At 34.5% G+C, this 72,089-nt stretch overlaps 1 pseudogene; it reads left to right on the forward strand.

Moving 5' to 3' along the window:
• The first annotated feature begins 16,110 nt into the window (after positions 1 to 16,110).
• LOC120166820 lies at positions 16,111 to 51,771 on the forward strand (annotated as a pseudogene).
• Positions 51,772 to 72,089: the final 20,318 nt, after the last annotated feature.

Genomic DNA, 72,089 nt, shown 5'->3' on the forward strand with positions numbered 1-72,089 from the left:
CCATGGTGTATTGGCTGCAGATTTTGAATAGAGAAAAAAAATTTTAAACTTGAAATGTCAACAATGGAGGTTTTGGGTGAAGAGTAAAAACCAAAAGAAAAGAAAAAAAGATGAAGATGAAGAAAAATGAAAGAGAAATGTGAGAGAAAAAAGTAAAGTGGGTATTTTTAAGAAAAAAATGGGTAAATGGGTGGTTTTCTGAGGGTTAATAAAGGAAAAGTAAAAAAGTAAGATAGGGTAATAAATGAAAAAGATATTGGATGGGATAAAAATGAATAAAATAATAAAGGAAAAGATTATTTCCCTCTCGAAATTATCGCCCAAATTTTTTTTACAAGGGTTTGGCTTCCTCCTATATATGAGCCTTAACCCTAAGCTTCCATATATCAAAATATAACTAAAGAGACAATATTAGAGAATAAAATAAAGATAAATAACTCGTTCAGAATAAAATAAAGAAGAATTATTTATGTACAAAATGCAAAAAAAATCCTAGATAAAGAAATTTGTTCAGGGAGAAAGAGCAAACTCTTGGGCGTCGTGGAGTGACAATTCTAATTTGTCATACAGGATTGGTGCTCCGTTGTACACCTCCAGTATTTAACCATTCACCTTAAAAGTTTTCCCATTATCCAAGTTTCTTAATTCTATTGCACCATAGCTATGCACTTGATGCACTACGAAAGGTCCTGACCATCTGGACTTCAGCTTGCCTGGAAACAACTTGAGCCTTGAATTGTATAGCAGTACTTGTTGGCTAGGAAAAAATTATCGTGGCAAAGTTTTTCTGTCTTGCCACTTTTTCATATTTTCTTTGTAAAGACTGACATTTTCATACTCTTGATCTATAAATTCTGCCATCTCGTTTAGCTCCAACAATCTCCTTTCTCCAGTAAGTTGTGCATCCATATTAAGTTTCTTAATGGCCCAGAATGCCTTTTGTTCTAGTTCCACGGCAAATGACATGTATTTCCATAAACTAATTTAAATGGAGACATCTCTAACGGTGTTTTAAATATTGTGCGATAAGCCACAATGTCTCATCAAGATTTAGCGACCAATCTTTTCGTCTTGGGTTGACCACCTTCTCGAGTATTTGCCTGATCTCACGGTTGGAGACCTCAGCCTTCCTATTGGTATGGAGGTCGTATTCCGTGGTAATTTTATAGTGCACACCGTATATTTGCAGTGCCTTGGCAATTAATTTATTGTCAAAGTGGGTGCCTTCATCGCTGATAATTGCTCGTGGTGCTCCAAAACGCGTGAATATATTTTTGTGCAATAACTTCAAGATGGCATTTAAGTCTTTTTGAGGTGTTTCCATGGCTTAAACCCATTTGGAAACATAGTCCATAGCCAAGAGTATGTACAGATCACCAAAGCACGATAGGAAGGGTCCCATAAAATTGATCCCCCATACATTGAAAAGTTTAACTTCCAAAATATTTTGACATGGCATCTCATTTCTCTTCGATATATTCCTAGTTTGTTAGCAATGATCACATGACTTATAGAAGTCTTGCGCATCCTTGAATAAGGTGGGTCAGTAGAAGTCATAATGGATGACCTTTGCACCAGTCCTCATTCCACCAAAGTGTCTTCCACACGGAGACATATGACAATGAAATAGGATTTCCTTGTGTTCTTCTTCGGGGACTCACCTCTGGATTATTTGATCTCTATATTGCTCGAATAAGAACGATCCATCTCGGTAATAATGGTGCACATCATGTCTGAAGTTTTTTCGACCCTGACAATATAAACCTTGAGGCATAATACCACTAACAAGAAAATTAACTATGTTAGCATACCACGACAAATAAAAATTTCTCGTTAGGGAAATCCTCCTAAATTTCTTTCATGTCATGGTAAAGGTTTTTGTTCTCTAGCCTAGACAAGTGATCTGCCACTTAGTTCTCGGTACCCTTCCTATCTTTCACCTCTAAATCAAATTCTTGCAGCAAAAGTATCCATTTAATAAGCCCAGGCTTGGCATCCTTTTTATTCACTAGGTATTTATTGGCAGAGTGATCAGTGTATACAATGACCTTAGTGCCTATAAGGTATGCCCTAAACTTATCAAAAGCAAATACCACGACAAGCAATTCTTTTTTCAATGGTGGTATAATTAAGTTGTGTATCATTTAGGGTATGACAAGCATAATAAATGATATGAAAGATTTTACCTTTTCTTTGCCTAATCACTGCCCCTACTACGTAGTCACTTGCATCACACATCAGCTCGAAAGGTGCATCTCAGTCAGGTGGAACATCAATTGGTGCCGAAGCAAGTTTTTTCTTTAGATTAGTGAATGCGTTGAGGCATTCATCATTGAACATGAACGGTTGATTTTGCTAAAGAATAAGACATAAAGGCTTTGAAATCTTTGAAAAATCCTTGATGAAATGCCTGTAGAATCCTGTATGCCCTAGGAAACTTCTTATAACCTTCACAGTGATGGGTGGAGGCAGATTCTCAATCACTTCCACCTTAGCTTTACCAACCTTGATGCCTTGGCGAGAAATTTTGTGTCCCAACACAATTCCTTCTGTCACCATAAAGTGGCATTTCTCCCAGTTTAGCACAAGGTTGGACTTCTCATATCTCTTTAACACTTTAGATAAATTGTCGAGGCATCAGTCAAAGTCATCGTTCGAGACGGAGAAATCATTCATGAATATTTCCAAGAAGTCCCCCACCATGTCTGAGAAAATGGCTATCATACACCTCTGAAAAGTTATCGGGGCATTGCATAATCCAAATGACATCCTTCTAAAGGCATAGGTGCCATATTGGCAGGTGAAGGTGGTATTCTCCTGATCTTTGGGTGCTATAACGAATTGATTATACCCAGAATATCGGTCAAGAAAATAATAAAATGCCTTACCCGCCAAACGATCAAGCATTTGATCGATCAAAGAGAGGAGAAATGGTCATTCTTCATCGCCGTGTTTAGTTTTCGATAGTCCATACAAATCCTCCACCCCGTGATAGTTCTTGTTGTTAAAAGCTTATCATTCTCGTTCTTTACCACAATCACGCCATCTTTCTTTGCATGCATGCATTGAACCGGGCTGGCTCAAGAGCTATCATATATGGGATAGATTACCCCCAACATCTAGCCATTTGAGATTTCCTTCATCACCACTTTCTTCATTATTGGGTTAAGTCTCCTTTAAGGTTCCACAGAATTTTCGTGGCAATCATCTAACTGGATCTTATACATGCATATGGTAGGGTTGATTTCCTTCAAGTCTGCCATAGTCCACCCGAGAGTTTTTTTTTTTGTGACAAAACATTTAACAAACTACCCTCTTGCTCGGGGGATAGACTAGCAGAAATTATAACTCGAAAAGTATCATCACTACCTAAATAAACATATTTTAGATGTGATGGCAAAGATTTAAATTCCAATGTAGGCGTATGATGCAACGAAGGTTTTAGAGGAATAAATTCATTGAAGTCAAGGGGTTCGAATCTTATACCTGGTCTAGCTTGAAGTAAGCTAGACTGCTCCACATCCAATGAATAGTCCTCATACATGGTCTAGCTTGAAGTAAGCTTCAAAAATATGGACATGGTATAACAAAGCTGCCAGGAACTTTTTGCTTCGGTGGAAGTTTCTCAGTGCCGAACAATATTCTGTCATCGTGGCAACTTTTTCTAGTCTTTCCACTTTTCTCTTTTTCTTGACAATATCCTTCAAGAATTTGGTGTATAAAGGCATCTGATCAATGGCTTTGAGAAGTGGAGCATTTATATACAACTTATCAAGGACATTAACAAACTTTTTTAATTGGATTTCCTCGTTATGCTTCTTCAACCGTTAAGGGAATAGTGGAAGGGGCCTAACTTGATCAGCTACAAGTGGGGGTGAAACTTTTGCCTTGGCAATAATTTTTTCACCATCAGTATGATGAATTTTTGAACCCTCATCCTTTTACTTCTCCTTAGGCAACTCTTCTTGTTCAGCATGTTCAGCTTGACCTTCAGGTTCTTATTGTGTAATGCCTTGGCGATAAATTTCTGGCTTCTTCCCCCTAAACTTATCTTCACGATTAATTTGGGTACCACTCAGCGTAAGCGCACTACATTGCTCTTTACCATGAGTCTTAGTGACCTCAGTGTCACTAGAGAGGCTTCCTTGTGGGCGAGAATATAATGTCGTGGAAATTTCGCCCACTTGGTTCTCCAATGCTCTCAAAGATGAGCTATGGCTTTGCAACAGAGTTGTTTGGCTTTACAACAGATTACCTTGGTTCTTGATTGTGGATGAGTGTTCATGCAGTAGGGTCTTTGTTGAAGACATGAAATTTTTTGTCGAGGCCATAAATTCTTACAGTGAAGCTTCGAGGGAGTTGGTATTTGAGGAAGATATAGAACCCTTTTTAATATTTTTCCAGTGCATCTGCTAATGCTTAAAACTTGAAGGTTCAGAAACATTTTGTTGTGGCCTATTAAAATTGTCTACTTAGTTGTTGTTCCCTTGAATCCCAAGAAAAATTTGGATGTTGTCACCATCCAAGATTGTAGGTATTAGAGTAGGGGTTGTTGTTGCTTCTATTAAATTACCCACGAAATGGATGGATTTTCTAGATATTCACTCTCATGATGGTTGCCGCGACGAAGAATGCATGCTGAGCTAGTTGTCTTGACTTCTTTCACCTTGCTGGAACGCAGCAAATGTTTCAACATATTTGTTATAGCAGAAAGTTAGGCAGAAAATTGAATCCTTACCGTCGAGTTCATATGCCCCATATACTTTCCTTCCAGTTTCAATCCTTATAGTTGGGAATTGATAATCGTTGTTGGCTATCCTATCAAGGATATCGAAGGCTTTCTCGAGTGATTTGTTAAGCAGAGTATTATTTGCCGAGGCATACAACATCATGCGAGTGGGTGTGTTAACTCCATTATAGAACATCACAACTTGAGTCCAGTCATGGAATTCATGGTTAATGCACTTGCGAAGCAAACTTTTATATTTGTCCCAACACTTGTACATAGATTCATCATCGACTTGGCGAAAACTTGTGATGTCATTGCGGAGTTGGGTGTTCATACTAGGTGGGTTATATTGAAGTAGAAAATTTTTGCATAAGTCAATCCAAGATTCCATTGAGCCAGATGGGATTCCATTAAGCCAAGCCCTTGCTCAGTCACGCAGAGAGTAGGGGAATAATTTTAGCTTCAACACATCCTCGTGCAAACCTTGTTGCCTAAAGAAATCACACACTTCTAGGAACACACGCTCATGTTGTCTAGTGTCTTAATTAGGCGAGCCATCAAATTAACCGACATAATTTAGCATGTTGAACATCACCGATTTGAGTTCAAAGTGGCTGCCTGAATTTCGGGTGCCATGATTCCAGGATTGAGATCATCAAGAATAGGAGTTAAGTGATCTCGTATCGCTGGTTTTGTAGTATTTTTAGGAATATTATTTATCGTGGCATGCAGATCTACCTGATCCTCCATAGGGTTATCAACTTGATATGGCAATTGATTCATATTTTCTCTGGCATGCTGAGAACGTCTCCTTTGTCTGAACAATATCTCAATCTTAGGTTATAATGGTACTATTGGTTCGTCAGTAGATCTTCTGGTCATGCAACGAAAAAAACCTACAAAAGAAAATAAGAAAACAAACAAGTAAAACTAACTAACTAAAAATGTGACAAGAAAATAAAATTTTCTATGGAAAAACTTATCAAAATTCTTCCAATTGCCAATCCTCGGCAACAGCGCCAAAAACTTGATCGAGTGTATAAGTATGTGTTGTGGCACTTAATTCTATGCAAGTATACATAATCGAAGCAAGTAATATAGTAGTAAGTGATTTATCGTCTCCATTGTGATTGGGGGAATTTTTTATGATTGCTATAGCTAGAACTAGGAGTCACTAATTAGTCCTATGCTTATTGTCTAATGGTATTCACAAAGGAAAAACAAACAATATCAAATGATATGAACAGATGGAAAAAATTATAGTCGATGCAAGAAAAATTGTAAAGTGAAATAAGCAGAAAAGTTTTGTCGTGTCAAGAAAAATATGTAAAGGTAAACAAATAAAAGTTGTCAAGGCAAAGAAAAATGTCTAAGTTCAATATATTCTGAAAACCTCACACAATCAGACTTCTAACGGAGCACTTGGGTTGGATTTTCTACGGCGATAAATTATTCTATGTCTAGGATGATTTAGTATGATATGTCTATGTCTAGTAAAATTTTGACGGTATTCGTTTGATTCATTTTCGTATTCGTTAATCGGTTCAGGTATCTATTTTCGTATAGTCAAAGTGTCTAACTTTATAGACCCATCCTTGTCACAGAAATTTATGACAGTCTTTTTAATAGTATATTCATGGGGTGTTCCTCATTCGGTTCACCGCTAAGCATATCGACCACCCATTTTGCATCTATTTTTGCAATAAGTTATTAATTTAATAAATTATTACTCTCCAATAAGATGACAACATGTGTCACCAACATATCTACTAAACAAAAATAAAACAATTAATTTACTAATAAAGAATCCAGTCGAAAACAATATTTCTTTTAATTACTAGAATTACCTAATGGGTTCATGGGTTCTCCTATTGATATAAAATTTTATATGATTGTTGTGATGAAAAGAGAAATTGAAATTTGATTAACAACAAATTTAACCCCTTAGTAAAAGTCTTGTCTTATTTATTTGGACATTTCTCAAATTCACTAAATTTAGCCTCTCTATGTTTATATATCAAAACTTTGGATACACTCTCCTAAAAAGTTATTTTAGATGAGAGTGGTTGCAAAAGTCTAAATTTAAGTGGTTTGAAGAAGGCGACAAAAACACTAGATTTTTTCATCTCACAACTTCAATTAGAGGCCGGTTTAATTTTATCTCCGGTATTTGGGTGGGTAGCTCGGTGGTTAAGGATTCTTCTTAGATCTCAAAGGTTTTTGAAAATCACTTCCGAAGTAGCTTCAATGATGTCAAGACCCTTTAATCAGTTCGATGTTCAGATGAAGATATTGAGTTCGGTCCTCAATAGCATTAGAAGTCCCATTTTCGAAGAGGAAGTTTGGCTCGCAATTAGGTCGGCTAATGGGTCCAGGGCCCCGAGTCCTAACGATTTTAACCTAGATTTCTACATAAAGTTCTGGGCTTGTTTAAAAGGAGAGATAATGGATTTTTTGGGGGCTTTTTTCAGTGGGTCCTTGATAGAGAACTCCTTCAACCACTCTTTTATAACGCTCATTCCAAAGAAGGTTGTCCCTGAAAGTGTTGATGATTTCAAACCTATTTCCTTAGTGGGGAGTTTGTATAAGATCCTGGCTCTTGCTTTGTCGAGGAGGTTAGCAGGGTGTATTAATGAAGTAGTCGGCGGTTCCCAGTTTGCTTTCATTGGTGGCAGGCAGATTACAGATTTCTCCCATATAGCTAATGAAGTTATTGATGATCTAAAGAAGCGAAAAAGGAAAGCGGTGATTTTCAAGGCAGATTTCAAGAAGGCTTATGAATCCTTGGAGTGGGATTTTTTTGGAGTTTGTTATGAAAAAAATGGGTTTCAGGGTTAGATGGTGCAGTTGGATTCGGAAATCTATTTCTACACCTATTTTTGTGCTGGTTAATGGTTCCCCCGAGAAATTTCAAGATCAAAAGAGGGCTTCAACAGGGATGTACGTTATCTCTGTTTCTTTTCAATCTTATTGGGGAAGCGTTGAGCGGCTGTTTTAACAAAGCAACTAAAGTTGGGTTGTTCAATGGGGTTCCTGTTGGGTCTTCTGGTTTGTACGCGTCTCACATTCAGTTCGTAGACGATCTGATTGTTTTCTCGGACGAAAAGGCATAATCACTAATTAATATCAAAAGGCTTCTAAGAGTGTTTGAAGTTACTTCTGCTTTCCGGATCAATTTGAGTAAGTCTAAAATCTTTGGAGTCAACATTGAGGAAGCTTGTATCCGAAGGTGTGCTGAAGCTTTTCGTTGTGATTGGGGCTCGCTTCCTACTTCCTATCTTGGTTTACCGTTGAGCCTGTCGAGGAATTCAGCGGAGTTGTGGAAGCCAATGGTGGATAAATTCACTTCAAGGCTAGATGGGTGGAAAGGCAAGTTCCTCTCGTGTGGGGGAGAAGTACTCTAGTTAAATATGTCCTCGCAAACCTTCTGGTATATTTCTTATCGCTCTTTCAAGTGCCCGCTCTTGTCGCATCCAAGCTAAATAAATTGATTACAAACTTTTATCTGGGGTTATAACAACGGTAGAGCCATCCATTGGGTGAAGTGGGATAGCTTTTGCAAACCAAAGTCTTCAGGTGGTCCGGGGTTGGTTGATTTACGCCTAAAAAATCAAGCGCATTTGAATAAATGGATTTGGAGGTTTGGGGTTGAATCAGATTGCTTGTGGAGGAAAGTTGTGAGCGCCAAATTTAGATATGATGAGTCAGCTTTGCTCCCTAAAACAGTGAGTTCAAAAGAGCTTCAAGGGTATAGAGAAACATTACGGCCCCTTCAGGTTTGCCCGAGGATGCCTTTTCGAGTAATATCAGTTTTGTTGTTGGCGATGGGAGCTATATTGATTTTTGGGAGGATTACTGGACCGAATTTACTTCGCTTAGAGTGGCTTTTCCAAGGATTTTTGGTGTGGCCATTAGAAAATCAGGAAAAGTTACTGATTTTGGTGTCAAGGTTAATGGGGTGTGGATGTGGAATGTCCCTATAAGAAGAGTCTTTTTCGAGTGGGAGGAGATTATCAACACTCTAAATAGGCAGTGAGGGGCTGTCAGGACTCCGATAAGCTGTGTTGGGTCGGTGCACCTGACGGGTTTCTACCCTAAAGCTTTTTGCTCCAAGGTTGTTAGCGTTGGTTCAATTGAAGATCCTATATGAAATTTAGTGTGGGCTAAACTTGCTCCCCCAAAGGTCGAGGCATTCGTTTGGAGGGTTATGCATCATCGAATTCCTACCCTTCTTAATCTGGCAAGTCGGGGGTAATTCCTTGGTTTCATGCCTACGTGTTTTTGTCTAAAGGAACAGGAGACGGTTGATCACCTATTCTGGCAGTGTGAAATTTCTTGGAGGGTATGGCAAAGATGATGCAAGCTGTATTGTGTCCAATTCAACAACCCACGTAATTCAAAAGCTATATAATTCGCTTGGGCTGGTTTGTTGAGAAAAATGTTTTCAAGTCTGTATGGCTTTTATCATATTTGTGATTCCTTTAGACCATCTAGCAGTGTAGAAATGAGGCTATGTTCAACGATAAATGTTGTAACGATGAGAAAATATTTGATTTGACTCTGTTGACGGTTGGTTTTTGAGCTAAAAGTTTATGGCTGTTATCGTATCGCTCGATTCTTGATTTTGTTGGGAGTCCTAATATTTCAGCAGGTTTAGGGAGGCTGTTTTGAAGCAGTGTACAGATTACATGGTTATCATTTTTGCAGCTATGCTCGGTTTGTTTTGTTATGTTGCAAGTTCTGGTTTGAGTGTGTTATGTCTGTCCTTTCTGTTGCAATTGGTTTGGTTGGAGATGGCAATCTGGTTGGGCGTGCTTTGACTGTTTTTTGTGACAATTGGTTTGATTGGAGGTTGCATTGTTTTGTTGTTGGCTGGTGCATGTTTTTGCTGCCTCGTTGATTGGTCCCAGTGTTTTTAGTTCTTTGTTGGTGTGGATGTTTCTCCTACAAAAAAAAAATGATTGAACAATTTTGACAATAATAACCCATAAGTGTTTTATAATGAAGAATATAACAATTTATCACAACAGAACTCTTTGATGTTGATATTTCTTGTCAATAACGTTTTTCTTAGCTGTTGAGATGCTTTGAGCATGTTTCTCTATGATTACTAGGTATCAGGAGCAGCTGAGGATGCAATAGAGTCGTACCTATGGAAAAAATAAAACATTTATACAAAGCCGACTATTAAGGGAGTATCTTGAGCGACTGCTCAAGGCACCCATTTTTTATAAGATTTTAAATTTTTTAATCTTACTTTTAATCTTTATAATTAAATACTTTAATTTTTTTAGTTTTTTTTATAATCGAGACTCTTAATTTTTGTAATATCATTTTTTTATCTTTATAATAGATTTCACTATTTTTTTCAATTTCATTTTTTATATTTATAATTGAGGCCTACAATTTTTTTTAATTCCACTTTTTATATTTATAATTGGTGCACCTAATTTTTTCAATCTCACTCTTTATCTTTATAATTGAGTCCCTTAATGTTTTCAATCCTATTTTTTACTTTTTATAATCGAGACCCTTAATTTCACTATTTTTATAAAATTTATTAATGTAATATTATATTAATTGTTCAAAATAATAGATTATATTTTTGTTTTATAAAGGTCTACTTTTTTTTAATTTTAATTAAGGATTCGAAAATGTCCAAGACGGTTTTGTATTTATAGCACTGGGATTTATCCTTTTTCAAAATTATAACTGCTGCCAACCAATTGATCAAATTTTTTTGTTGTTCATAGGAAATGGACGATAATTTGGTTTTCGGAATCTCAATGATCATTGAGGAGATCGATCATTTTTTCCCCTAAAACTTTATTTTTAAAAGCAAAAACGATTTTAATTTATTTTGAAAAAAATCCAAGCCGAGACTAAGTTTATTTGAAATTTAAATTATTCGGCGATTTTCTCCAAAAAATCACCTTTTCGTTATATATTTACGTGTCAGAAATCCTTTCAGATATATTTTTCGATCTAACACCCTTTGTAGAAAGGTGCGGCCTATGCACCGCGCCTTACTGTCGCCTGACACGCGCCAGATAGGCGCGGTGCATGGGTCGCGCCTTGTATAATTATATCCGTATTTCTCGGCTTTTAAACTTTTCTCTCGGCTATAAATACGCTCTCAACCCGTAAACATTCACAACAATCCTCTCAACCCAAAAAATCACACAACAAACCTTTCAACCCGTAAATATCACCTGGCAATCCTCTTATCTTTTATTCAAAATTCGTTCCATCTTTCATTGTAAAGTAATTTTTTTAATATATAATTTTTTTATAATTATATATGATTATTTGAAAAAAAATATTGTACTTATTATCTTCAATTAATTTTTGTGGTTTTAAAATTGGAAAGCCGGAGCATACATCGAAATATTTTTGCCGATATGGTAATAATATAAAATTATATTATTTAAATTATTTACGTTTATGTGTAAACAATTTATTGTGTTATATTTTAATTCATATATTATTTATTTATTTAATTAAGCTTGTTTCAGGTTTTTTTACAGATATAAGATTGTCTCCCTTTCAAACTCTAAGAATGACGTGAATTTCAGCTATTGTTTATTATGATGGAGAAATTCGAAAGATGAAACCCGACGTTGTTTTCTTATCAAATCATTATGTTAAAATATCCTTCAAGAGAAACATAACTCTTGAGGAGTTGATATCGAAAATTTCAAAGAAGGTTCATGTTGGAAGTACTAGAAGAATGTCGTCGCTTCAGTACAAATTTCCAACATCATTGTTTCCGTTAACTTATACAGCGTTCGAACTATCGAACAATGATGATGTTGAAATGATGGTTGATTCTCAAAATCATTATTCAGACGCCGATACGGAGATGTATGCAAAGTTTGTTGAAGTGCGTATTATTCGGGGTCTGTCATTAAGCTCCCACTATGGGCTGGCTAAACAAGCTGATGAAGTTGACAACCCAACTACAGTAATGTGTAATGATTTTAATGTCATAATGAGAAATCTACATCATGGTGTCATCCCATCAACTTCAATGGGGAGACATTCATGAGCAACTCCTTACGATCTGTACCGAGGTAGGTACACGAACAATCCGTATGGCAACATCGCGTCCAGTTCAAGGGGAAGACATTCATCTGCCAATTTCTTTGACCTAAATATGAAGATGCCCTCGACGCAACAATATGTGCAATGTCCATTTGACACGATGGCTTCAAGCTCCAGGGGGAGGCATTCTACTACGAGCTTTTTCGATCTCAATGTCGAGATGCCTTATAGTTCAAGGGGAAGACATGCAAGTAGTAGGTTTTTCGACCTAAATGTGGAGAGCATAGAGGAACCCTCATCTCCACCAGAAGAGTCGCTTCGTGAGCCACGTGCGGATGGTACTGAGACTGGACTATTTATTTACCCAGAATCGCTGCAGTTCAACTCCGATGATGATGATGATGATGTAGATGAAGTTCCCATAAATGTGGCACAAACTGAACCTCCAGCACACATGTATGAAGCTGACTATGGTGCAATGTATGGGCCAGAATTTACGGATATGCCTAATCTCGGTGACTATGGATTTAACTCATCAATAATTAATGGTGAGTTATATTTAGGCATGGAGTTTTCAAGCAAAGAATAAGCGATGACGACTATAAAAAATTACAATATCTGTAATTCTGTTCAGTCCAAAGTCGACTGCTCTACGGCAGAAAAGTAAGCCTACCACTGTGTCCGACGTGAAAACAGATACAATTAGATGGTTCACGTATCGAAGAGGAAGATGAAAAAACAATAGATGAGAACTAACTGTATACAACGGTCCTTACACATGTTGTGCTGGAGGGATCAGCTAAGATCATCCTAACTTGGACTCTGAAGTAATCTGCCAAGCCATCATGCCCATGGTAAAAGCAAGCTCCCATATAGCTTTATTGTGTTGATTTTAGATATATAATCGCAGTATGGGTATTCAGTCTCATACAAAAAAGCATGGTTGGCAAAGTAGATTGCGATTAAAAATCTTCACGGCGAATGAGATGCATCTTACAACGAACTTCCAAGTTGGTTTTGGGTGGTGTAGAGGTTGAATCTTGGGACAATTGTGGACTTCAAAACTTTCCATGCATACCATAATGATCGAGTTCTTCGCGATCAATGCCAATTCTATCGGGTTTTTTGGACTTACCCATAGTGCATTAATGCTGTGAAATACTACAAGCTTGTGGTCCAGATCAAATTGACTTATTTGTATGGAAAATACAAGCAAGTTTACTATTGGCAGTTGTCCAAGATGGTAATCACAACATTCTTCCAGTTACTTTTTCCCTTGTTGAAGGAGAATATACAGATTCTTTGCTTTTTTCCTTCGAAATTTGCGTTTACATGTTGTCACGAGGGAAAAAAATTGTCATTTTAGATCGCAGAGCTGGGATCAAAGCAGTAATGGAGTCTTTGGGTCCAATATGGCAACCACCCTTTGTTCAATACAGGTATTGTATCCGACACATTGCTGCGAACTACCATGGAAAGTTCAAGAAGAATTATGAGCTCTAATTACTTGTGCACATGGGTAAGTGAAACTGCTGTAGTTTTTTTTCTTTCGATCATTTTTATTTTTTAAAGAAACAAAGTTAGTAAGTTATACATTTTGTGCTCAGGTTACGAACTGCTACCTCAAACATTTGAATCCATGCTTCAAAATTTACGGGCGAAGAACGAGGATGGATACGATTACATCAGCCTCTTCAATAAAGAAATTTAGACAAATGCATATGATGGTGGATATCGATATGTTATGACCAGCTTGGCTGAGGCAATCAATTCAACCTTAAAGGGGGCACATCACTTACCTGTAGCGGCTTTTGTAAAAACGACATATTTTTGTTTGGGGGCTTTTTTTTCGAAGCTTGGGGACAAGCTCAAACATGGATGCAAGGCGGTCATGTCTATCACCATATATTAGTTACAGATCTACAAAAAAATTGTTGCATCAAATGGAATGTCTGTAACAAGCTTCGCTAGAACGCATGAATTGTTTCGTGTCACAGAGATGATGCGACCGCTTCAAGGGATTGAAGTCGTTAAGAGTAAATCTACGAGACAGATGGTGCGACTGTGGGTTTTTTCAAGCTCTAAAGTATTCACTCTCTCATGTGATAGCAACTTGCTCGCATACCCGTTAAGACTATAACCGTTTTGTGGATCCCGTATACCTACTATCAGAAGTGTTTAAGGTATACGAATTTGAGTTCCCCCATAGGTAATGATAAAGACCCTAATGAGGTTCAGAATTGGGTTTCGATTGTACCAAATCCGACTTTATTGAGGGAATGTGGTCCAAAATCCACTCGAATTCATTGTGATATGGATATTCGAGAAACATCTAGACAAGACAGAAGATGTGGCATTGTAGAAACCAGGACACACTAGAAAAACATGTCCACTTCTTTTTTCATCAAGTAACCATTGATGAGGAACTGATGTAGTTGTTGTTTATCAAATAATAGTTCTTGTAATTTAATTCAAATTTACTTAAAGTTAATGTCATTTGATAACCATTGATTAATTAAAAAAACAAGACGATAAAATGATAAAGAATAACCATTCAAAGCGCAAATTATCCATCAACATTAATAAAAATAACCATTCAAAGATATGACACATTTTTATTTGTACAACGGAATTCGACGTTGGCATTATATGTAATTAAAATAAAAGAGATAATAAGTGAAAAACTTAAGAAAGTTATCAAACACAATTATTAAATTTTATTAAACTAATAGCAATTTGGTATTTGAATATAATTTTAAATACAACAAACTTTTAAAAGACAATTATTTTTTATACATAAATTTATTATTATTATTATTATAAAAATAATTAAAAAGCACTAAATGATCATCACCATTCGCTTGAATTAAGTAATAAATAAAATTAACAAAATAAATTAAGTATTAAATGGTAAAAAATAAAAAAAAATACAATAAAGAAAGTCTAACAAACAAGTAAAAACAAATATAATAAAATATTAATAACTATCGATGTCTGCGGTGTGAATGTGTTCTGCAGGGCGGTGGTTGTCTGTCTCGAGGAGGATTTCTTCGTATAACTAGTTCTGACTCCTCACTGTCATCATCATCACCACCATCATCATCGTCGTCGTCGTCATCAGGAGAAGATACATTTTGTTGATGAGGAACTGATGACGATATAACACCTCCAGAGAACAAGGACCCTGGAGGTGTATGACTGACTATCCCACCGCTCATAGAAAATTAGGAAAATAAGAAAACATAGACATCGATGAGTGAGAAAACTGTATAGGAGGTGTCTGTGCGGCGTCCATCGGTGGTGAGGCTGCACCCGCCAAATAACCAGTATATGAACCCCAAGTCGGATCTACAAACATATAACCATAATATCCTCCAAGATGGGTCTATGATGGTGGTGGCGGCGGCGACATCTGGTATGGGAAAGGCGGTGGCGTCATCTGATATGGCTGCGGGGTGTACATCGTTGTTGTGAAGGTTTCATTGGTGCAACTGACGACGAACCAGAAGCACCTGCTTTTCGTCCACGAGTCGGGAGATGATGGGGTTGTGACGGTGTACGTCTCTGTCGACGTCGATGAATGCTCCATCCTCGTACATCCTTGAAAAATAGGAACGGTTTCCCGTTACTGTTGAACCACTCATAATAACCATCTGCAACCGTCAAATGGTCAACATAAATGGGTTCTCTATAGGGAATGCGTCGATGTCGATCCTCACATATCATGACAGACTCATAATGTTTCACCAGCTAATCTATATATGTCTTACCGTGTCGATTTGTGTTATGCAACTGGTCGATATTTTGAGGTGCTTCCGGAATTAATTGTACAAAACCAAATTACTGGAGCACGCGATCAGTAGGGTGCCACTCAACAATCGCATAACAGATCAGAGGGATCACCGCCATCCAAACATCTAATGGGCCTCTTAACTTATGTGGGATGCAAATCCTCATATCATCATTTCAATATGAAGCCCATTCAAACTAAAACAAATATATATAATTATTATCAAAATAATAATCTAATTATATAACTATAATACAAAATAGATTTTCAAACATTAAAATACATATCTCTATGCCAACTTTCTGATCAATTAGTAGCCTAATTATTTCTAATCCATCAGGTAGAACCCGATGATTTTTCCTGTCAATAGACCACATATTCAAGGAAATAATTTTCATTATACACTAGATAAAATGTAAAGGAGGTATATATGTGTCGACCATCGGTGGTGAGGCTGCACCCGCCAAATAACTAGCATATGAACTCCAAGTCGGATCTGCAAACATAAAACTATAATATCCTCCAGGAGTGGTCATATAACTCTGTGATGGTGGCGGTGGCGGCGGCATCTGGTATGGGAAAGGCGGTGGCGACATCTGATATGGCTGCGGGGTGTACGACATTACTGACGATGGTTGCTGTGAAGATTCTGGTGGTACAACTGACTACGAACCGGAAGCACTTGCTCTCTAACCACAAGTTGGGGGATGATGGGGTTATGATGGTGCACGTCTCTGTCGACGTCAATGAATGCTCCGTTCTTGTATATCCTTGGAAAACAGGAACGGTTCTCGTTACTGTTGAACCACTCATAATAACCATCTGCAACCGTCAAATGGTCAACATAAATGGGTTCTCTATGGGGAATACGCCGATGTCGATCCTCCAATATCATGACCCACTCATAATGCTTCACCAGTTAATCTATATATATCTTATCGTGTCGATCTGTGTTATAAAACTGGTCGATATTTTGAGGTGCTTCTAGAATTGGTTGTACAAAACCAAATTGCCGGAGCACGCGATCAGTAGGGTTCCACTCGACAATTGCATAATATATCAGAGGGACCACAACCATCCAAACATCTAATGGAGCCATTAACTCAGGTGGGATGCAGATCCTCATATCATCATTTCAATAAGGAGTTCATTCAAACTAAAACAAATATATATAATTCTTATCAAAATAATAATCTAATTATATAACTATAATACAAAATAGATTTTTAAACATTAAAATACATACCTCTATGCTAGCCTTCTGATCAATTAGTAGCCTATTTATTTCTAATTCATCAGGTAGATCCCGATGATTTTTCCTATCAATAGACCACATATTCAAGGAAATAATTTTATTATACAATAGATAAAATGATTAATATACGAAATCAGTTTTGTAATTACCTCAATAGTAGCGGGAATACAAACGGGTTCTTCACAATAGGACATAAAAATGGCAAGCGATACCATGCCCAAGACTGCAGCAGAAAGAGACATCCGCCGATAGCATTTTTCCTGTAATCAGTAGCTCGACACATCTCCCTATACATGAATGCCAAAATTGCCGAGCCCAAACTCAGTGATCCAGCCAGATGAAAATCGCCAAGATGCCGCAACCACATACAATGAACTTGGTTGCGCGATTTGTCCGGCATCATCAACCCTCATATCAGCTGTAGTATGCATGCCCGTGCATACTTTTTAACTTGATCCTCTGAGGCATCCTCACTCAAATTCTAGAAATTTGCATCCAACCAATTTAACGGAATCCAACCACCGTTAAAATTTGTTAAAATTTCGTGAGACACCTCCTAGATATTCCTGGCACAAAGAATTTCAGTTACCGTACGCCATCCCTGAATGCACATCTCCATCCACCAAAAGCCCCAAGTACATGGAAACATCCTCCAGCGTAATCGTGCACTCTCTGCACGGAAGATGAAATGTGTGTGTCTCCGGTCTCCACCGCTCAACTAATGCAGAAATCAAGTTTGGTTCTATCCTACAATGGCCTTCATATCTAGCTATGTAACCGAATCCAGCCTCGACTAAATACGGCCAGACACGGGTTGCTATCGCTAACTTAAGGTTACGGATAAAATGATCTAATATATGGTCGCTCTCCTAAAAATATTAATAATTACAAAAATTAATTTATAAACTAATAATAAAAAATTGAATAAATAAATTATTACTAATAATTAAATTAAATTAAAGTTTAAAAAATATTACCGTATCAGCAAAATTTCTCGATATATAATTTCCATCCAAACGAAGCAGATCGCCTTCTATTTTATAACTGCAAAAAAATAAAATAATTAAATAAAATACTAAAAAATGTAAATAATTAAATAAAATAATAACAAAATATTAAATAGAATAAAATATACCTTATAAATAAAACTTGAACGAGCAGTGAGAGAATTTGAGAGGATTTGATGTAGTGAAAATAGTTGAGAATGAGGTATTTATAAGGTGTGATGGGGTGTGAACGGTAGGTTGGGGCCGAATTAAAACGAAGGCACGACCCATACACAGCGCCTTACCTTACATGGCATAAGGTGTGGCCTATGCACTACGCCTTACACTGAATGGCGCCACATCAGCGTAAGGCGCAATGCATGGGTCGCGCCTTACTCGACGTGGCGCCACATCAGCGTAAGGCGCGGTGCATGGGCCGCACCTTTCTGCAAAGGGTATTAGATCGGAAAATATATCTGAAAGAATATCTCACGTAAACATATAACAAAAAGGTGATTTTTGAGGAAAATCGACAAATTATTCGTGGGAAATTTAACAAGTCTAAAAGTAATTTTAATTATAAAGGTTCTTAATCTTTAGGTCGTGGGATCGAGTCTCATAGAGGGCATTTCATAATTTGGAGGTCTCCTACGGAAGCTGCCCTCAACCTAGTGTTGGGGCAGCTTACTATCTTACCTCCCCCTTACTCCATTACATATGGGAACAATGGACAACCATTTTTAACTCATGTCAATAATAGATTTATTATTATACAATATAAATTATTAGTTTAATAAATGACAACATCTGTCAGCAGCTTATCTATTAAACAAAAGTAAAACAATTAATTTACTAATAATATTATTTGAACTTGGGAGAGTTGGGACCCCTTGTAAACAGTAAACAGTAAACATGTTGAATGTTTACCAGACAAAACTGAATATTAGTTATGTAATGGGTAAACTATTCAATTTTGGTTGAAACTAATTATATTTATTTTAATTAATATATAATTTATAATAGTATAAAAATATGTTATAATTTGTAATAAGTCATAATTAATATATAATTTAAAATTATAAGAATATATTTATAATTTATGTTATGAATAATATATTTTGATTATTAATTTTTTAATATTCTTTTTCATTGGTCTTTTAATTTTTAACATAAATTATAAAAATTAATATATTTTAATTGATACCATGAATATATTATTATAATGTTTTATAATTTATGTTAAAATAATTTATTATTAATGTTTTATAAATGCTTAATCACTCATGCAGTAACTATTGCTTGAACTTGTAACCTCTAAAAACAACAACCATTCATTTAACCACTTAAATAATTTGATTTTCATAACAACTCTTTAATTTAAATTTTATTCTCGTGAATCGTATAGCAATTCTCTAACTTGATTTATTGATTAAATATTATACTATTTTTTAAAGGTTAAGTTTTATCTCTTTTATTAGTAAAACTAATTGAATCATGTTTTATTGATCATTAATGATTTTCATTCAAAAAAATAATTTCAATAAAAAAATGTTGACATTTAAAAGTTTAAAGAAAATAAAGGATAAAATAATATAAAAAACTTTTAGCTTTAGACTAATTTAGGATTGTTGGATGAGTGAAAATAGATGACTGATATTAACTTTTTATTTTCTTATTTTTTAGTGAATATCTTTTCATTTTCTATTATTAATCTTAACCATCTATTTTCACTAAAGAGTTTTATACAGTGTAATTAGAGCTTATCTCATATATCAAATCAAAGTTTATGTACGGCTAAGATTAATTCTTTTAGTTTTACACGGATTTAGGACCGTTAGATAAATAAAAATAGATAACTGAGATTAACTTATTGTTTTCTTTTTTTAGTGAATATTTTCTCATTTTCTATTGTTAATCTCAACTATCTATTTTCACTCATCTAACGATTTTAAATCTGTGTAAGACTAAAAGAGTTTTACATTATGTAATAGTATCTTATCCCTTATATATATATATATATATATATATATATATATATATATATATATATATATATAGTTTATCTTATGAATGGTTTAAACTTTGGTCTTAAATTTTCTTACTTGCACAGCATTTTGGTAACAAACTACTTCATAACTTCATTTAGAATGCCAACAAAAATATTGATTTAATAAAAATGACGTAATAACATTTCCTTTAATAATTAAAGTCACCTAATTGATTATGGTTCTCTTATTCGCAATATAAAATCTATACGATTATTTTGATAAAAAAAAGAGAAATTGGAATTTGATTAACAACAAATTTAGCCCTTAGTAAAAGTCTTTCCAAGTTGCAACTCCTTGTATTATTACTTTGTCTTGTTTTGTTTGACAAATTGATGCTTTTGAGCTGTCTTAATAGTAAAAAAGTGTCTGAACACTATCTATATATACTTCCATTAATCTCGTGAATAAACATATATAAACAATTTGAGATATACCTAAGGGTGTTTCCAAGATAGAAGGAAAATAAATATGGCATGTTACTATTACGTTCCATTTCAAGGTAATTGCTCCTATAGATAGCCTCCATTCTCTCTCTCACACAACAATGATCTCCCTAAGACTAGAGATAGTATTTCGCCTACCTTGTACAAAACTTTTTAATTTTATACTTTTTTTAGAATTAGTAGACGAGTGAAAATATATAACTAAGATTAATATGATCATATATGGGCCCAGATAGGAGCAGTACCTACTCAGAGCCCATAATTTTTATAATGCATAATATTTGTGAAAAAATGGTTATGTATCAATTATAGGATCAAATTATTTTTAATACTTATTAATAAATGTTTAATTTTTTCCAAAATTTATTATTTTGGGATCAATTTTTCCTAATATTTATTGTTAGTGGTATACTTTTATAATTTACTTTTTTTTCCTAATATTTGTATAAGTGTCCAAATTTTTTCTAATATTTTTTTAACATTTGTTATCAAAGGCTTAATTTTTTCAATACTTGTTATCAGGGGCTTAATTTTTTTCAATATTTTTTATTAGGGGCATACTTTTAAAATTCAATTTCGTTTCTAATATTTATTTGTTATTATGAGTCCAATTTTTCAATACTTTTTATTAGTAATCCAAAATTTTTAATATTTGTTATTATAAGCATACTCTTAAAATTTATTTATTTTAATATTTATTATTAGGGACCCATTTTTTTCAATACTAATTATTATGGAGCTACCCTTAGAATATATTTTTTCAACACTTGTTATTAAGAACAATTACTTAAATAATGGTTTGTAATCACAACAACCACAGTTATGTAGTGGTAATGACATCCTCCAAAACCGAAATATCCACAATTGTTATGTCTCACAATAGCATATATTATTAAAAATTCACAACCAAAATACTTGCAATGACCGTAATTTCATCAGTTATGTCTATAATAGCGATAAACACAATGAAGCCAAATACACAAATGCAAACTTTAATTTAATCTCTGATTAGGGGCCTAATTCTTTTATTTACCCGGGACCACCAACGATCTATTTTCACTAATCCAACTATCTTATAAAACCAAACCATGGATACTAACCCCTGTATGTATATATAATATGATATTTGTCGTGACTGACTGCCAATTTTGAGAGAACTGCAACAACTTGTTTATGGAGTTGATGTCTTGAAAGCTGCTGTGAAGAACACTTCAGTTAAGTTGATTGATGCATTTGTGGATTCTGTTTTCCAGTTTGTTGACTGCTCTTTGGACACATCAGGTATATATATACAGATGCATGCATCCAAGGTTTCTGGGTTTACCTACATATGCAAATGTTGGACAGACGAACACCGCTCCAGTTGATGAATTGAGAGAAGCTGCAACTGTCACCACCATCCATGGCAATATTCCAACTGATTTTCCTCAAGGAGTCTACATAAGAAATGGTTCTTTTTTTTTTAATTTCCTATGTTAGAGTTTAATTCTATTACTCGAGTTCTCACTAAAAAAGTTCATCTGCTGACATAAAATTAGAAGTCGTCCCTGAATTTACAGGACAAATCCCAAGGTTTGGAGGACTGAAGTTAACCAAGTCTATATTTGGGGTGTCAAGTCCAATATGGGTCGAAGGAGAAGGAATGCTTCATGCTTTGTACTTCAGCAAAGACATTAATGGGAGGTGGACTGTTATTTACAATAACAGATATGTTATCGACTAACAGTTATTATCTCACTAGTTATAACTTACCGTTAAAATAGAAGGGATGAATTTTCAATGACCAACGCATCAATCTTGTCCATCAACAAGTTTCATTTTAATTTAAGTTTGAAATTTGATATCCTAAACTTCGTTTGTTTTTGTTGATATCCCACAACTGAGATTTGGCAAACCATACAAAAACACAAGCAATACCAATGTTTTTAAGCATTTGGCGAAGTTATACTCCATTACAGAAATGGACTTGCCTCAAGAGATAAACATCTTTACCCTAGATTCTTTAGGTGATTGGGATGTTAATGGATCATGGAGCCGCCTTTTATTGCCCATCTTAAGGTACATCATCAATCATGTATAAGGACAAACGTAAGATTTTATATTATGGAAAAAATATATTATTAACAAAAAATACAAAAAAATATATAAATTATATGAGAGTTTTAAATTTTCAAGAGAGACAACTATCCCGTCAACCCCTTTAATTCATTCCTAAGTCTACATCAAAGTGTTATAGATAATTAACTTCGTTTTGCGTATGACAGAGAGCTCCAGGCATTGGAGAGCTGGTTACCATGGGAATTACAGGGACTAAACCTTTTGTGGAGGTGGGAGTAATTTCAGGTGCATAGTGAACAAATTCAAAAACATACTTTAAGGGATTGTGTCGCAACCTTCTTTTGGTTGGGCCCCGAGATTGAGCTTCGACTTGAAAAATGTGGATTGTGAGTCACCACAGATCATTTATTTAAAAATAAATGGGTTGATCGGATACCTTATTTCTTACCTGATCTGCGTCTTACCAGAAATATGTTGGGCTCGGGAGTCGGTTACGGTCAAGGAAGGATTAGCACCCTTGAACCGCCCTTTCGGTACTAAGTAATTTCCAGTTGTCTTAATTAAGAAAATTGTAATTTTAAATTAAAAGGTAAAATTTGATCATGAATTACTTACCTCTGATTAATTGAAAAAAATACCCTTAAAAAGTTATAAGATGTGTTAGAGGAAAAAATGAATAAATGAAAAAATGAAGAATAAAAATAAGTAAAAAAAATAAAAGAAAAATAAATAAATAAATAAATAAATAAATAAAAATATTAATATATATATATATATATATAAATGAGTAAAATAGAAAAATAATAATCATAACAATAATAATAGTAATATGAAAATATAATATAATATAAATAAATAAAACTAAAACCAAAAATAAATAAATATATAAACCAAATATAAAAGTATACATATAATGATAATTGGCTTATAAATAAACTATTAAAAACATACATATATACGTATAATGATAAAGTAAAAAAACTAAATAAAGATAATTACAATATATATAGTAATAATACGCTTATAAGTAAAATATTTTAAAAAAAGTATATGTATATATATATAAATAATAAATATAGTATTAAAAAATAACCAAATGAATATAAATAAATAAAAAATATATGTATATATAATAATAATATATAGTGTAAAAAAATCATTTGAAAATCATTTGAAAATCATTTAAAAAACATACGTATATATATTTATATAATGACAATAATGTAAATAATAAATAAATAAAAATATCTATACAATAAATAAAAGGATTAATATAAAGAAAAATAAAGATTGAGGCCAAATTTGAAAGACAATTAACGTTGATATTACGCATTAGGGGGATAAAAAATGAACACGCCTCAGGGTAGATCTAGGTTCAAAACCCCACCCATTTTTGGTCATCGGCGCAACCCACGTTTTGGGTTATTCGAACCAAATCTCAAACAAATAACGTGCACATGCGAGAAATGAACGAATAAAAAAAATGCTACCTTTTATTTCCTTTTCGAATCGTTTACAATAGCTTTGCCTTTGTATTTTCCGTGTTTTCCTCTGTATTTTGTCTGTAAATCGTGTGTTACAATAGTGAGTTACAATGGCTATTTACAGTGCTTGTTGATCCTATCTTTAGGAGTTTAAATCATAGTAGAACTCTATCCTATTTTTAGGAGTTTGAATCATAGCAAAATTATATCCTATTTTTAGGAGTTTGAATCCTAGTAGGACGAAAAAGTGTGTTGACAGCGGCCCCTCTTTGCCCATAGTCATGTAACGGGGATAGGGCAAAGATTAAAGGACACACTTTTTGTTCGGTGGAGTTGAAAATTGACTCTGATGTTTCAATAACTCCCTGTTGAATTGAGTTACGGATGACTCCTCCGTCGTGAAGCCGAGTTCATCTTGAAATGATATGAAATTGAAGCCGTAGTTCGGAATTTGAATCAGCACGTGGCTTCTCGTTGCCCTTCGATCTTCTTCTCGATTTAAAGACCTTGGATCAGAATCGAACTCAGAAATCTTCATTGACAGATAGCTTTTGCTTGAAAATGGTTGCTTGTCACTAAAGCACGGTTAACCCAGGTCCTCTTCTCGACTTGAAAACCTAGACTGCAACCCGGAAAGTAGTGCGATTGATGTGTCATCGAGCTGAATGGAATCGAACACGAAAATTTTGATGGCAGATAACCCTTCTAGCCTTGAGTTATGCTGTAAATGATGTGCCTTGGAGCTGAGCGTAGTCGAACTCGAAGGTCTTTGTTGACAGATACTCCTTCTTTGAGTTGGATATCCTTCGTCGTGAAATTGAAATCCAATCTAAAGATGGATGATGCTTGTGTGCACGATTCCCTTCGTCGTGAAGTTGAAACCACGAGTGGCCCCTTCGTCGTGAAGTTGAGCCTGAAATTGGATATCCTTCGTCGTGAAGTTGAAATCCAAGTAAGTAGCATTGTTCTGAGTCCAATATCCTCCGTCGTGAAGTTGAAATTGGCTCTGGAACCGGGAAATTGTTTGTTGACAACCAGCCGTCCCTTCGTTGTGAAGTTGAACTTGTATTGTCTCGAGTCCAATATCCTTCGCTGTGAAGTTGAAATTGACTCTTAATGAAATTTTGTTAACAATCAGCCGCCCCTTTGTTTTGAAGTTGAGCTTGTGTTGCCTTGGGTTCAAGATCTTTCGCTGAGAAGTTGAATTTGGCTCTGAAATTGGGAAGTTGTTTATTGACAACCAGCGGTCCCTTCGTCGTGAAGTTGAACTTGCGTTGTCTTGAGTCCAATATCCTACGCTATGAAGTTGAAATTGGCTCTGAAATTGAGAAGTTGTTTGTTGACAACCAGCGGTCCCTTCGTCGTGAAGTTGAACTTGCGTTGTCTGGAGTCCAATATCCTTCGCTGTGAAGTTGAAATTGGCTCTGAAATTGAGAAGTTGTTTATTGACAACCAGCTGTCTCTTCGTCGTGAAGTTGAAATTGGCTCTGAAATTGGGAAATTGTTTGTTGACAACCAGCGGTCCCTTCATCGTGAAGTTGAACTTGCGTTGTCTGGAGTCCAATATCCTTCGTTGTGAAGTTGAAATTGGCTCTGAAATTGAGAAGTTGTTTGTTGACAACCAGCAGTCCCTTCGTCGTGAAGTTGAACTTGCGTTGTCTGGAGTCCAATATCCTTCGTTGTGAAGTTAAAATTGGCTCTGAAATTGAGAAGTAGTTTGTTGACAACTAGCGGTCCCTTCGTTGTGAAGTTGAACTTGCGTTGTCTGTAGTCCAATATCCTTCGCTGTGAAGTTAAAATTGGCTCTGAAATTGGGAAGTTATTTATTGACAACCAGCGGTCCCTTCGTCGTGAAGTTAAACTTGCGTTGTCTGGAGTCCAATATCCTTCGTTGTGAAGTTGAAATTGGATCTGAAATTGGAAAATTGTTTATTGACAACCAGCGGTCCCTTCGTCGTGAAGTTGAACTTGCGTTGTCTGGAGTCCAATATCCTTCACTGTGAAGTTAAAATTGACTCTGAAATTGGAAAATTATTGTTGACAACCAGCCGTCCCTTCGTTGTGAAGTTGAACTTTTGTTGTCTTGAGTGGCACGATATCCTCCGTCGTGGATTTGAAATCGTGGATGTTTGGCTTCGAGCTAGATATCCTTCGTTGTGAAGTTGAAATCTACTCTCGAGCAAATTGTGAGTTCGAGAGAAACTTTCAATCTGTCGAGTTGGTCGAAGTGTAGCTTCTTGCTGCTGAGTTAAGCAACCAACATGAATCTTTAAAGGTGCTTTTGAATCGAGTATCCTTCGTCTTGAAGTCAAAACTTGACTCTAAAAGCTGCAAAAAATTATGTATGTGGAAAATGATAAATATGATGCTCTAAAATGTATGCATAAGATGCATGTAACATGAATTGGTTATATTTTATCTCCTGAAAAAGGTATGATAATTTGCATTAGGATGTTGAATCCCCAAATGATGTCCCAATATCAAAACATACCCCAATATTTGATGTTGAATCTTCAAAGATGCCCCAAATATTCCTCATTTCTTGCTTCACATTGATTCTGAGCATGAGTTTTGTGTCTAAAAGTCACATGTCATTTACCAAGATCCACTCTAGAGAGACTGTCTTGTTTGAAAAAAATGTTTTTCTTTCTCTTTTATTTTCAAAGTTATGAAAATATCAATTAAAAGAGTTTTGAAAAATGTTTGATCCAAAGTTTTGAAAATATTGTCACTTTCACGGTTTTACAATTGAGACGAATCATAAACTAGAGTTCATTGGATATCAAAGAATTAATTATACTGTTAATCCTTTAATGAATTATAGCTATTTGACAAGTGCCAAGATCAAAGCTATTTTTGGGAAGTGGTTAAGTAAGGAAAGGATAAAAAAAATTTCAGGTTATTATGTTTGGTCAAAGGTTTGGCATTTGATGCTCCAAGGTTTGGCATTTGATGCTCATAGGTTTGGCATTTTATGCTCAACGGTTTGATGGGGTAGCTTGCATGCTCCTCTACTGGAAGTGTTCTCTGACTCCCAACCTTCGTGGTCACACTCGGGTTGTGTGATGCCGTATAAAGGAATTTGTGTGATCGCCTCAGTTGTACAATTTTTATATTCGAGCCGCCTTTTCAGGTTTTCAACTCGAACCCTTTTTTGGTTTCAAGATGTTATTCAGGATTTATGTCTTGAACCCCCCTTTGTTATTTTTCTCTACCATACATTAATTACATTGTTTTTTTGCAAACAAAGATTAATCCTAATGGGCGGGATGAAATATGAAGATAGTCTCTTCTGTTTAGAAATCCATGTATGATTAGAAAGACTTTTAAGGCACGTAATGTAGGCCAGAGTTCATGGTTATGAAAGAAAAGGATAAATAAGCCCAAACAAGTGTTTCAGGGTGTTGAACCAAGGATCAATTCATTCTGATGCCTTCAATCATGTCTTGCTCAAAATGTCTCTCTCTTGATGCTCTATGATCTTCGAGTGAAGTGATTCAGTGATTCGGGAATATTTGTGCTTGATCAATCTCATAGTTTGAAGCTTGATGTGCCATTTGTCTTTAGGGAATCTTTGCATGTGCTTTTTATCCCTTTTTCTTTTTGATTTTTGTTCTTTCTTTTTTTTCTCTTTTTTCTTTGTTTTTTTTTCTTCTTTTGCTTCTTTTCTTTTTTGTTCTTGATTGGATCTTCGCACTTGCCATTTGGTCCACCTTTGGATCGATGTCTTCACTCATGTTAGCAGATTTCTTCCACCTTGCCCCCCAGTATGGAGGGTGATCCTTGGTTAGGGTTGAATCAGAAGAAAAAAATACTATAGGCTCAAAAGGGGACACAAGGGATATATATTTTCTCCTGTTGTGAAGAGATAAAGAAAGAAAGCCATTTATCATTTCATACATGTAAGTCTTCACATAAGAGGTATCCCTAGGGGGATAGATTTTCAGGATTAGTTCTATTCACATGAAAACAATGTAGTTAATGTATGATAGAATTATTTCGGATGAATTCTTCTTCTTTTTTCCCCAGATGTCTCAATGTTCAAGCTCCCCGCGAGATGCCCCAAGTTGTGTCTTTAGAATAACGCTCATGTTCAGATGAACAACTCAATGCCTTGGGTTTTAATGGTATTAAAATGTCAATTTTGAGTCCAAAAAGACAGTGGTGTGATTTTATTGACTCAAAGAAAGGTATGGGTGTATCGAAAAGATAAAGGCAATGTTCAAGAATTTGGCCTTTTTGGTAATGACCATGAGTTATTTTGGGTAAAGAATCGATGTATTTTATTTTGGGGTTTGAGACAGGATAAGAAAGGTCTAATCTTGTCATATGTAAAAAATCTGTAATTCTTGAAGAATTAAAAGAATCATTAATTCATTTAATATTCAAAGAACTAAAGATTAAAATTTGTTCAATTTATCCACCTTAAAAAGTAGCATAAATTCAATCCTTTAAAAGATTAAGCAAACATGAAAGATCAAAGACGTGTTCAAACAAAGCAATCCTCTAAGTGCAAATGGTATATGTCATGCCCCCTTCTTCGGCAAGCGCCTTACAATTTTCAGATGAATGTTTGGGGCTTCTTATATGGCAACTGCAAACAACTTCAACATCGTAGTCCTTAGGATATGTGGACTCTTTTTTCAGATCATCCTGGCAGGCTTTGTCCTACAATCAGGTGATCAGGTTCCCACTGTATTGATTTCAGTTTTTTCTTTAATTGTTAAAATCTTGCTTCAATGTGGTGTCATGTGGTTAAGACCACTTCATCGAATCCTCCATGACTTAATTTCATGTTAGTGAAAATGCTTAAAAATGTAGATGAAGATGCAAAAATGCAAAAATGCAAAATGCAAGAATGCATGAAATGTTCGAGGCATTGATCCAGAAAAGTGTCTATTATTATAAATAATCTTTACTTAGACAAAAATGCTTTATCTTGTAAGAGACGTAAAAATAATCAAAGGTACATTCGGACTAAATCCTCTAGACCTCGAATAGCTTCTAGTAGGTTGACAAGTCTTATGTCTTCATCTGTCACTGGTTGTATGCCTTGTTGGACCATTCCAGCTTCCCTTGCCAGGCCGTGTAGATGACGAGCTACCTTCTGTACTTGATCCAGGAAGTCTCAGATGACTGCGTCTCTGGCCTTCACCCTTTGTTGTGCTTGCTCCCAACGGAAACGCCACTGTAAACATCCGTCGAAGGGCACTATCTGAAGCTTGCTTGCTTGCTTCTTGAACCCATCTACAATAGCTTCTAACTCAGCTATTGTTTTGCCATCTCTCTCATGTTAATTTCTCCAGATCAGCCATCCGAATTCTCAAGCATTGGTTTTGATGCTGACTGCCTGTTAAGCGCCTCTGGGCAGTCTTCATCTGTTTCTTCCAAGCTCTCTCATTCCAGTATTTAGAAGCCACTTTCAATTTGGAGTTATCCTTGACTTTATCTTGATACCCCTTTCTCAAGTCTTCGAGCTCTAAACAGACTCTTTTTTGTTCTCTTTCTAGTTTGTCTGCTCGATCTTTCTGAGAGTCGGCATCTAGATTCCACTGATAGCGCTCAGCCTCAAGTTGCTTTATCCTCTTCCCCAGCTCATTGTTTATAGCTTCAAACTCTGTTTTGGCTATCTCAAGTTCAGAAGGGACATGCCTGAGATGCTCCTCCATGGTCCGTGTGTCCTCATAGTTTGGCACCGGGGTGTTGTCATTTTTTTGCAATCTTCGCCACTCTAAATAGTCTGGGGTAAGCATGTCTTTAGCAGCCACAATATCCATCCGTAACACTTTCTTCCATGAATCGACAATCTCTTTGATCCTCTTCTTATAACTGTCACCGTGATACTCAAACTCTGATTTAGCTAGTCCGCATGTTGCTGGGACAAACTGACGTTCCCCATAATGTCTAAGTGCTAACAATGGAGCATACCCAACTGCATCCCAAAGTTCAGATAAGGTCATAGTGTCAGAGTCCCCACATTGGAAAAGAACGTCATTGAGGAACAACCAGGGGGCTCTCCAAGTAATATCTCGGTCTTGATAGATGAGTGAAGACTTCCATCCACTTCTCTTTTGAAGTTCCTTCATGCCATTTCATGGTGATGAACTCTCTCAAAGGTGAATACGTAGTGCTAAATCAGTGGTAGGCAACCCCATTATTCTTCCAGAAGTGGCTGTGAATCCAGACTTGAAGGAGCTGAGTACATCCAATGAATCTACCTCCGCCAGCTCTTCGGCAATGATTGAGTGACCGAAAGGACTCGGCTAAGATGGTTGTTGCTGGGTTGACCCGTTTCGGAAGTTGCTCAAACAGTTCCACCACGGCTGCGTCAATGCATCCCAAAATATTCGGAAAGATGATCAAGCCATACATACCTAGTGCAAAAAAGGTCTAGAGTCTTCCATTCATCAGGGTGGTCATTCATTAGTTTCCTTATGTGGATCCACTCAATTCCCTTCCCGTTACCTTTGTTTCGGAGTCGTTCAATCACCCACTTTTCATCAACTCCTACAATCTTAGCCAGTCTATTCTTGAAAGACTGACTCTTGATGTGTTTGATGTAGGCTCGCTCCAGTTTAATGCTTTCACAGTGCAATAGTGTAGTATACTCCTCGATGGTAGGTACCATGTCCTCCTGGTTAAAATTGAAGCAACTGTATCCCAGGTTCCAGAATCGAACCAAGGCTCTGATTAAGGGCTCATCGATCTTAACATGAAGCAAAAGTACAATGTCACCATATCACTGACTGAACTTCTGTTTCCAATCATTCTTCCAACTGCCCCAGATGTCCCGAAGCTCTTGCATGTCATTCTGCTTTAGGCTAATAGAGGCGTAGCTAACCAGTTCTGACACATAGCTTCCTTGAAGTCTGTCTTCCTTTTCCTTCGGAGTCTTCTCGGACCATAATCGTACCTCGGGGTTTTTACTCTCTTGTATTACAACATCTTTATCCATTAATTCATATTATTTTGTGTAACAAACACTTTTTTAGGGATCAATGGCCTCTTGTTATGATGCAAATGATGAAAACAAAATAAAAGAGGACAAAATAAAAAAAATTAGTGAGGTAAATCAAAATAATAAAATGAAAAATCCTACCCCACATGATATCTACCCGAACATGCATAGTATTCCTACTGGACATGATCTCTATCCCGCATGCTAATTTCAAACAAATCCTAATCGCATATTTGTCTAGTTTGTATGCTTTGAACAGAAAGTAAAGCATGAAATAATTCTGGCATCCTAAGGTTTGAAATGAGGTTTTGGGGTAGGCTCTAATTCTTCAAAGTCTCCCGGTTTAGGTGCTAAAAACGGTACCCGAGTTCTCCTTGCTGGTGCCCCCTTGGGCTTGCCAGACCCTTAGTCCTAAACCCATCACAGGCTTGTGTGCACTAAGTTAAACTAGAGAGGACACATTCCCTTATGTCTATGCGAGAATAAATTCACACGAAGACATAAGGTATATGAATCCCGAAGGCTACTTGCTAGGCATATGCGGTGAATAAATTCACATGAATGCGTCGCTTTCACCCCCACTTAAAATGGGTTCGGAGCTCAGGTTTAGAGCCTTAGATGAAAAAAGACTTTAAGGGCTGAAATCATTGAGAAAACGGTTAGTACAACTATTTACTCGAAAAAAAATAATCAAAAGTAAGCAATAAGGATCGAAATGTTACCTTAAAATTTAAACTTACCCTTTTCGTTAAAAAGACAACTGAAAATTACCTTAGCCCGACTCACTTGAGAATTCCCCAGCGGAGTCGCCAAGCTGTCGCAACCTTCTTTCGGTTGGGCCCCGGGATTGGGCTTAGACTTGAAAAATATGGATTGGGAGTCGCCACCGATCATTTATTTAAAAATAAATGGGTTGATCGGATACTCTATTTCTTACCTGATCTGCGTCTTACCAGAAATATGTCGGGCTCGGGAGTCGGTTACGGTCAAGGAAGGATTAACACCCTTGAACCGCCCTTTCGGTACTACGTAATTTCTAGTTGTCTTAATTAAGAAAATTGTAATTTTAAATTAAAAGGTAAAATTTGATCATGAATTACTTACCTCTGATTAATTGACAAAAATACCCTTAAAAAGTCATAAGATGTGTTAGAGGAAAAAATGAATAAATGAAAAAATAAAGAATAAAAATAAGTAAAAAAATAAAAGGATAAATAAATAAATAAATAAATGAAATATTAATATATATATATATATAAATGAGTAAAATAGAAAAATAATAATCATAACAATAATAATAGTAATATGAAAATATAATATAATATAAAAAAAACCAAAAACAAAAATAAATAAATATATAAACCAAATATAAAAGTATACATATAATGATAATTGGCTTATAAATAAACTATTAAAAATATACATATATACATATAATGATAAAGTAAAAAAAACTAAATAAAGATAATTACAATATATATATATATATAGTAATAATACGCTTATAAGTAAAATATTTATAAAAAAAGTATATATATATATAAAAATAATAAATATAGTATTAAAAAAAACCAAATGAATATAAATAATATATATATATATATATATATATATAATAATATATAGTGTAAAAAAATCAATTGAAAATCATTTAAAAAAACATATGTATATATATTTATATAATGACAATAATGTAAATAATAAATAAATAAAAATATCTATATAATAAATAAAAGGATTAATATAAAGAAAAATAAAGATTGGGGCCAAATTTGAAAGACAATTAACGTTGATATTACGCATTAGGGGTATAAAAAATGAACACGCCTCAGGGTAGATCTAGGTTTGAAACTTCGAAACCCCACCATTTTTTGTCATCGGCGCAACCCACGTTTTGGGTTATTCGAACCAAATCTCAAAAAAATAACGTGCACATGCGAGAAATGAACAAATCAAAAAAATGCTACATTTTATTTCCTTTTCGAATCGTTTATAATAGCTTTCCTTTTGTATTTTCCGTGTTTTCCTCTGTATTTTGTCTGTAAATCGTGTGTTACAATAGTGAGTTACAATGGCTATTTATAGTGCTTGTGGATCCTATCTTTAGGAGTTTAAATCATAGTAGAACTCTATCATATTTTTAGTAGTTTGAATCCTAGCAAAATTCTATCCTATTTTTAGGAGTTTGAATCCTAGTAGGACGAAAAGGTGTGTTGACAGATTGGAATTAGGGTTGTAAATGAAAAGAGACAGGCTACTCGATATCGATTCGGTCAAAGTTTGATCAATTCTCGAATTCAATAGACTTGACTTGAGCTCAAACTTGACTCGAATACTTAATGAGCTGAAGTAAGCTACTTGATATCTGTTTCGAAAAGCTCATGATCAACGCAAAAAAAAATCTAAGCTCATGACCTTTCGGGTCGAATCGAGCTTTATTTTTTATTTAGAGTCGGTTTTAACAATTTCAAACTCATGAGTTTTTGAGTCAAGTCGAGCTCAATTTTACACTTTTCGAGTTGAGTCGAGCTCAACACTACTCAAACTTGACTCGGCTCGTTTATGGCCTTAATTAAAACCTTTGATTCTAATTTTAATTTTCAACTGATGGAAAAGGATTACTACATGTCGTCACCATTTTTTGCCCTAGGTGGGAAAAAACTAGTACGACTTAGGGGTTTTTCTTTGGAAAGATTTTGAAATGTGAGGAGTCTCCACCAATCATTTTAAGGTGTGATCGGGAAACCTTAAAATTGGTAATTTTAATAAAACATTTTTATAAAAAAAATACCAAGTTTAGGGGTCCACGAAAATTAGAAAATAGGTTTGGGAGTCAGTTACGTGTGGGGAAGGATTATAACCCCTACAATGCCCAAAAATTGGTACCTTGTTGATTACCCTATATTTAAAATTGGAAATTTGAGTTTGAACTTTATTTAATAGAAAATTCACTATAGATGCATAGTTGAAATTTATGTTCATTTATTTAAGCCAATAGTGTTCGCCCCTAGCATGAATGCGGGAGATCAACTATTATGCCCAATAACCGAACATTGCCTTGATTTTAAGAAATCATGTATACCTACTTCGGGAATCACTAGTAGTTACCCCCTGAGCATACTTGCTGGAGATATACCATTGATTCCTTGGTAAATCAACATTGCCTTAGTTGTAAAATCAGACTGCAAGCAAATAATCAATTATGTCATCCTAATTATACTAGATAATTGATTAAGGCTTCCCATAACCTACAATATCATGTTATGTTATTTAAAGAACCTAGAGGGCTAAACGTAGACATGGAGGCTCTGATATTAATCTTATTCGATTTTAATCAATTATGTACGTCGACAATTGTTTTCGTCCAAGTGACATTTCTATTATATATATAATATATCATATTATTATATAATATATATCATTATTATTATTATAATTACAAGACCTGAAGGCCCAATTACAAAGCAAGATCTAGGCTCGATTACAGTAACTCAGTTCAAGCCCAATAACCTAGCAGGCCCAAATTGCCCCGAATGAAGCTAGGGTTTTCCCTGCTTCTCCAGCGGCGCCAATTATCTCAGTCATCCGATCCAGACAAAGATCAAGGGTCCAGAATCATCCAGCAGAAACCCTAGGGTTTCATTACACCCTAGGGTCTATTCCGACCGTGCCTCTAGGTGCTCCAATAACCCGTTACCACGCCATCGCCGCCTCACTAGAGCTCTCCCGAAGGCTCTAGAAGATGCACAACAGCCGCACAACACATCATCTCTAGGGTGAGTCACCATCGTAAGTTTAGTGACTCACCGATACAGATCATTATTACAGCCAATTTTTGAGGGCTATAAAAAGTCCTGAACCTGCAAACAAGAAAAGGCAGCAAGAAACATAAACGAAATTAAGAAAAAACAAGGGAAAGCCAGTAAACAACGGAGCCAAGCAGCAGTAACGAAAGAAAAGAGAAAAGAGAAAGCTTACCTCGGTTGTCGGAGCTCTCACACACCATCGGAGAAGACGAAACACCGAAGGTAAATGGCTAGATCTATAAAGTTCGGTAGTGTTTTTGGTAAAAGGGAGGCCGGATTTGAGTTGAGGGAAAACGGGGCTTCATTTTGGCATAGTTTGGTGTTTTTCGACCACCGTGGGTGGTGGGCGGCGGCGGCGATTGGCGTCGGAACATGGCTATCGGCTGGTGGCCGACCATCCCTCAGGCGAGGTCTTTTAAAGAGAACCGAGAGGATTCTCTCGTTTAGAGAGATAAAGAAGAAGAGAAATGAGGAGAGGATGACCTTTTTGGGCCGGTTTAGGGGTTTAAATACCCTCCTTGAATGGCGTCGTTTTGGGGAGAGAGTGTTTGTGTAATTTATTTAATGGGTAAATTACACCTGTGGTCCCTCTGGCTTTGTAAACCTTCAATTTTGGTCACAAAATCAGGTTCTTATGTATTTTTAATTTTGTCTTCACATTTTGTTTTATTTCATTTTTAGTCCCTACTTATGTTTATACATATTTGAGGTAAAATATCATATTTAATCCTTATTATTTTTATAATTTATATTTTAATCCCTAATTATTATTATAGGATTATTTACACTAATAGTACCTAGATTTCAAAATATTTCGAATAAAGGCCATAAGTTTTATTACTTTTCAATTCAATCATTTAGCTTTAATATTTTAATTTTAAATATTATTTTTAAGATTATTTATTATTATAGCACTACACATATATAATATTTTCATTAGTAACCTAGTATTCTAGTATGTTCATGTTTTAAATTTATTACATATTTGGGTTATTAGATTTTATACAATGAATTATAAAATATTTACTTAACTGATTCGGAAGATATTTTAAATAATTGTTGGTATAAAACAATACCCCTGATATTTTGTCAATAGGATCATAAATTTAAATTAAATATAAATTTATAATTTATTGCAAATATAAATTAATTAATAAATATCAATATCAATTTTGGGCGTTATGGGGGTGTTAATCATTCCCTATACGTAACCGACTTCCGAACTCATTCTCTGGTAAGCAGACCATGTTTTGTTATTTTAATATTATTCTTAGGAATTTTATTAAAATAACATAATATTTGGTGACCAATCACACCTAAATAAATGATTGGTGGCGACTCCTCCAAATGGTGTTTTATCTGATTCAAGGAATAAAAACACTTACTTTTTTGAGACAGCTACACTTAGGTGTACTATTTGTTTTTTCGTTGCCGGGCAATAAACGTCTCGACAGCTTGGCGACTCCGCTGGGGACATTTTTAAAGAGAGTCAAGCCACCAGTTTATTAATTAATTGTCTTTGCAATAAAATTATAAATTTGTGTTAATTTTGTTTTAATATTTTAATTATTTTAATAATTATACTAACTTGTTTTTTTATGTTTACTGATTTAATTAAAGTCTTTAGAATAGAATAATAGGTTGTACATTGTTTTTCCTTTTATGTTTTTCCTCACCCACTGAGCATTGCATTTCATGAAATGAGCTAAAACCCCATTTTTATTCTATTTAGCTTGAATGAGAAACTACTCCCTCGTGTAGTTTCACCTCCGTATGGGATAGGGGACCATTCCTTGAGCTCACACCTTATGTTCCTCGTGTGGTTTTCACCTCTGTATGGACATAAGGAAGTGTGTTTCTTCGAATTGAACTTAATCTGAAAGTCTGTAATGGACCAGGATTGAGGGCTTGGCAGTCCAAGGGGGCACCAACAAAGGATAATTCATTGCCCCTTTTTACCTTATAGCCTAAGCTCAGCATATAGTAAACCTAGAACTTGAATATAGGTGGATCTTTACCCAAATGAGTCTTGTAAGTTTAGTACACAAGGAAAAGCATATTGAGTCTTTTAATTTACTTAGTATTGATTTATTTTCTGAATAAATGCATGCGAACTAGAAATCATGAGGTTAGGTTATTTTTCCAAATAAAGCATGGAACTAAAAAGCATGAGGTTATGATGTATATATAAATACCATAATTGGTACTAACCTTTTTTATATTCTGTAAATACATTTTATTTTCATCTAACTTGTTTATATTAATTTCTTTTGTTTGTATTGCATAATCATGACATAATCAAGAGAGTTAATTCAAGAGTGGTCATCAAAGTCAAAGGTTTTCATTATGGACAAAGGGTTTCATGATCAAGTGAACTATAACGCAGTCAAGGATTGGTATCTTGAGGAAGCTCTTAAAATAATGGAAAGCCATACACATAAAGATCCTATTAGATTGGTACCAAAAGCATTCAATGGTAAGAGCATCAACAAAAGCATTCAGAAGGGAGAAAGTTTTTATGAAGCTCAAGCCCATTTTTAGAAAAATGAAAATAAGAAATTAAGCACAGAGGTTGAAGACATGCTTAATGATTTTCAAAGAATTATTCAAGTCTTTAAAAATGTTGGCCTAGGAAATACTTCAGAAGAATGGACAACAGGGATTATCAAACTGAAAAACGATGCTGAGCACTGGAAAAAGAATGAAAAGATACATAAAGATCAAGCAAAGAAATTCTCCAATGACTTACGAATTATAGAAGAAATGTGCAATACAACCATCATCAATTTGGGAAAATGTCAAGTTGAAAATCAAATATTGAAGAAGGTTATAGCTAACATGGAAACCTCATATCTGATCCATTAACATGAGATTGATGCTGAATTAGAAGAAACTAGAGCCAGCAATAATACAATGATGAAGATGGTAGATGTTATGGTGATATTGTACAAGAACTTGTTGAATATAAAGGCTCTCTTATAAGGGAAAATGAGCAACATCATCTATAACTCCAAGAGATGACATATAAGATTCAGGAAAAAGACAATGACATGAAGAAAGTCTCTGTCCATGCAAGCAATGTGGCCCACAAGCTGATAGATTAGCTGGCTTTACAAGGGAATTGAAGCAGATGGACAACTCAACTCTAGAACATAAATAGAAATTAAATTGGATTTTTAAGGAAATAGAGAAGTTATGAGGAAAAGTTATCCCTTATATGTAAAGATCTTTTGGATGTACTAAAAACCTTTTGTGTTCAATGAAAGATGTTTTAAGATGATCACTCTTGGATCACACCTTTTTTATTCATACATTTGCATAGCATAATTTGCATCCTTATTTTTCATATTTATGTTCATATTCTGCATGGTGTTTTAACATGTGTCAATCATGAAAAAAATGGGAGTAATCTATTAAGGATTTTATGAATCAGTTTTGAAAGTGCATTCAAGTCATTCAGGGCAAGTCTTTAAAAGATTGAAAGCAATGAATAAAATATCAAGGCGAGTAAGTAGTATTGAGAAAATTCAAATGCAACTGGTAAAACCCCAACAGGAGATGATTGATTAAGCAGAAAAGTTCCATAATGAATCAAGAGAACAAATGACCAAGTTAATGGACATGGTGAATATCGTGATTCATGGAGAAAATCCCTTAGAGAATCCAGTTACAAAGAATTTGGATGAGATTATAGATGTTGGTGTTGTAACCAATACAAGGAAGATAAATGATCATGAACTTGTAGAAGAACGTGGAAATCCAATACAAATCCAAGAATCAATTGAGCTATCATCAAAGAAAAGAAGCATGGAAGAGGATCAAATGCCATTGAAGAATGCTAAAAAGTACGGGAAGGAAAAGAGAAGAACACATCTTATTCCAATTCCAATCTCACATTCAGAATTGTTACCCTTTCTGTTTGAAAGTGGCCTTGTAACACCCATTCCTCCTAGTACTTACTTGAGCATGGAGTATTAAGATGTCAAAATTTCATGCAATTATCATTCTGGAGATTTCAGTCACTCTATGGAAAATTGCATAATTCTGAGATTAAAAGTCCAAAACCTCATCGCAAAAGGGATACTATGTTTTGAAGATATGAAACCAAAGCTCCTTAGGAACTCAAAACTGGTTGAGAAAGAGAAATTTTTTACTTACCGTCTCTGTTATGATGTTGGTCAAAATTCAAAAATTCAAAGCAAATAGTTTGGTCATTAGTCACAAGGTCTTCAAGAAAGTAAAGTAAATAATTGTAAGGAGACAATAATGTTAAGAGAGATTCTTCCCAAGTTTCCTTCAATTTCATGCAGCAAGTTATATCCTGAGTTACTTCAAGCCCAGCTTATTGCTCAATGTTTGGCTAAGCCTTTGTTGCCTCCTTACCCAAGTTGGTATAATGAGAAAGTCTCTTGTGAATATCATGAGGGAATTCGAGGACATTCTATTGAGAATTATGGTAACTTCAAACGACGAGTCCAAGATCTTGTAACTCATGGATTTATAGAAGTGGATGTTAACAATCAATCCATTTTGATCAAACAATTGGGAGTTAACCCCCAATATGAAGTTAGGATCAAAGAAAGTGAAGTTCATACAACAGATGATATTGAAAAGAAAAAGGGAAAAACTCATAAAGAATAAGTAATTCAAGGCTGGCCTATAGGTTTAAGAAGGAATGTGGTAGATACAACCCTGAAGACACCTCAAACACCTATATTAGATTTTCTGAAAGCAAGAGAGGCAGGGGCAACTTAGAGAGTCTGTTAATGCTACCCCAATCATAATTGAGTGCTCAAAACTAGGACAAAACTGTCATCACCAAGGAAAATTGTTCTGGAACTAAATTTAGGCCCAATTTTGCAATCTTGTATTTATTCAAATATCACTGGATTAAAAACTCTTTATAATTAGAGTTATATATCTTTGACAAAGTATCAAGATTAAAAATTGGTAAAACAAGGACCTTGACCTTACCTCAGAAGAAATATACCCAAACATTGTACCCTCTTACAAAAATGAGTTAGCCTTCTATAGTGTAAGGAATTAGACAACAAGCTTGGTATTTACATATAGGAGCGTACAACATGGGGCATCTTTTGTGTAACATTACAAAACTAGCTAGATTACTCTTTTATTAATGATGTTCGATGATAAAATCTTTACAAATCTGGTCTAAGTCAGTTGCTTGGAAATTAAACTCTAACAATGAGATTTTCAGAATTCCACCAAAACACCTAGACTATAATAGATTCTTCTTAACAAGCTTAAGAAGTTGGAGCTGTATACCCATGTTATTATTATATATGCAATAAAGTTGTCTCTCTAGAGAAATTAGTTAAAAGCCCCGACTTTATGGATAAGTTTCAATTAGCCCAATGAAGGCTAATTTCAATAAAGCTGAATTCAGCTAGCCAAAATGGCAAAAGGTTACTAAACAAGAAGTTGTTGTAAAAGAATTAAGAAACACATGTTATAATCAACCTCACACGTGCACATAGAAATTTCGTTTTTACACTGATATTTTCACACTGCTTTGGTTATATGGAATATTTCAGAGAACTGAAATAGAGGTATTCTAGAAAGTTTAGTAACTGGTTGTGCTAGCTGCGTCATTTTGTCCGTATCCGATTAAAATGCCAAGTCAATAAAGTAAGCATGTGGCAATGTTCACAAAGAGCAATAGAGGAATGACATCTTCAATAGATGTAACCATAGAAAATAGGAAAACCAACCTGAAACTAACCCATAAATCTTGATACTTATCAAAGAGCTGTAACTCTGAAACATTAAAAAGTTATTGATCTTTTTTATATTCTTTGAACTCATTCTTATGATATGATTCTATTGTGAACCTATAAGGGGAAATATTTTATAGAAATTCTTTCATTCTTTAAAGGAGGAAAAAAAATTTCAAATAGAACAATCTCAATTGATAAAGGTTCTTGAAGCAAGTTGATGTATATTCTACCTCTATTGGAAAAAATGAGCAAGGCCAGAATGATGAAGCATTTCACGTTCTTGAAAGCAAGTAGCCCAAAAAGTCTGGGGAATTAAACTTATAACATTTCTTTTGTGATAACTAATCAAGAAGAAGATAATCACCTCATCCAAAAGAAAGGCACATATCCCAATGCATAGTAAAAGGCAAAGATGCGACCAGTTAAGAAAGGATTACCTTATTTGGAAAAGGCATATATCTCAAGCATTTTTGTTAGAAGGAATAATCAAGTTTGAGACAACATGAAGAATCCCTCAAGATTACTTGATAACATTATTGTTTAGTAACATTGGAATGAGAGCATTCAAGATTAAGAGATTTGACACGAATAGAGCTATGAGTATCCACAAGGGGGAATTATCAAAGTTGAACCTCGTGAGGATCATGAGATTCAAATTAAACAAACATTGAGAGTGAACCTTACAACTTAGAATGTTGAGGCATTTTGAAGGCTCATATCAACAAGAAAATGATGGGGTATGCTGAAGGCCCATTTTAATCAGAAATAGAATGTTGAGACATTTTGAAGGCCCATTTCAGATAGAAATGATCCATATGGGGCATTTTGAATGATCATATCAGTATGAAAAATGTTGGGGCATTTTGAGGACTCGTTTCAACAAGAAGAAAATACTAGGGCATGCTGAAAGTCCATATCATCTTTCAAAAGGGTCATTGATTTAAACAAATATTTCCGATGAAACAGAAAGGTAGGAAGAATGAAAATGGTGAAATAGTGACAATGGAGCTTACCATATATGATCATTTTGTTCATCATACGGTTGTATTATCCTGATAGTCTCACCTACATTGATGTTAACAAGTCAAACTATTATACTTGTATTCCCAATGACTTTTTCTCTTTGTTATCCTTGTAATGTCGTACAAAAAGCCTTGAACACCATGCAAAGAGTTCCCTATTTGAGAAATATGGGCAAAAGCCACAGGAAATGATGAATGTGTTGTCAAATGTTTTACGAACCAGTAATTATGGTGCTGAACCAATGTTACGATCATATAGTTTCAGTTTGTTGACATAAGGTGAATTTGTTTTCAACCCCAAGAATAAAAGTGAGAAAGGATGAAGATTGCTTTCCAAAGAAAGGGAGCTAAAATTTTAATAACAAGAAACTAGTGGAGCCAACTAAGATTGAACGGTGGGTTGTTGTTAAACATCTTGACATAATATGTTACAAATGACTTTGTTCAAGATCTGATTAGATATGAAGACATAAAACGAATTAGGATAGACTTTGATTTCGATTGTGTTTCAAGAGTCAAATTAGAACAGAAGTTGCTCTCCTAATTAATCTCTGTTGAGTTTGGTATATTTACATCTATATGTTGAAAGATGATAGATTCTCTTTTCAAAGACGAAAAGCTTTGTTGAATTTCTACACAAGTTCAGGCGAAGAAAACTGATTGTCAAATGATATAAGGGGGACAAAAAGGTCATAATTCTGAGTATGACAAGAGTTCCATAAGTGAAACAGATCTTCTGAGACTTTAAAATTGAGGCAAAGAAGACACAAAGATACAAGTTGATTGGATGATTCTTCAGGAAAGCAAGTTTGATAGCATAAGTCGCTACACTAATTAAAGAAAGCCATACTGGAAAAAATTATCAAGTGGAAGAAAATCAAACTTTGGAGTTAAAAGAAGATTGAATTCGTCACTTTGGATCAACATTCATGCATATGTAAGGACATCATTTGCATAAAAGATCATGCATTACATTGATACATTTGATTGCATTTTGTATAAATACATTTTTTCACATAAAGATGCAGGGACAAAATACTTTACAAGTAGAAGGTAGAGTTCAAATTCCAAGTACATGAATCTTGGTGGAAAGACAAACCATCTGAAGAATAAATGGACGCACACAAAGGAAACATTAAGTTTTGGGGCATGTTACCGAACCAACAAGTTGTTTTGAAAATGAGAAAATGATTTTCAATGTTAATCATTTAATCTTTTCTAGAAAATGAAATTTTTGAAAAATAATAAAACAATTTACAAAGTTTCTTACCAGTAAATTATTTCCCACAAATTTGTAAAACCTCCGGGTAATTTGTAAAACCTCCGGGTCATTTGTAAAACCTTCGGGTCATTTGTAAAGCCTCCAAGTCATCTGTAAAGCCTCCGGGTCATTTGTAAACCTTCGGGTAATTTGTAAATCCTTCGGGTCATCTGTCAGTCTCTCGAACAAGATGATAAGTCCTTAGGGCTATTCTCAAGATCTTCACGGAAGAGTAGTGAAGTCAATCATTTTCAACATTCACAGAAGAGTAGTGAAGTAAATCATTTAGCCTTCACGGAAGATTAGTGAAGTTAATACAATTCCAACCTTCACAAAAGAGTAGTGAAGTAATGCAAATTCTGCCTTCACGGAAGAGTAGTGAAGTCAATCATTTTCAACCTTCACAGAAGAGTAGTGGAGCAAATCATTTGCAAATCATTCTCAACCATTACAGAAGAGTAGTGAAGCAATATCAGATTAAAATTTGATCTCCACGAAAGAGTAGTGGAACGAATTTCCCATCAAAGCATGAAGACCAATCGACGAAAACTTCTTGTCTTTTTATCTTTGCTCTATTCTTGTTAACAAAAAAATGAGCAAAGAGGGGTAGTTATCGACAGTTGTTTTTGTCCTAGTGACGTTTCTATTATATATATAATATACTATATTATTATATAATATATATTAGTATTATTATTATAGTTACAAGACCCGAAGACCCAATTACAAAGCAAGATCCATGCCCGATTACAACAACCTGGTTCAGGCCCAATAACCTAGCGAGCCCAAATTGGCTCGAATACAGCTAGAGTTTTCTCTACTTCTCCAGTGCCACCAATGATCTCAACCATATGATCCAGACAAAGATCAAGGGTTCAGAATTATCCAGTAGAAACCTTAGGGTTTCATTACACCCTAGAGTCTATTCTGGTCGTCGCCTCCAGGTGCTCTAATAGCCTGTTGCCACACCGTCGCCGCCTCACTAGAGCTCTCCCGAAGGCTCCAAAAGATGCACAACAGACGCACAACACATCATATCTAGGGTGAGTCACCACCGTAGGTCTGGTGACTCACCGATAGGGATCATTATTACAACCGATTTCTGAGGGCTATAAAAAGCCCTGAACCTGCAAACAAGAAAAGACAGTAAGAAACAAAAGATATAGAAAATAGAAATGAAAGCATGAAAAAATAAGGAAAAGGCAATAAACAATGGAGCAAAGCAACAACAACAAAAGAAAAGAGAAAAGAGAAAGCTTACATCGGTTGTCAGAGCTCTCACATGCCAGCGGAGAATACGAAACACCGAAGGTAAACGGCTAGATCTACAAAGTTCTATAGTGTTTTTGGTAAAAGGGAGGCAAGATTTGAGTTGAGTGAAAACGTGGCTTCATTTTGGTATAGTTTGGTATTTTTCGGTCACCTTAGGTTGTGGTCGGCGGTGGTGATTGGTGCTGGAACATGGTTGTCGACCATCCCTCAAGCGAGGGCATTTAGAGAGAACCGAGAGGATTCTCTCGTTTAGAGAGAGAAAAAAGAAGAGAAATGAGGAGAGGATGGCCCTTTTGGGCTGGTTTAGGGGTTTAAATACTTTCCCCGAACAGTGTCGTTTTGGGGAGGGGTGTTGGTGTAATTTATTTAACGGGTAAATTACACTCGTGATCCCTCTGGCTTTGTAAACCTTTAATTTTGGTCACAAAATCAGGTTCTTATGTATTTTTAATTTTGTTTTCATATTTTGTTTTATTCATTTTTAGTCCCTACTTATGTTTATACATATTTTAGGTAAAATATCATATTTAGTGCTTATTATTTTTATAATTTATATTTTAATCCCTAATTATTATTATAGGATTATTTACACTAATAGTACCCATTTTTTAAAAAATATTTCGAATAAAGGCCATAAGTTTTATTATTTTTCAGTTCAATCCTTTATCTTTAATATTTTAATTTTAAATATTATTTTAAATATTATTTATTATTATAGCACTTCGCATATATAATATTTGCATTAGTAACATAGTATTCTAGTATTTTTCATGTTTTAAATTTATTACATATTTGAGTTATTAGATTTTATACAATAAATTATAAAATATTTCCTTTGCTGATTAGGAAGATATTTTAAATAATTTTTTGTATAAAACAATACCCCTGATATTTTGTCAATAGGATCATAAATTTAAATTAAATATAAAAATTTATAATTTATTGCAAAGAAAAAATAATTAATAAACACCGGTACCAATTTTGTGCGTTATGGGGGTGTTAATCATTCCCCATACGTAACCAACTCCCGAACTCATTCTTTGGTAAGTAGACCCTGTTGTGTTATTTTAATATTACTCTTAGGAATTTTATTAAAATACCATAATATTTGGTGACCAATCACACCTAAATAAATGATTGGAGGTGACTCCTCAAAATGGTGTTTTATCTGATTCAAGAAAGAAAAACACTTACCTTTTCGAGACAGCTACACTTAGGTGTACTATTTGTTTTTTCGTCCCCTGACAATAAACGTTTCGACAATGCAATTCGAATAATTAAATTGGAACCTCGAACAAAAACAAAGACCAAATTAAGAATTCTCCTAATTTGAAAACTAAATGTGAAATTAGGCCTAAGATGAAGGTTCTAATATTACCCTAATCGATTTTAATCAATTAAGCATTTCGAATAACTAAATTGGAACCTCGAGCAAAAGCGAGGATCAAATTAAGAATTCTCCTAATTTAAGGACTAAATGTGAAATTAGGCCTAAGATGGAGGTTCTAACTATTAATCTACTCAATTTGGAATTCTAATTAAAGTTTAGGGACTAAATGTGATTGTATGAAGTTAAGGGACCAAACCTATAACTTAAGACTCTCGCTAACCTTAATTATAAACTAAAGTAAACCTAACTAAAATTTAAAGGACTAAAGCTAAACTAAGGCTTTAAATATTTATTAGATTAACTATTTTAATCGAAAAGTCAATTTTAGTCATTGGGCATGAAAGCAAAGACCAAATTAAGAATTCTCCTAATTTGAGGACTAAATATAAAATTAGGCCGAAGATGGAGGCTCTAGCTGTTAATCTACTCAATTTGGAATTCTAATTAAAGTTTAGGGTCTATGAAAATTAAAAAAGGGTTTAAGAGTCAATGACGCGTGGGGAAGGATTAGCACCCCCACAGAGCCCAAAAAGCAGTACCTTGTTGATTACCCTATATTTAAAATTAGAAATTTGAGTTCGAACCTACAGATGTACAGTTGAAAATGGTGTTAGTTTATTTATGCCAATAGTATTTTTTCTCTAGCATTAGGACTAAACCTATACATAGAGGCTTTGATATTAATACTATTCAATTTTAATCAATTATGCAATTCGAATAATTAAATTAGAACATCAAGAAAAAGTGAATACCAAATTAAGAATTCTCCTATTTTGAGGGCTAAATGTGAAATTAGGCCTAAGATAAAGATTCTAATATTACCCTAACCGATTTTAATCAATTATACAATTCAAATAACTAAATTGGAACTTCGAGAAAAAGCAAGGACCAAATGAAGAATTCTCCTTATTTAAGGACTAAATGTGAAATTAGGCCTAAGATAGATCTCTAATTATTAATCTACTCGATTTGGAATTCTAGTTAAAGTTTAGGGACTAGTCTATAATGGGCCAGAATTGGAGTCCTTGTTAACCTTAGCAGGTTGTAAGGACAGCTTGGGAACCCTTTGCTATAACCAAACTTCATGTAGAGAAATTAGTAAACATACCTTGCTAGAGCCATGTGGATTACCTAGGAGAACTAGAACACATGCGGTTAGGACTCTTAATTTCCTTTGTATGCTTTATTTTTCAGTCTCATATTTGAGTCGTATTTAATTATTTTTTCTAAGCTTACATTTCTTTGAATAATCATTTTAACTAACTTGATTCAATTTGTCTTGTTTCTACTAACTTGATTTCCTTTTATCTTCTCTTGTTCTTTGTTGTAGTTTTTTGCATGAACATTACATATCCATCAAAGGTATTGATCCCTGAAATAACTGATCTTTTAGAAAGTTCTTGAAAAACAATGCCCACAACAATGCCTTTCATTGGGTTAGATAGAATTTCAAAGATTCTCTGCGTAGATCGAGTAGCGTCTAGAGATAGTCTACCTACTAAGGAGACAAGCCGGACATCTACCTGCTGAGGTAGCAAGTTGGACTCAAGAATATTTGACGTTGAATACAATAGTTGAAGATCATGACGTAGCTCGATGAATTTATGAAAATATAAGATGAACGAGAAACTTTGAAGGGTTTAAATATGCCTAAATCTGATGAAATACAATGCAATTTCCAAACGCTTGTAGGAGCTGGACAACTTGAAGATGGACCAGATTTTCACTTCCTAAGCGTATCGAGACATTATTGATATCTCAAGAATTGTTCAAAGAACATTATTTTTTGGAACAATTCATTTGTTGCATTTGCATCTCACATTTTGCATTCCCATTTCTTTATTTTTGCATTCATATGTGCATCTTTGCATTCACATCTATACATCATACATTGTATAATATACATTGTATCTCAAACGTGCATTAATCATGAATCCTGGGAGTAACTCGCGGAGAATCTTGTGATATAAGTTTTTGAGGTAAATTGAAGTTACCCCATTCGTACCTAGAAAATAATTTAGAGTTATGGACGTGATGTTAGCACCGTCTAAAGTTCGAGGCACATCATTGAGATCTTTGGGGCACCGAAGAGGAAGGACTATAATTTGTTTGACCCAGGGACATTGACCTTTAACATGTAATAAGACATTTTGGTGCCAATCAGGAAAAAGTTCTTACATCCACCATGAAGCCTTATTGCACTTACATTGCCTTGGTGTTTTTTGTTATTTCTTTATTTTCTTAAAATAGTTTGATAATTGAACTTATATCATTTTTCTATGGTTGTGAGAAATAAATCAAGTTCTAATATTGTAATTCTTTGAATATCAAATGAATTAAAGGTTCTTTTACTACTTCATTAATTATATACTTTTAACAAGTGGTAAGATTACAAAGCTGAAAGAACCATTACTTAGTTCCTTACCCGAAATAACATATATTTACTACCAAAAGATCGAATCTGAAACAATAAAGTCATGCCCTTATCCTCCCTAAGGCACCAAAATTCATACTTTTACCTTTTTAGACAGAGATAACCTTTCCATAACATTACCTTTTTCAGAATTATGAATTTAAAGTCACACATTTCCCTTCCTAGACAGAACCAACATTTATTTCTAACCTCAATAAATCTCGAAGGCATAAAGTACAAGATAGTCATGTGTACGAGAACCATTCCTGCAAGAAAGACAAGATGGAGTGTTACAAATCAAGTTTTTGCAAGAGAATTTGAATAATTGGGGCATACTAGGAGCAAAGTGAAGTAGAAATAAAGGGAATCATTGAAATAATTCAACCATGCATTAATTACAATGTTTTCATATGAATATAAGTTAATCTTGAATACTCTTCCCCCTGGGGATACCTCTTTTACAAGGACTTCCGTGTATGAGATGATGAACGACTTTGTTTCATTTATCATTTTAAAAAAGAAAAAGAAAAAAATATATCTCTTGTTGTCCCTATTTGAGGCTGAATTATTTTTCTTATGATTCAACCAAATCGAGGATCACCCTCCACACTGGGGAAAAGGAAAATGACACTTGCTCGTATGAGGGAAAACCATCAATCCAGGTTTTGTTAAAAGAACAAGCTCATGTGAAATAAAGTGAAATAACAAGATATCGTAAGGTGGACCAAATACGAGATGCCCGAAGATCAAATCAAGGCGAGAACAAAGAAAAGAAAAAAGAAAGAAAAAAAGAAAACTAGTCAAGTATTTCAAGACGAGTGACTCATCGAGCTTCAAATCATTATTTTGAAGATTTGTCGTATGTGAATGTTAAAGCCACAAGAAATGATGAATGCTTTCCGTACCAGTAGTTATAATGCTAAGACAATATGGAGTTCAAAAGGGGTTTCTATAAATTCTAATTTCACCCATTTGGAAGGTCATGTTTTGTCTGTGCCAAGATTAAAAGTGGATAACCGGTAAGTTCTCTTTTCAATAAATGGGCAATATAACTTTAAAAAAATCAATGCAAAGCTTGGAGGGCCAAATTTGATGTTAGAAATTGAGCAAACACCTTCAATTTCGGTTGTTTCTAAGGTTCCAACTACCATCTTTGGCATGTATGTATCGTAGGACTTGTCAGGGAACACAAATGTTATGTCAGTTTCTGCGGTGGTTAGTTCTATACAGTGGCTGTTGATTTTTTTTTCAAAAGGTTGCAGGAGTACACGTTCTCCAAATATTAAAATGATAGATTCTCTTTTCAAACTTTCTGGCAAAGATGAAAGCTCTACTGGATTTCTACACAAGTCAAGATTCACAAGAATGCACTCAGGTGTGACAGATAAGGAAGACAACTGAACCAAGAAGAGAAGAAAGACTGCTCTTGCAACCTTTCCCAAAATATCAAGAAGACATGCATTCATACATATTACATGGCTTTTTTGCATCATACATTCATCATTTCATACAAACATGATAAATTTTGATTTTCCTCTCATGATGATGCCTGTAAAGTCTATTTTAAGAAATTATTGAGTCCTTATTAGGATTGTTTCTCTAGAAATTCATTAGAATCCTTCTTAGGAAAGTTAAAGGACTAAAGCTAAACTAAGGCTTTAAATATTTATTAGATTAACTATTTTAATCATAAAGTCAATTTTAGTCCTTGGGCGTGAAAGCAAAGATCAAATTAAGAATTCTCCCAATTTTGAGAACTAAATATGAAATTAGGCCTAAGAGGAAGGTTCTAATATTAATCCTATTCGATTTTAATCAATTATGCAATTCGAATAATTAAATTAGAACCTCGAGCAAAAGCGAAGACCAAATTAAGAATTCTCGTGTCCTTGGGCATGAAAGCAAAGACCAAATTGCAAATTCACCTTATCTTGGATTTAAGGACTGACGTGTGAAGAAACAAAGTCTAAAGGGCTAAAATGAAAATAAAATATTAACATGCTAAGATTTAAATGCATTAAAATGAAATTAAAAAAAACCTAAGAAATTGCCTTAATGCATGTACCTGAAAAGAAATAAGAAATGAAAAATAAAATTAGAATGTTAATTAAAATAAATAATTTAAATAAACAAATTAGGAAAATAAGATAAATTAAAATAAATAGATGTAACATCGAAAGTCTTGACTTGAACGGCCTGAAAAGTAGATAAGATTGAAGTTAGGAAATAATTTAAAATAAGGACTAAAATAAAATAAAATTAAGGACTAAATTGTAATTAAGTAAATCAATTAAAATTAGGGACTAAATTAAAATGTATATAAATGTTTAGGGGTTAAATAATAACTAATTAGTATAGTGACCTAATTGAATCAAAAGAAAAATTAATCACGAAATTGCAGAATTAAAACAAGGACGAAAATGTAAAATTGCACGCAAAATGTAGGGACCTAAAAGAAAATAAGCCAAAAATTAGTATTAAAACACAAAAATGGAAAATAGCAAGGCAATGACACTAAATTAAAAAAAATAAATGAAATATGTTGAAATTGGGTACCAGATTGAACACGGGAGGAAATGGTGAGGATTGCACGTGTAATTTGACTCTTGAAGCTCAAACGCACTATTAAGGACCCAAAACGACGTCATATAAATTCCTCTATGAATGCCTTTTTTTCTTCATTTTTTCTTCTTCACTCTCTCTTATCCTTCTCAAATGCTCTCCTCTCTCTAGCAATCGGGGACGAGCATTGGCGCCACACGTCGCCGACTGTCGCGACGGTCGCCTTGGCTGATGGCCACCAAACTTTTAGAGTTCGTTCGCCTCATCGTGGCGATTGCAGATTCGGCTACCGCTTTGTGAGAAACATCCCCAATGTCGGGAAATTGGCCGAACATCTCTCGGCTTCCAAAGATCCGATCTCCGTCGTTTACCGTTGGATCGGGCTAATTTTTCAATATGTTGCTTCCGGGGATACCTTATACCTTCTCACCATTCGGATTGAGCAACGAGGGCTCCAATCACCAATGAGATGTCCGACCGAGAGGTATACCTTCATTTCTTCTTCTTCTTCTTCTTTTGGTAATTTGTAAGGTTAGTTCGAAAGAAAATAAAAATATAATTTTATATTTAGTTGCCGAAACAAACAAAAAAACAAATTTGTCCTCTGTTATTTCTTGAAAAAATGGTGGGGAAAAAAGGCCCCTTTACATTGTTTTTTATAAATCGAAAGGGAAGAAGAGGACCCCTTTTCATTCTTTCGTTTGGGTTTTATAACAACCCATATTATAAATTAAAAATTACATCCCATCTTTGATTTGGGAACTGTTGGAGTAGTTTGCAGGGAGTAGAGATGGCAGGGAGATGGTGGTAGCACCCGATTCAACAATCGGGACATTGAATGCCCCGGATATTAAGGGATTTTGTCTCTCTTTTACATTTTTTTGTGATAAAATGGTGATTACACTACAAAATTGGATCTTGAACTTGACCGATGCCCAATTTGCCATGAAATCGGAGTTACCAAGAGGTATAAACTTGGTGTTTTTTTATTAGTGGCTGGGATTTAAATTGTGGTCTGTGACTGGAATAGTGTTTGCGATATAACGGTAACGATACTGTTTGATACCATTATTGTATGGCTGCAATACATATAATCACTGCAATTGTATCTACTATGTCCACAATCGCGATAAACGCAGCGCGATTAAAACTGCTATTTAAATTCCTTATCAGTGGTAAGTTTGATAACAATGGGGTTTTGTTCTAATTTGCAATTATAACGTAGTCGTGGATTTCCCACTAACTATAGATATAAACAGACTTGTCTGTGGACACCAGTGAGTTCATATGATTCATTTCTTTACTTTTATATATCAGAAAATATTATTATTTTCGGCTCAATAGAAAATGTTGACGTGGGAAGGTTAATAAAATACGAAAGCCAAGGATATGCAAGAATTGGTATAATACCTCGCTATGGGGATGCAGATTCAATCCAATGGTTTAAAGTGAAACCAAATTGCACATTTCATATTATCAATTGCTTTGAGGATGGTGATGAGGTAACTTAATCACTTAAATAGTAGATACTGCTAATGCTTAAAGAATATAAAAGATATATAGTTTCATATTGAGAACGGAAGTGTTTCTAGATGGGTCTATAACCGTAGAAATGAGGTAGAAATTTATTTAAGAGGGAGAGAATTTATAAAAATTTAAAGGGGAGACGAATTTATGGCGAAAATAAATTTTTAAAAAATACAAAAATAATATCTAAAATACATATGAATTTAAAAAATTTAAGGGACGACCATCCTCACCCGCCCCTTCAAGTCAATTCCTATCTATAAGAAGCATTTAGTTATTTTTCTCGTTAAGTGTAGAGTGATAAAATCTTTATACAAGTGTCGTCGTCGTTTAACTCAATTTATATTTGTGTTAAAAGACACATACTCTTTTTAGAGAAAATTTACGAGAACTGTTCTTTAGTGTTGTTTTAACCTAGAAAGAATTTTTTTTCCTTTACATTTATAGGCATTTGGAATGATTATTTTCTTGTAATTTATTGCTGTTGTTATCCGAATTTACTATTTTGTTGTTAATTAGAGTTAATTAGGGTTAATTACATCACATGTCCTCAAAATATGATCCTTATTTTAAATTAGTCTTTAAATTTTTAAATATTTTAATTTCATCCCTAATTATGGCTATCATTCTAAATTAGTCCTCAAACTTTTGAATATTTCAATTTCATCCCCAAACTAGGACCTTCAATCTAAATTGGTCCATAAACTTTTTGTCCATTTCATTTTCATCCCAAACTATAAGCATATGCAAATCACATCCCTTGTTAATAAAATCATTAGGCCAAGTTATATTATTATATGTTTGAAAAAAAACAAACTTTAGGTTAAATTATGGTTGGAACTAATTATATATTTGGATGAATTCAGGGATGAAATTGAAATATTCAAAAGTTTAGGGACCAATTTAGAAAGAGATTCATAGTTTAAGGATGAAATTAGAATGTTCAAAGTTTAAGGACTAATTTAAAATGAGAGTCATAGTTTGATGATGAAATTAGAATATCCAAAGTTTAAGGACCAATTTAAAATAAGAGTTATAATTTGGGGAAATATAATGTATTTGACTAGGTTAATTATGGCATGACTTTGGGGTTTTTATTTTTGGAACAATTCCTACCTAGAGAAAGGGGAAGGGGAATTTTGTTTCTAATGGACATTGAACCCACTATCTAAGGGAGAGGAGAAGTGTTAACTGAGAGTTCTTAAGTACCAAGACTTTCAATCTTTTTAATTTTATATGTAAATTTTTTGAGATATTATGTTAATCTCGGGGCATCATCTAGTGTAGCGGTTATACCAATCAAGACATTTATTTTTAAGTGGTTTACTATGACACAATATTTACTTATATTTCTTTTTGACATAAAATCTCATTTTTACAATTATATTTCCAAAAAAGTATACACTATAGTTCATCTACCATTCATTTTGTATGTATTTGAAATCTGACCAAGCAATATATATAAGTTGTAGTATGGGGGTGTAGAGCTCTTGCATCATTCATAGCAAGACCTGAACCGGGTACAAAGAAATTTGAGTGGTTTCCCACAAAATTTAAGCCTTGCCCTGGAAAAGAAATTGAAGAAGCCATTACCGAAGTGCGTTTATTGTTTCCTCGTGCATATGAATGGAGAGTGAACTTGCAAACTGGAGATGTGAAGGAGAGATATCTGACAGACTCCAATCATTTCCCCATTGAACTGCCTATGACAAATGGAGCTTTCACAGGTTTGAAAAACAAATATGGCTACACCCAAGTAAGTCACTGTGACTCAAGCTCTGCCATAGGTGATTATGTTCGATTTTGTTATAATTATATTGTTTGATGATTGCCTGGTAATTAAGTTTATTTAATTAAGAATTGTTGTGGAAAAATGATTCTTGGTGATCCAGTATTTGACTCGAGTATTCATACGAAAGAGAGTTATTTTGGATAGATAGTAGTCTTTTTGTAGTCTCTATAACTTTTAAGTGTACTTTACAAAGATGAGTTTTTTAGAGATTGGAAGAGTGATTTAGAATAGTTCGGATTTTTGGTATATATATAGAATTTTAGGATAAATGACATATTACACGTATTTGTACACTTCATGATCTATAAGTTTATAATAGATTATTATTCTTCTCATCCGTAAAAATAAGAAAGGTTGAGCCACATTAAATACCGTCGCTTGTGCATATCTTATTTTATGTTTATATCATATTTTTTATCTGGATATTTTAGGCATGGGGAGATTTGGAGGCCTTGCCAAGCTCTACTTTAGAGAGCAAATCACTGGATTTCTTTGGTAATTAATATAGGTTTCTCTCGCATTTTTTAGGTATAATTTCAAAATTAGCCCTTAACATTTATCAAAATGGTCATTTTGCTTCAAATTCTAATTTTTGGAGTATTTTAGCCAGTCACGTTTCATTTTAGGGCAAAAATGCCCCTAACATTTGACAAAATAATCACTTTGTTCCTTTTTTTGGGGCATTTTAGCCCTCAACATTTCATTTTATGTTAAAAAGCTCATATTTTGTAGTGTTAATCGTGTCTTAACTAAAGATTTTCATCTATAGAGGGAGATTTTTGCCTCAAAGTGAAACATTGGGAGCTAAATACTCCAAAAACATAAGGGTCAAAATAACCATTTTAATAAACGTTTGGGACTACTTTTGACATTATGCCTTTTCTTTTATCTAGAATTCTATCTCCAACTTAATACGTCAAACTATAGGGTGGGAGTGGATCAATCAAAGTAAAATATCACATGTTTGAAAAGAACACGTATTGCAGTGGAGCAGCCTTTGTCCCCAAAGAAAGTGGTGATGAAGAAGATGATGGTTGGATAATCACATTTGTTCACCATGAAGATACTGATATATTTCAAGTAAGTTAAACAAGTGTTTTTATTCCGATATCTCAGAATAAAGATTTGATTTATGTTTTTGCTTGATTTGGTTGGTTTGATTATACAGGCTTATATAATTAACACCAAGAACTCCTCCGGTGAGCCGGTTGCTAAATTACACTACCATACAGTGTCCCGGATGGTTTCCATGGAGCTTTTATACCAATCCAACTGTAAAACAAACTCACAAGAATCATTCCTGAAATCCAATATCAGGTTTTGAAGAATCACATTACGGCCTAACCCTATAGACCTAATTTATTTCATTCACAATCGTCAGTATTCAAACTCGTGATATTGTTTAAGGAATTAATGTCTCATCTCATTAGATCAATTGATTGTTAGTTATGAAATTATTTAATTATTTATTTGATAACAACTCAACCACATTTTTCTAAAAGTTATAAACATGTCACTCAATTAAAATATAATTATAAAAAGATTACATCGTTAAATATGGCGTATTTACCAAAAAATCACCCTAATTTTTTCATTTACGTGTCAGACACCATTAGAGAAAAATTTATCGATCTTGCACCCTTTGCAGAAAGGCGTAGATGTTTGTGACAGCCTGACACACGCGCCAGAAAGACGCGGATCACCATCCGCGCATTTCATTTAAATTTCAATCGTTCACACTCCCCCAATTAATTATACTCAATCGCCTAAACCCCATCCCACAACCTATAAATACCCTCTCTCAACTATTTCCACCACACCATATCCTCTCAAACCCTCTCAAACCATATCAAAAACCAAATCCTCTTAAAGCTAAAACCCGATCAAATTTTATTTCGAATGTAATATATTTTTATTATATTCTACTAAATTAATATTTTAGTATTTTATTAAATTATTTTATATTTTTTTTTGTAGTTATAAAATAGAAAGTTGTCTGCTTCGTTTGGATGAAAATCATATCTCGAGGCATTTTGCTGATACAGTAACATTTTTAAATTCTATTTTAATTTAAATTATTAGTAATAATTTATTTATTTTTTATTATTAGTTTATATATTAATTTTTGTAATATTTATTAAATTAGGAGAGAGACCGTATATTAGATCCTTTTATCCGCAACCTTAAGTTAGAGATACCAACCCGTGTTCTAGCCGTATTTAGTCGAGTATGGATTTTGTTACGTAGCTAGATATGAAGGCCACTGCAACGTAGAATCCAACTTGATTTATGCATTAGTCGAGCGGTGGAGACTGGAGACACACACATTCCTTCATCCGTGTGGAGAGTGCACAATTATGCTGGAGGATGTTTCCATGCACTTGGGGCTTCCGGTAGATAGAATTCATTGTGCTAGGAATATCTAGGAGGTGTCCCACCAAATTTTAACGGTGGTCAGATTTCGTTAAATTGGTTTGATGTAAATTCAAGCATTTGAGTAGCGATGCCTTGGAGGAGCAGGGAAAAATGTATGCACGAGCATGCATACTACAGCTGATGGAGGGCTACGATGTGGTTGTGGCATCTCGTTGATTTTCATTTGGCTGGAACATTGAGTTAGGGCTCGACAATTTTGGCATTCCTATATAGGAAAATGTGTCGAGCTACTGATTATAGGAAAAATACTATCAGCGGATGTCTCCTTCTGCTGCAGTCTTGGGCATGGTATTGCATGCCCTTTTTCTATCTGGTTGTGAAGAACTCATTTGTATTCTCGCTATTATTAAGATAATCACAATACTGATTTCGTATATTAATCATTTTATATAGTATATAATAAAAACTATTTCATTAAATAGGTGGTCTACTGCAAGGAAATATCATCGAATGAGTGAGTCATGATATGGGAGGATCGACATCGACGTATTCCCCGTAGAGAACCCATTTATGTGGACCATTTGACGGTTGCAGATGGTTATTAGGAGTGGTTCAATAGTAATGGGAAATCGTTCCTACTTTCCGAAGAAGCATGAAGAGGGAGCATTCATCGACGTCGATAGAGACGTCCATCGTCATAACCCCATCGTCCCCTGACTCGTGGATGGAGAGCAGGTGCTTTCGGTTCGTCGTCAGTTACAGCACCGAAACCTTCACAGCAGCCACCATCTGCAACGATGTACACCCCGTAGCAAGTTCATATAGCTCTGCGGCCATATCAGATGTCTTCACCGCTGTTCCCATACCAGATGTTGCCACCACCACAGAGTTATATGACCCCTCCTGGAGGATATTATGGTTCTATACTTGTAGATATAACTTGGGGTTCATATGATGGTTATTTGGCGAGTCCAGCCTCACCACCGATAACCGCCGCACAGACACCTCCTGTACAGTTTTCTCACTCATCGATGTCTGTTTTTCTCAGTTTTCCCAGTTTTCTATAAGTGGTGGGATAGGCAGTTATACACCTCCAGGGTCCTTATTCTATGGAGGTGTCACATCGTCATCAGTTCCTCATCAATAAAATGTATCTACTCCTAATGAAAACGGCGACAACGACGATGGTGATGACGATGATGGTGATTATAATGGTGATGACAGTGAGGAGTTAGAACAAGTTATACGAAGAAATCCTCCTCGAGACAGACAACCACCGCCCTACGGAACACATTCAAGATGCATGCATCGATAGATTCATATATTTCATTATATTTGTATTTATTTTTTTTGGAGAAATAATTGTATTTTTTATTATTTACCATTTAATACTTAGTTTATTTTTAAAATTTTGTTTATTACTTAATTCAAGCGAATGGTTTTATCATTTAATGCTTTGTAATCGCTTTTCTTGTTTATTAATTTTTTACTTTTTATGACTTAATTTATTTTGTTTATTTTTTTAATTAAAGCGAATGAGTTTATTATTTACTGAAATTTAATCCCTTGTCTTGTATCGTTTTCTTGTTTAATTAATCAGCGATGATGAAATGACATGAACTTAAAGTAAATGTGAATTATATTACAAGAACTATTCTTTGATAAACAACAACTACATCAAGCGCAACATCAACGGTTACTTGATGACAAAAGAGATGGACATGTTTTTCTACTGTGTCCTGGGTTTCTACAATGCTCACACCTTTTGTTTTGTCTAGATGTTTCTTGAATATCCATATCACAATGAATTCGATTGGATTTTGGATGACCACTGTCCCTCAATAAAGACGAATATAGTACAATTGGAAGCCAATTTTGAACCTCATTAGGGTCTTTCTCATTACCCATGGGGGGAACTCAAATTCATATACCTTAAAAACTTCGTATAGTAGGTATACGGGATCCATAAAACAATTATAGTCTTGATGGGTATGCGAGCAAGCTACTATGATATAAGAGCATGGATACTTCAGAGCTTGAAAAACCCATAGTCGCACCATCTGTTTCGTAGATTAACTCTTAATGAGTTAGCTTCAATCCCTTGAAGAGGTCGCAGCATCTCTGTGACACGAAACAATTCATGCATTATAGAGAAACTTGTTACATACACTCCATTTGATGCAATAATTCTTTTTTGTAAATCTGTAACTAATCTAGGGTGATAGACATGACTGCTTTGCATCCATGTTTGAGCTTGTCCCCCGAGCTTCACAAAAAACGCTCCCAAATGAAAATATGTCGTTTTTACCAAAGTCGTTACCGGTAAATGACGTGCCCCCTTGAAGGTCAAATTGATTACCTCAACCAAGTTAGTCGTCATGTGTCCATATCGATATCCACCATCATGTGCATTTGTCCACATTTCATTATTGATGAGGCTGATGTATTCATATCCTTCCTCGTTCTTCACCTGCAAATCTTGAAGCATGGACTCAAATATTTGAGGTAGTAGTTCGTAACTTGAGCATCAAATGTAGAACTTACTAACCTTGTTTCTATAAAAAATTAAAACGATTTAAAGAAAAAAATAATAGCATTTTCACATACTCAAGCGCACAAGTAATTGGCGCTCATCATTCTTCTTGAACCTTCCATGATAGTTCGCATAAATGTGTCAGATACAATACCTATGTTGGACATAGGGTGGTTGTCACATTGGACCCAAAGACTCCATTGTTGCTTTGATCCCAGTTCTGTGATCTGAAATGACATATATTTTTTCCCTCATGATAACATGTGAGTGTAAGTTTCGGAGGAAAAAAGCCCAAGAATCTGTATCTTCTCATTCAAAAAGGGAAAAAACAACTGGAAGAATGTTGTAATTATCATCTTAGACAACTACCAATAGTAAAACTTGCTTGTATTTTCCATACAAGAATGTCCCGTCGATTTAGATCACATGCTTGCAGTATTTCACAGCATTAATGCACTGTGGGTAAGTCCAAAAAACTGGTAGAATTGGCATCGACTGCAAAGAACTCGATCATTATGGTAGGTGTGGCAAGTTTTGAAGTCCATAACTATCCCAGGATTCAACCTGAGCACTACGCTAAACCAACTTTGTAGTTCATTATAAGATGCATCCCATTCGCCGTGAAGTTTTTTAATTGCACTCTGCTTTGCCATACATGCTTTTCTGTATGAGATGGAATACTCATACTGCGATTGTATAGCTGAAATCAATACAATAATAGCTATATGGGAGCTTGCTTTTACCATGGACATGATGGCTTGGCATATCATTTCGGAGTCCAAGTTTGGATGATCTTGGTTGATCCCTCCAGCACAATATGTGTGAGGACCGTTATATATCGTTAGTTCCCATCTATTGTTTTTCCCCTTCCTCTTCGATGCATGAACCATCTAATTGTATCCATTTTCACGTTAGACACAGTAACAGACATACTTTTCGGTCGTAGAGCGATTGACTCTAGAATGAACAAAATAACAGATATTGTAATTTTTAATTGTAATCATTGCTTCTTCTTTTCTTGAAAACTCCATTCCTAAATATAACTCACCATTAATTATTGATGAGTTAACTCTATAGTCATTGAGATTAGGCATATCCAAAAATTCTGCACGTACATTGCACCATATTCACCTTTATACATGTGTGCTAGAGGTTAAGTGTGTACCACATTTGTGGGAACTTCATCGCATCATCATCGGAGTCTATGTTGAACTGCAATGATTCTGGGTGAACGAATAGTCTAGTCTCAGCACCATCTGAACTTGGCTCACGAAGTGATTCTTCTGGTGGAGATAAGGGTTCTCCACATTGTCCACATTTAGGTTGAACAACCTGGTACTTGCATGCCTTCCCCTTGAACTTGAAGGCATCTCGACATTGAGATCGAAGAACCTCGTAGTAGAATGCATCCCCAGGAGTTTGAAGCCATCGTGTCAAATGGAAACTACACAAATTTTTACGTCGAGGGAATCTCCATATTTATGTCAAAGAAATTGGTAAATGAATGCCTTCCCCTTGAATTGGATGCGATGTTACCATACAGATTGTTTGTGGACCCACCTCAGTACAGATCATAAAGAGTTGCTGATGAATGTCTACCCATTGAACTTGATGAGATGGAACCATGATGCGGATTTCCCATTATGACATTAAAATCATTACACATTACTGTAGTTAGGATGCCAACTTGATTAGCTTGTTAAACCATCCCATAGTGGGAGCATAATGACATAACCTGAACAGCACGAACTTCAAGAAATTTTGCATACATCTCGTATCGGTATATGAATAATGGTTTTGAGAATCAATCATCATTGCAACATCATCATCATTCGATAGTTCGAACGATGTATAATTTAACGGAAACACTGATATTGGAAATCTGTATTGAAGTGACGACAATCTTCAAGTACTTTCAATATTAACCTTCATTGAAATCTTCGTTATCAACTCCTCAAGAGTAATCTTTCTCTTAAAGGATATTTTAACAAAATGATTTGATGCAAACACAAAGCCCGTTTCATCTTCCTGAATTTCTCCATCATAATAAACAATAGCTGAAATTTGTGTCATTCTGAGAGTTTGAAAGATAGACAATCTTATATCTGCAAAAAAATAGTTGAAATAAGCCTAAATAAATAAATAATATACGAATTAAAATATAACGTAATAAAATATTTAAAAATAAACTTAAATAATTTAAATAATATAATTTTATATTATTATCGTATCGATAACTTTACAATTTTACAACCACAAAAATTAATAGAAAATAATTAGTACAATAATTTTTTTTCAAATAATCATATATTAAAAAATTACCTTACGACGAAAGATTGAACAAACTTGTGAAGAAAAGATAAGAGGAATTGATGGGTGATGTTTACGGGTTGAGAGGGTCTTATTTATAGCCGAGAGAAAGTTTAAAAGCGAGAAATTCATATATAATAATGAAAGGCGTGGATGGTTATCCGTGCCTTTCTGGCGTGTGGTCATACTTGCAGAAAGGCGCAGATGATGATCCGCGCCTTTATGCAAAGGGTACTAGATCGATAATATTTTCTCTAACGGTGTATAACACGTAAATAAAAAAAGTAGGGTATTTTTTAGTAAATATGCCATTAAATATTAGATGGAAGAGTGGCATGACATGATATAATAAAAAGTTTACTCCTTAAAGTGTATATAGTGTATCGATTTGGTCTTTTTAATCACCATTTTTTTCTAAAGCCCGAACCAATACCCACTCAAAACCCGAACCAGGCCCAAACCATACCACTGTCATGCACTAACCCTCTCTGTCATCACCTATAGTTGCAGTAAAGAAGTTCCAACACTCCACACTACCATGACCTGCCACCACCAATTGACAGGCCCGTCAAGACTCCATCAAAAGCAAGTAAAACAACCAGCAAAAAAAAAGAAATCATTGTAAATGGGTTATAAAAACCCCAATAGATCAGTGTAAGAGGGGTCACCCTCCATTTTTCAGGAAAAAAAACCATACATTTTCCAGTAGCCCTATTTCCTTTTTTAATAAAAAAAATTAGAACCAAAGGAGGGAGAGGTTAGAGGTTACCTTATTCGGCAGGGTTCCTCAACAGAGTGGGGTGTTGTCGTCATCGGGTTTAGAAAATCGAAGGGTCGACCTCCTTCGAACATCGTTCGTGGCTTGCTTGTAGGTTAAGGGGTCAATTTAGATCTTGATTTCTCGGGTTTGGGTGTTAGAAATAAAGAAATGAGGTTTGGTTTGTTTAGGGTAGAGTTTTGGTACAATCGACCGCCGTGGGTGGTGGTCGGGGCTTGTAGCGAGGTCAATTAACGACCAAGAACCGGTGACCTTTGGGTTTTCGGTTGAGCATGGGTTTCGATTTAGGTGCTTTTGAGAAGAGAAAAAACATGGTAGGTTTACTAGGAGGTCATCGTGGCTCTGTCGGGGTCGGGTTTACGTCTAGGGAAACTCTCGGTCGAGAGTGGAGAAGAAAGAGGAAGAAAGGTAGAGGCTTTGAGCATTTTGGGGTAGTTTAGCCTCCTCAATAGTCGGTTGTACCATGAGGTGGCCACCCAACCGGTGGTTGGCGTTGGGGCTTGAAGTTTGGCGAGGAGTTGCGTCGATCAAGAGAAAAAGTGAGGAATAGGAAGAGAATGGGGAGAGAAAATGGGTTGAGTTTAGGTTAGTTTAGTTTTTAGGGTTAATATAATTAGGTTTAAGGGAAATCACAGTCAACTCCTCCATATTTTAGCATATTTTACGATTTAGTCACCTTATTTTTGGATAATTGCGTAATGGTCCTTCTATTTTACCTTCCTTTTTGCATTCTAGTCACTAGGATAGGGTAAAATCATGCGTAAACCATCCCTCATTCAACGCATTTTGCATTATGGCCACTGATTTACGGGTTAATCACTCTTACGTCCCTCTATTTCTACCTTGTTTTTGCATTATGGTCACCATGCATTTTTTGTGTTGTTTATTGCGCTTTTGACCCCTCGCTTTGCTTTATTTTAAATTGGACACTGATTTATGCATTTTATATTTCTATTTAACTACTATCTTTCATTTTATTGCATATTAACCACTGACTTTTATTTTATTGCACTCTAACCACTGTTATTTATTTATTCATTGTTTATAATATTCGATTTGATCTTGCGGTGACTCGATTCGGGGTATGACCCGTATTATTATGATATATACTTTACTAATTTCTAACTCTAACATTTTTTATTAATTTTTTTGAATTATTATATGACCTTGTGGTTACCCAATTTGGGGTACGACCTGCAATATTACGGTTTGAACACTATTAACAACTTTTCTAACTTATAACTGCTAACCACTAATCGCTAATTTTTATTTATTTACTTATATATTTATCTTATTTTCAAAATATCGTACGACCTTGCGATGACCCGCCCCGGGGTACGACATGCATTATTTACGATCTGGGTTAAATATTAAAAATTGATGTTAACTTTTTTTTATTACTCTTTTTTTTTGTTATTTAATTTTATGCACATTTAAATTTTTGTCCTTTAGTTTTTATTTTTTAAATTTTAGTCCCTTAATTTCATTACTCTAATTTACTTTTTTTAGTTATCTATTCTTACCCGTCATTTTTAGTACTTTAATCTTAGTCCTTTTATATTTTTTTAAATTGCTTTTAATATTTGTATCCTTTAATTTAGTCCTTGATGGATCATTTTTTTTAGATTTAGTCTTTAATCTCTTAATTATTCGATTCGTATTTAGTCATTAAATTCAGAGAATTCTTAATTTGGTCCTCACTTTTGCTCAAGGTTCCAATTTAATTTTTTGAATTGAATATTGATTAAAATCAATTTAAATTAATATTATAGTCTCCATTTTAGGTTAGATTTCAAACTAGTCTTTTAATTTAGGGAATAATACAAGTTGACCCTCGCCTAAATGCTCAAGGGACCATCTCGATTATTTGATTCAATAATTGATTAAAAATCAAATAGGGTTAATATTAGAAACTACATTTTAGGCTTGAGCTTCTAGGTTCCTTAATTTTCATAATTTTACACTTTGAGCTAGAAAAAGCCTTAATTTACCCTTAGCTTAATTAGGATGAATAAAAATTTGTTTGATTTCATTTTATTTTTAAACCTAAGACAATGTTCACTTATTAGGGAATTAATGGCATATCTCCAGCAAGTATGCTCAGGGGGTGACTACCAGTGATTCCCGAAATAGGTTGACATCCTTTTCAAGACCGTATCATGATTTCTAAAATTAAGGCAATGTATGGTTATTAGGAACAATAGCTGATCTCCTATATTTATGCTAGAGAGTGAATGCTATTGGCATTAATAAACGAATACCATTTTCAACTTTGCATCGTAATGATGTTTAAATTAAATAAAGTTCAAACTCAAAATTTTTTATTCTAAATATAGGGTAATCAACTAGATACCAATTGTTGGGCGCTTGTGGATGTGCTAATCCTTCCCCACGCGTAACCGACTCTCGAACCTGATTTATAGATTTTTACAAACCCTAAAACTTGGTATTTTGATAAAAAAATAAAATATTTTATTAAAATCACTCGGTTTTTATGGTGTCCTAATCACACCTTAAATGATTGCTGGCGACTATTCACATTTCAAAATTCTTTTCAAAGAAAAACCCCAAAGTTGGTACTGGTCTTTCCCCGCCCGAGTGAAAAATGGTGTCGACAGCTTGGCGACTCTACTGGCACTTTTGTTTTTTAAAACAACTTGAGAGTCGAGCCACGAGTTGGTTACCCTATATTTAGGTTCTAAAAATTATGAGTTCGATCTTATTTAATTTACAGTTCGTTATGTTATTTTAAAAGAAAAATAGATTTTCTCTCTGGTTAATGCTTACACTGCCATGAAATTATTTAGGACTATTGCATATCATAGCTCTAAACTCGAGCTTAATCCCGGTTTACCTAAGTAGAGAGAAACGTCACAACTCATAAGAAGCATTGGGCTTCCTTGTGTGGTTTTTATAAAGTATCTCTGGAAAGCATCCTTTGTTGTCTGTCCGGATATCAGTTATGGACACGCTTTAAGGGGGTGATACCCTGAGTCGAATCCGATTTGCAAGTCTATAATGGGCCATAATCGGAGTCAACCTTAGTATGTTGTAAATATGGCTTGAGAACCCTTTGCTAGAACCCAGCCTCATGTAGAGAATTTAATAAACCTATCCTGTAACACCCATGTCTCGTACCTGACCCGGATATAAATCTGAGGTGTCACATTAACTTTTTAACTCTTTGAAAATTTTTTACTAAAAGTTTGAGTTTTATTGGAAAAATGAAAACACATTTACAAAATCTATCAGAGCATCTACAATTTAGAACATAATTAGTACATGTCAATAACCTTTCAAATTTAAAACTTATACAATTCAAATTTCTCTCTGATTTAATAATTTTCACCTGTATGATGTCCTACCCTTGCTTATTCAAATTTCTCTATGACTTAGTAAGGCATAACGAGTATAATAAAATCATAAAACATTTATTTACCCATTTAATAGAAAACATTTCTCAAAGAATTCAAGTTACTTTTCGTAACAAAAATGTATACTTTAATCAATTTTTCAGTTTATATTATTTTATTTTTAATATCCCAACGCATACTACTGAGAACGCTAGGTATTTGAGTACATTGAGGTTGTGGACTAATACTATCATCACAACTCACATAATTTGCACCGAAGTGCCACATATTTGTCCCAAAAGACCACATAGGTTTGTCCCGAAGGACCACATAGTTTTGTCCCGAAGGACCACATTATTTTGTCTCGAAGGACCACATAGAACCCTTGACTCTTGGCATGCCAACTGTACCTCTAATTCTCATACATATACCTTGGGCTTTAGCTTTACCATTAGTTTTCATTTCACTATTTAAAGTGTATCTTATTCTCAAAAATACATTCACATATGGTTCACTTTCACGTATATCATTTTTGTTGAGACATAGATTATTTTCTTACAGAACATTTTCACATATCATCTTCACATAGAAACCTTTACATAGTATATCACATAGTATTATATTTAAATCCATATATCATATCATGTCAAATTTCATAAACAAAATATATCAAATATCATAAAAGATTATGTCACACTTCAAATCATTTACATTAACAAATTTTCAAGATTTGGCTCTTCAAAAACCAAATTATTTACAATTTATTTATCAAAGTATGATAAAAGTGTTTCATGTTAAAATTCAAAACATTTCCTTTCAAAACATTCGAGGTTGACTCATCACGAGCCTTCCTCTTATTATATTTAAAAGAATAATAAAATGAACTCACATTTGCCTCATATAAGTTCTAAGAAGACATATTTTCACTGTAGCTTACTAACTTTACATATACATTCGTTCAGCACTTGCTTTCAATCAAATCTACACTTTTAATATGACCCATGAATATTAAAACTCAATTACATTGAACCAATTAACTTTCACCTAAATAAAATGAAACACCAAATTTAACATTGCAACCTGAATAGTATCAGTACTCTTCCTGTAGTACCGATACTTCTCTTATATGGTACCGATACCTACTTCAGTATCGATACCATTTTGACATTCTGGAATTTCTTCTTTACTTACAATATCGATACCTTCACATCAGTATCGATACTTCTTCAACCAGTATCGATACTATTCATCCCATTCATATTATTTCCTTCAATTTAACCTTATAGTATCGGTACTGTTCTTCCAATACCGTTACCTTTACCCATAATTCATCCATTTCACTTCGAAAATTTACCAAACTTCACTAAAATCTCCTACTTAGACTTCATTCATGCCTTTAAACTCATTTACACTTATTACCACTAACTTATATCCATTAAAACCCCTATAACACCTCAATTTATCCATAAAACTCTTGAAACTAAAAATCATATCAATTCTTCAAACTTGTTCTTAATTTTTCTAACACTTCTAACCCCTTAATTAAACCCTTGACAAGTCTAATATATCCTTAAAGATCCAAAAACAATCAATCAAAATAAATTCTCTTAAAAACCCATTTTATTAAATCACCATTAAATCTTTAATCTCTTAGTTTCAATTCATCCTTAAGCTTTTTTAAGCTTTAACATCGCCCAAGGAACCAAAAACAAATCAGAAATGAAATAAATAAACAACTTTGAAATCTCTTACCTTAGCATGGAGGTTCACGAGGAAGAGGTAAAGAGAGGAGCAAGCTTCCAAAGTTTTCCTTTCTTTCTTTCTTTCTCTCTTAATCACGTGTTAAATAACCCTTAAAAATGAATTTTTTAATTCATTTCTTTTCAAAAGACCATTTTACCCTTCAATCCTTCAATCTTTGATAATAAGTCCTAAACAAAAATTCCCAAAATTAATACTTGAACTTTTCAGTTTATCAAAAGATTATCGTTAACTTTTAAATCCTTACACTTTGGTCATTGACCCGATGTTTGGGCTGTTACATACCCCACTAGAGCCATGTCTATAACCTAGGAGATCTAGAACGCATGCGGTTAGGACTATTAATTTATTTTGCATGCTTTATTTTTCAGTCTCAACTTTGAGTCGTATTTAATTATTTTTGCTAAAATTACATTTCTTTAAATAATCATTTTAACTAACTTGAATCTTTTGTCTTGTTTCTACTAACTTGATGTCCTTTTGTCATGTCTTGTGTTCTGTTGTATTTATGCAAGAACATGGCATATCCTTCAAAGGTATTAACCACTGAAATAACTGATCTTTTAGAAGGTTTTTGAACAACAATTCCTACAATAATACCTTTCGTTGGGTTAGGTAGAATTTTGAAGACGCTCTACGTAGACCGAGTAGCGTCAAGAGAGATTCTACCTAATAAGGAGATAAGCTAGACATATACCGACTGAGGTAACAAGTTGGACTCAAGAAGATTTGACGTTGAAACCAATAGTTGAACGACACGAACCAGCTCAAAAAAACTTCTGAAAGTAGGAGACGAAGTAGACGATTTTCAATATGCCTAAATTTGACGAATGACGATGCAATACCCAAACGTTCGTAGGAGTTGGAAAACTTACAGATGGACCAGATTTTCACTTTTCTAGTGTACCGAGACATTGTTGGTTTCTCAAGAATTATTCAAGTAACAATTATTTTTTGGATCAATTCCTTGTTGCATTTGTATCTCACAGTTTGAACTCCTATTTTTTCATCTTTGCATTTGAATGTGCATATTTGCATCTTTGCATTAGCATATATACATTGTACATTACATGGTATACATTACATCTCAACATGCTTTAATTAAGAATCCTGGGTGTAACTTACAGAGAATCTTGTGATAAAGTTTTGAGGTAAGATGAAGTCACCCCATTCGTACCAAAAAAGGATTGAGAGCTATGGACGTGATGTTAGCATCGTCTGAAGTTCAAGGCAAATCATTGAGATCTGTGGGGCACCGAAGAGAAAGGTCCAAAATTTATTTAACACAGGAGCATAAACATTTAATAATGAGACATTCTGGTATGAACCAGGGGATAATTCTTTCATCTACCGTGAAACCTTATTGCACTGGCTTTGTCCTATCGAACGGGTTTTTGTTCTTTCCATATTTTCTCAATAAATATTTTGTTGATTGAACTTATTTTTGTTTCCAAGGTTATGAACAATAAATCAAGCTTTAATCTGGTGATTCTCTGAATATCGAATCAATTAAAGGGTTTTTTTACTACTTAATTAATTATAGATCTTTTACAAGTGGCAAGATTAGACCTTACATACCCCATCCAAAGCGAAAGAACCATTACTTGGTTCCTTACCCCTAACAAATGCTTACTACCAAAAGATCGAACCTTGACATCACTTCCCTCTTAAACAGCAAAATTATGCCCTTATCCTCCCCTAGAAACCAAAATTTGTACTTTTACCTTATCAGTCAAAGTTGATCCTTCCTTAACACTTCTTTTCCCAAGATAGATGGCTTTATATTCACTTATTCATTTTTAACCTCCAAATTGGGAGGCTTAAAGTACAAGATGGCCATCTGTACAAGAACCATTCCTGTAAGAAAGATAATATGGACTGTTACGGATCAAGTTTTTGCAAGAAAATTCAAATAATTGGGGTATACTAGGAGCAAGGTGAAGTAGAAATAAAGGAAATCATTAAAATAATTCTATAATCCATTAATTACATTATTTTCATGTAAATAAAGTTAATCCTGAATACTCGTCCCCCTAGGGGTATTTCTTTTACAAGGATTTCTGTGTATGATATGATGAACGACTTTGTTTCATTTATCCTTTCAGAAAAAGAAAAAGAAAATTTTATCCCTTGTTTTCCTCATTTGAGCCTGAATTATTTTCGTCAGATTCAACCCTAACCAAGGATCATCCTCCACATCAGGGGGCAATGTGAAGGAAATCTAATTACAAGAATGAAAGCCATCAATCCAGATTTTATTATAGAGGCAAGTCATGGTGAGAAATAACAAGATACCGCAAGGTGGACCAAATACGAAGCACTCAAAGATCAAATCGAGTTGATAACACGGAGAGGAAGAAAAAAGAAAAGATATAACAAAAAAATAAAGAGAGAAAAGAAAGAAAAAAGAGTTAAAAAAAGAAAACAAATCAAATACTTAAAAAACAAATGGTTCAAAGATCCAAAATCAATTCACCATAAGATCATGGAACACCAAAAGAAAATTAAAAGAAAACAAAAGACTCACAAACAGATTCAAATCGAGCAAGACAATATTGAAGACAGCAGAACAAATTGATCCTTGGTTCGATAACCCTTAAACACTTGTTTGGGCCTATTTATCCCTTTCTTTCATAACTGTGAGCCCCGGCCTACATTACGTGTCTGAAAAGTTCCTTCTAATCATACATGAATTTCTAAGTGGAGAGACCATCTTCAGATTTCATTCTACCTCTCAAGGTTAATTTTATTTAAAAAAGATGGTTTCTAAAATCTTTAACGCATGATGGTGGAAAATAATAAAAGGAGGGTTCAAGACGTAAAATTTTAGATGACATCTTGAAAACAAAGGAGAATTCGAGTTAAAAACCTGAAAAGGAAGCTCGAATACGAAGATTGTCAACCACTGCATAGAAGACGATCTTATACATATCTTGATAAAGTACTGCACAACCCAAAGGCGCTCACGAGGGTTGGGAACCAGTGAACATTTCTGGAAGAGAAGCATGATGGTTGCTTCATCAGATCAAGGAACACAAGAATCAAGGACGCAAGAAGACAACCTAAAACACATTACCTTCCCCAATTAACCTGAAACACATTACCTTTCCAAGTCAACCTAAGCTTTATATCAACATTAATCTTTACACTTGTCAAATATATATGGTTTTTGAAGGATTAAAAGAAAACTTGATTTATTTGATATTCAATGAACTCTTGTTTTATAATTTGTTTGGATTGTGAGCCTAAAGAAAATTACATTATTTTTTAAATTTATTCAACAAATTTTTCTCACATTTCTAAAATTAAAAGATGAAGAAAAATGTTTTCAAACATGACAATCTCAAGTGAAAAAGGTCATTGAAGCTAGTGAGGCTCATTCTGCCTCTATCGGAGAAACAAACAAATGATGCCAGAATAATAAAGCATTTCTTGAAAGCAAATAGTCCAAGAGATTGGAATGACTGGAGGACAGAACTTTTAACACTTCCATGTGAAATTGTCAGTAATCTATCAAGAACCAGATGATCGTCTTAGTTGAAAATGACATATATTTCATCTCATGGCAAAGATTCAAGACATTTATATTAGAAGAACTGATCACTTCTGAACTGTCCATATGATTGTGGCATCATGAAGAGAAGCCCTCAAGCTATTCCATAACATTCATGATTAGCTACACAAGAGTGAGACCATTCGAGATTAAGATTTTGGCACGAAGAGAGCCATGAGTACCCACATTGGGGCATTACCAAAACCAGATGTCGTTAAAATCACAATATTTAAATCAAGCAGATATGGAGGATGAACCTCACCGTTTGGAGTACCGAGGGAAGAAAATCAAAACATAAAGATCTTACTTTAAAAAACAAACCATTCATGCTTTAGTTGGAAGATCTGTCCTGAGAAACAAATTTGATTGAGTGTCGAGTCACGGACAGAAATGGCACCAAGGCCATATATTTAGTCACAACAAGAACTCGAGAGAGAAAACATTTCCTCTGAAATGAAGATAGAAAACAAAGACCACAAGATGAACATGCTAATCCTCATAACATTGTAAACATGAGCTGGCAAGTTGCCACATCGATATTATGGCAGGTTCCATACAAAAATAATCAAGTGAATGAAGACTGAGGTCTCCACTTTGATCTAGAAGAATAATTGAGGACAACATTTCGGCATTATAAAACCTCATGCATTACATATAGATACATATATATTGTATTCATATTTCATGCATCAAAGCATAGTTTTACAGATTGTTCAAAGAAAAGACGAAAGTAAAGAAAGAGCATAATTCAAGCCTCGAATAGAGGGAATTTTGTTCAAAGTGGCTAAGCCTCAAGAATAGAGGATTTCAATAAAGAATAATCATTACTTTGATGTGGGGGCACATTACCCAAACAATATGATGTCTTCAAATGAATGCATCAACCTTGAAGATTGATTAGTGTTCAGAATCGTTAATATTTGCTTATTATTTTTTCAATCTTGTGGATTTATTGTTGTAGATTTGGTTGTGTTATGCTTATTTTCGTGCAGGGTCTTACTTTCCATTATTAGTGATAAAACAGGTGCATTCTGTATTTTTTTTATTTGGTCACGGCTAGAGACATGGGCACAACTTAGGGCATGACACGGTTTGACGTGGCAGTTTCTAGAAGGTCCAATCAGTGGCGTTTCTAGAAGATCTACTCAGCACGCCTTCTGGAAGATGGACGAGCAGAGTTGCATTAGGATACTTGTTTAAAGTTTGAATTTAGGAAAAAAAATTATCTTTAGGATTATTTTATTTTAATTTCTTTGTTTATCCTTAGGCTTTGAGAGGCTATAAATACCCTCTTGGGGTAAGCCTAAACACACATCTCATATTACAATCCTCTTCTTCTTTCTAGATTTATTAAAAACTTTCTCTTTTAATTTACTTTTCAAGTTTTTCGATTTTTATTTTTATTTTAAAGTTTTGTTTTTAAATATGCTAAGCATGACTTTTGTCATGCTTAGCTAATTTTCTCATAAGCCGAGAGCTGAAGCAATGACTCAATTCCATCGGGAGAATTGAAACTGGCCCTTAATATCTTTGAAATATCTCTCTCAATCTCTGCGCTTATTTTTCAAAATCAAAATAGTTTTCAAAATCAAAGATAGATTTTGGTCAAGATTGTTATTGCGATTAAACGTGTAGGAAGAGAGATCCGCTTATTGAAACCACATTCGACTTCCTAGGAACACACTTGACGACATAGCTTTGCCAAGGAGGAATTGGGATCGAAATTGATGGTTATAGAAGCAACAATCCAAGTCGGTCGCCACGAACTTAAATGGTAATTGATCTACGACAATTGATGTTGATTAGATAAGTTTCTGAAGCCAAAATCAAAGATTATATTGGGTATT

The sequence above is a fragment of the Hibiscus syriacus genome, unplaced genomic scaffold (genome assembly GCF_006381635.1).
Source record: "Hibiscus syriacus cultivar Baekdansim isolate YM2019G1 unplaced genomic scaffold, ASM638163v2 tig00111648_pilon, whole genome shotgun sequence".
In the NCBI taxonomy this organism is placed as follows: Eukaryota; Viridiplantae; Streptophyta; class Magnoliopsida; order Malvales; family Malvaceae; genus Hibiscus; species Hibiscus syriacus.